This window comes from Palaemon carinicauda, chromosome 32 (genome assembly GCF_036898095.1).
Source record: "Palaemon carinicauda isolate YSFRI2023 chromosome 32, ASM3689809v2, whole genome shotgun sequence".
Lineage (NCBI taxonomy): Eukaryota > Metazoa > Arthropoda > Malacostraca > Decapoda > Palaemonidae > Palaemon > Palaemon carinicauda.
The window spans coordinates 74,597,052-74,669,140 of record NC_090756.1 but is presented as its reverse complement, the minus strand read 5'-3'; the positions used below and the strand labels follow the sequence as shown (position 1 = coordinate 74,669,140).

The window sequence follows — 72,089 nt, the reverse complement described above, 5'->3', positions numbered from 1 at the left end:
AGAGTTCGACCTTTTAAACAGAAGCCACTGCAATGTTTTAATTGCTTTGAATTTGGGTATCCTTCCAAAGTTTGCAAGAATGATAAAATTTGTAATACTTGCGCCAATCTTTACCATGGAGAATGTACACTTGAGGCAAGGTGCTTCAACTGCAACGCTAATCATAAATGTAATGATAGGAGCTGCCAGTTTTATAAGTTAGAAGAAGCTGCCCTCAATAAATCAATTATTGAACATGTAATCGTAGGGCATGCCAAGAGATTATTAAATAAATCTACTACCTATACAAAGACATTAAATATAGGAGAAAAAGTTCCTCTGGAATCATCTAACCCACCTATTACTGTAGGTAGTTCTCAAAAAAGAATTTCACCATTTACTGATAAAGTGCTGCATAATAAGACAAGAATATCTCCTCCTAAAGAGTTACCATTATGTATCAACAAAAAGACATTGCCCACCACTATCCAACGACATTGCCCACCACTATCCAACCTTTTTGGGCTCAGCCATGTCGTCCTGATGGAAGGTTCCTTTAGGCAGCTTTCTAAGGGATATTTAGCTACAGTGATACTCCCAGAGAATTAACTACAGGTCTCCAAAATTCTAACTCCTGGCGTGAGTATCCTTTAAGAAAATTCTTAAGGATATCGCATAATATCAGGGGATGTATTTCTTGATACGACACATGGCAATCATCACCCCTAATAGAATTTTCGCTCTGAGGGGGAAGAATGGCGAAAATGAAGGGGAGCCGTCATCAAGGCCGGTGGATCCCCTTCCTGTACTATTACAGCGCCAAACATGGCGACCCATTCCTTTGTTAGTAGCGAATTAAGCACGGTGTATCTCCCGGTTGCTCTCGGTGTTTGTGTTACTAATATTTGGGATTTATCATGCATTCTCCAGCATCTTCAGCCTCTGGAAAATTGAGTATTTAATCTTTCCTGTGTATAATTTTTAGCTCCCTTTTCACAGTTAGATTAGCATAATTTAGATGTGTTTATCGGAGCATAGCCATCCACCGGAGGCACCATTTTGGACGCTGTCATTCGCCATATATGCCTTTTTTGGGCTCAGGCCATGTTGTCCTGATGGAAGTTCCTTTAGGCTAGCTTCCTAGGATATATCTGACTACGGTGATATTCCCAGAGAATTTACCTTAAGGTATCCAGAATTCTAACTCCTGGAGCGAATATCCCTAAATAAACTTAACATGGGATATCGCGTAATATCAGAGGTCGTATTCTTGACACGCCACATAGCTATCTTCACCCCGAATAGAATTAACACTTCGAGTGGTCAAAGTGGCAAGAAAACGAAAAACGAGAATGAAAGGAGAGCCGTTAATAAGGTACCTCTCCTATCCCGCTTCGAGTGTGTATATAATGCCGCCGACGGCACCATCTTCATTCCTTTTTCCGTAGCTCAACAACTCGGAATTTTCCCTGTGTTTTCTCGTGATCTTGGAATATTTTCAACATTATGATGCTCTCTCCAGCCTCTTCTGCCTCTGGAAAGTTGAGTATTATCTTTATTATGTATAAATGTAAGCTCTTGGTGTTTTGAAATAAATCGAAAGCGATATTAACGTATACAAGAGTTGTTGCCTACCGGAGGCATCCTGGACGCTGTCGCTCGCCATGCATGAGTCATTTAGTTAGCCAGAGCGACGTTCCCGGTCCTTATGCTTTAATAATTCTAGCTATTTAGCTTTACAATAGGAATTCTTTATATGATGCCGTTAGTATTACAGTTTCGGCGATTGAGGTAACTGATCCTAGCCTACGCTAGGCTTCGTAGCCTAGGCGTTTGGCCCTAGTACTTTCATGCATGATATACAGATTTCCGAGTGTTATAAAATTTATTGAAGCTATAGGCAGTTTTATACATATAAGATATTGTTGATATTTTCTTCCAAGATTGTATACGAGAGAGTTTTGGTGATTTAGGTAATCGATTCTCTCTGCGCCTAGGCTAGCAGCCTATGGGGCTTTAGTATACTTTCGCACACTTCCCCGGTTGCTCTTTTCTCCTCTGGAGATTAAGTTCAATCCCTTTTCCCTCTGAATTAAGCCTAAGGCTTAACCCTAATGGTTTTATCTGAATAAACATTCAGATATAACTATATTAGGGTGTTTCTGTTCTATTCCTGTAACCAGAGAATCTGGTTTCAGGTGTGGGCAGAACATCAGAGTAATTAGTCTGGGGTCTGTTTCTTTCTAGCATAGAGAATGAGATTCCTTTGCTAGGTTAGGAGCAGACATAGGAGGCTTAGCCTTCCCAGACCACATCTGAAGGTTTCTGTACGAGATGATTCCTTCTTCTAGTGATCTAGCAGACTAGTCCAGTGTCGTTGTTCTCGGATTGAAGGATAAGATTCTTCATTTCCTTGTGAATAACAACATCAAACTTTGTTTTAGTATTGAGGGAGGTGGCAAGTATTGCTGACCTCCCTCCCATAGATAATCCCTAGGCTAGGATGAGCTTTTGTGGCCATGGAATAATCTCATACTAGACCAGAGTTTGCAGGACCCTCTTCTCCCTTTCCCCCCTATCCTTAGTAATGGCATAGCTATTACAACTCTTGGCCGTCGTTCTACATTTGTACCTAGAGTAGGTTAAGATGTGGAACTGGCTCAGTCCTTTGCAGGCCGGCAACATCGTGCCAGCCGGCAGAGGCCTAACTTCTGTAGAGTGTTCCCCAGACCTCCCTTGGTCTTACATCCATGTCTGTCAGTAGAGCCCGGCAGGCAATGGATAGAAGGAAGCCTGAATTTTACATTCTCCCCTTCTTTATGTTCACTATTTCTGGATGGAGGGCTGTAAGGCAGTGCTGTCTTATATCCTTACATCCATTCTGTTTTCTTTTAGTGTATGTACCCCTAGCCCGGTTGCCGGCTTAAGTGGCCGGCAGCCGGACAGTTGGAAGTTCTCTGGTTCTTTTTACTGCTGGCTGGCATAGGTAGCCTACCATTGCCGGCCGGCAACAGAAACACACCATAAGATCAGCCGGCTGCTACGATTAGCGGCCAGCAGCCGGGTGCTAGTGTTTATAGTTGCCGGCCGGCAGAGAGTGCCGGCCGGCACACACAACTGAACCAGGGATGTGCCGCCCAGTAGTCTAAAGGTAGTATACCTTGGAACTATATTAAGGTATGTGCTGGCCGGCAGGTTTTTATATTGTATACAGTAGCCAGTATTTTTACAGTATAGTATATACTGCATGAAGAAAACTATAGTATAGAATATATTGTAACACTAAGTTCTTCCAACATACTTGTGTTGTCTTGTCAACCTTTTGTTGAGACCGTACAGATGAAGAAAGTGAGTTCTTTCTTTATTAATTATCCAATATATTAAAATTCTTTATATTGGTGTGAGCTACACCTACATTTTCCTCTGGGAAATATCATGAAGGTTATTCTTAATTTTATTATCTGGAAGGTTACAGCAATTGGCTGGGCAGGAAATACAAGTATGTGTCTTTCCTTCTTTCCTTTCTAGCTTGGTTATTTTAAGCTATATATATATTAACGTTAGTTATCCAGTGATATGTTTTTCACTTGATACTCCTGGAATTTCTTCTCTTTACAGGAGGACCATCCGAAGTGCGGGAGCATGTTCTGCAACGTCCGCAGCAAAAACTTCTGTGGACATGAGTTGTGCAGGAGGCACGCAGCATGAGCAGTCTCCAAAGATGATCTCCGGTATTGGGACCCTCAGGTATGTACTATTTGCACTAACCTGATTACTGAGGCATTTGACGCCCCTAAGTCGGCGGAGTCAAGGGACGCAGCTAGGGAAAAGCTTCGAATCTGGGTGAGGGGCTTCCAGAAGAATACTTCTGGCCCCTATCTTCCAAGTGAGAAGATGAGGGCTTACCTTTTTCCTAAGGCATCGGCGGATGCAGTGATTCCTCAGCCTCATGCGGACATACCACTAGTTCAGATTCCGGGTGATTCTGAAGTCTTGGACGCCCTACAAGACATCCAACTAGACGATAGGATGTCTGAGGTGTCTGAGTATACTGAAAAGGACCATCTGGCAGAAGGCCAAGAAGAGGAGCTGACCCAGGCTCCGGATACTGAGGAGGAAGAAATTGACGAGGGGTCGGTTACATCGGTTCAGGCCCCTGAACCTGTTCCCTCAACATCGTCTGCTATCCCAGATGATCTGGGAAGGACTCTCTCTTCCATCGTTGAAATGATACAACAGATGCAGAAGAAGAACGATAAAAAGGAAGCTGCAATGAAGTTGGAGATGCGGAGACTTGCAGCATCACGTGAGCCCAGAAGCAGCTCAACGTGAAGGATCTTCCTTTGTGCTCGGATGTTAATCCTTGGAGGTATGCCGAGCACATGCCTATGACAACTGGGAAGATTGTCATATTGGAGAAGTTGGGTTCAATTCCCTTTGAAGAAGTGGAATTCTGGCCCAACAAGGAGTTTTACCCGGACTGCTATGTCCGTCTTAGGAAGGAGCCAGCCTCAAAGGAAGAGACGGAGCCGAAGGAGGTCATAGTTTTTGACCGTAGTAAGGCACAGGCTTTACTAACGAGCTCAATGAAAGAGAGGGGCTTCACAAACTTAAAGGTGCCTGCTTTGAGTAAGAAGCAAACTTCCTTTGTGGCTTCTCCTACCAGAGCCTTTTCCTTTATGGAGAAGGGATTTAAGGCTGCCTTGAAGGCGGTTGAGGCAGGGAAACCATGTCCCTTCTTGGAGGAATGTAAGCCTCTGTCCCTGACCTTACCCATGGACCAGAAAGACTGGAAGGACGTCCATCTTACCTTCTCAGTCGGGAAGTTGGAGGCCGATATTGCCGGACGTCAGTTCGGTGAAGACCTTCCAAAGCTGTCAGATTTTCTCTTGCGCAGGAAGCAAGAGACAAAAGAGACACTTGCTGCATCGATGTCATTACAAACGACTCTGGAAAAGATGGCAAGTGACCCCAAAGTCCAAGATATGTTTATGGTAGTTGCCAAAACCCATCTGGCCACAGTAATAAAGGACCTCTATAGTTTCATCAAAGCTAGGAGAGCTTGTAGAGAGTTCGTGTTCGCCTCGGCTGCAGTGAGGCACGAACCGAGGAAACTGATCTCCTCTTGCATATGGGGTAAGGACCTCTTCCCTAACGAAGTGGTCAAAGAGGTAGTGGATAAGGCCGCCACAGAGAATAGAAACCTTCTCCAGAAGTGGGGCCTAACTCTTAAAAGAAAGTCTTTCCCGGATGAGGGTCCCCAACCTAAAAGGAAGACTAAGAAACCTAGGCTATCCTCTCGGCCAGCCAAACCTTATAGGCAGCAGCAGCAACAACTTCCCATGACCGCAGTGCCTCAGATGGTGGCACAAACCACAACCACGTACCAGTTGGTACCTCAAGCCGTGACAACTCAGTCACCAGCATTTAACCCAGCATTCGATAGGCAGACAACTACCTTTCGCCCAAGAGCTAGAGGAACAGCCAGAGGTTCGTCTAGATGCCCTTCAAGAGGAAGGGGGTTCAGGGGAGGATGCAGTCAAGGAGGCAAGGCCTCAGGTCAGCAACAGCAGAAGTGAAATGCTTCCGGTAGGTGGGAGACTTCATCTTTTTCAGGATCGCTGGACCTTCGATCCCTGGGCCCATAGCCTAATCAAGAATGGACTGGGTTGGAACTGGTACAGCATTCCACCTCCGTTCCCACAATACTTCCAACACTCTACCCCCGTTCTGGAAGAATATATTCGAGAACTCTTGGAGAAAAGAGTAATTCGAAGGGTCAAGTCCATCAAGTTCCAAGGAAGGTTGTTTTGTGTTCCAAAGAAGGACTCAGAAAAACTCAGAGTCATTCTGGACTTGTCGCCACTGAACAAGTTCATAGTAAACTACAAGTTCAGGATGTTGATACTTCAACACATAAGGACCTTACTACCCAAACGGGCATTCACCGTCTCTATAGACTTGTCAGACGCTTATTGGCATATTCCAATCAGTTGTCACTTCTCCTCCTACCTAGGGTTCAAGCTACAACGAAGACTTTATGCCTTCAGAGCCATGCCATTCGGGCTAAACATAGCCCCAAGGATTTTCACGAAGCTTGTGAACGCAGCTCTCCAGCAATTACGCTTAAAGGGAATCCAAGTAGTGGCCTACTTAGACGACTGGCTGGTGTCGGCAGCATCCAGGACAGAATGCATGCAAGCTTCCAAACAGGTGATCCAGTTCCTGGAACATCTAGGATTCAAGATCAACAGAAAAAAAGTCTCGACTTTTTCCATCTCAAAAGTTTCAGTGGTTGGGAATCCACTGGGACTTACTGTCACACCAACTTTCCATCCCTGTAAAGAAGAGGAAAGAAATAGCAGGTTCTGTCAAGAGACTACTAGAATCCAAAAGGATATCAAGACGCGAACAGGAGAGAGTGCTGGGCTCTCTTCAGTTTGCCTCAGTAACAGACCCTGTGCTAAGAGCACAGCTAAAGGATGTAACCGGAGTTTGGAGAAAATATGCATCAAACCTGCAAAGAGATCTGATAAGACCAATACCGACTGGTCTACAAACGCTTCTCAAGCCGTGGTCCAAAGCCAAGCAACTGAAGAAATCGGTACTTCTTCAGCCACCTCCCCCCTCAATGACTATTCATACAGATGCTTCGAAGGAAGGATGGGGAGGTCATTCTCACCGGAAGAAAGTCCAAGGAACTTGGTCCAACCTATTCAAGAAGTTTCATATAAACTTTCTGGAAGACATGGCAGTACTTCTTACATTGAAGAAACTTTCTCCTCGCCTCTCGATCCACATAAGATTGGTACTAGACAGCGAGGTGATAGTGAGATGCCTGAATCGACAAGGATCGAGGTTACCTCAAATCAACCAAGTGATGTTGGCCATCTTCCGGCTAGCGGAAAAGAAGAGATGGCGCTTGTCAGCAGTTCACCTTCGAGGGGTCCGCAATGTGACGGCGGACGCTCTATCCAGGCTCACGCCAATAGAGTCAGAATGGTCCCTGGACGCAGGATTATTCTCTTTCATCTCGAGTCAAGTCCCGGAACTGCAGATAGACCTCTTTGCGACAAAGGACAACAAAAAGTTACATCGTTACGTGTCCCTGTAGCGGAAGCAGTGGACGCTATGTCCCTCGACTGGAACAGATGGTGCAGGATTTACCTGTTCCCTCCGCACAATCTTCTACTGAGGGTCCTCGACAAACTGAGATTTTTCAAGGGGAAAGCGGCAATAGTGGCTCACAAGTGGCCGAATAGCGTTTGGTTCCCTCTGGCATTAGAACTACAGCTGAAGTTTCTACCGCTACCGGATCCAGTTTTGACTCAGCGAGTTCAGAAGTTGACTGTCTTTGCTTCATCACAGATAACCTGGAACCTGCAGCTCATGATTTTCTCTCCCTAGCGGTGAGAAAAAGATTCGGGATATCAAGAGACAGTATAGACTTTTTAGAGGAATATAAGTCCAAATCTACCAGAAGACAATATGAGTCATCATGGAGGAAGTGGGTGTCCTTTGTCAAGGCGAAGAATCCACAAAAGATCTCGACAGACTTCTGCTTATCATTCTTCATCCACCTCCATGGTCAAGGTTTAGCAGCCAACACAATATCAACGTGTAAGTCCGCCTTGACAAGACCTATTCTATATGCCTTCCAGTTCGACCTCTCTTATGACATTTTTAACAAAATTCCGAAGGCCTGTGCTAGGCTCAGACCATCAGCACCTCCGAAACCCATTTCATGGTCTTTGGATAAGGTTCTTCATTTTGCTTCAATGATGAATAATGAGGAGTGTGCTTTAAAGGATTTGACCCAAAAAGTTATATTTCTGTTTGCACTCGCTTCGGGGGCTAGAGTTAGTGAAATAGTAGCCCTCTCGAGAGAGGAAGGTCATGTTCAGTTCTTAGATGGGGTAGAACTGAATCTTTTTCGGGACCCAACGTTTCTTGCCAAGAACGAGCTACCCACCAATAGGTGGGGTCCCTGGAGAATCTGCCCTCTGAAAGAAGATGCATGTCTATGTCTAGTGGAGTGCCTAAAGGTCTATCTTCGTAGAACTTCAGACTTTAGGGGAGGACAGCTGTTTAGGGGAGAAACATCAGGCTCAAATTTATCTCTGAAGCAACTAAGGGCGAAAATCACCTATTTTATTCGCAGAGCGGGTCCAGATAGTACACCCACAGGTCGTGATCCGAGAAAAGTTGCCTCTTCCATGAATTTCTTTAATAATATGGATTTCGAACACCTTTGCTCATACACTGGCTGGAAGTCATCCAGAGTATTCTTTAGACACTATGGGAAGCAAGTGGAGCAACTGAAGAGGTCTGTGGTAGCAGTAGGTAGTGTCATTAAACCTGCTGTTTAATTCGCGAGGAACAGTGAAATTAATTGAGACGATTAATTCAAGGGTGGGTGTGTAGTCACGGACTGTTTCTACAGACTAAGCGTTAGGCCACTAAGGTGTCCTTATCAACTGTTCCATAAACAAAGGTGAATCAAGCATAAGTGCAGACACGTGTGCCAAGCGTTTCTGACGCTAGTGTGATTGGGTAATAAGACAGACTATAATAATAATATTAATATTTTGATATTAAAAGTGGCGCATATATGTTTCCTTTTCAGATGAAACAATATTTTCTGTTTTACTGTGATCCTTATGCTTATTTATTTGTTCATCCACATCTTATAATTTTATAATTGTCGATTAACCTATATATTTTTATTGATTGTCAATAAACTAGTTCTTTGTGAACCTTGCGTCTTATTCGCCTATGTCATTTTACTAGAAAATGTATTAGCCTTACTTGTAAAACTATGGATAATTTTAACATAAATAGTCCTAAAAGATTGTTCCTTGCTACACGCAAACATTCATTGGTTTATGCTTTCCCCAAGAAGGAAAGATTTCATACCCTATAGGGATGGTGGTGGATATGTAAAATTTATTACTACACGGATATAAACCTTTGTCCAATCCAGTGATAAGAACGGGCACATCGTGGGACTTGTCCGTATTTCATACTGACATTGGTGGTTTTTATACAAACTTTGCTTTATAACATATAGGGTGAGACCACTATACTGGCTTGTCTGTTAGTCATCCATAGGTATATGTACTCCTCGAGACTTTTTACAGAGTCTAGTATGACTCTTCCCTGTAGGGGGCAGGAAGCACTAACATGGTTTATGCTTAGATGAAATGATGTATGACGGTAACATCATAGGTCTCTAGGTCTATGCTGACCAGGAAATACTTTCTTGAGAGCACGGCACGATTTGAGAATCCACAGATACAGTAATGCTCTGGTATACTTCCATCAGGACGACATGGCCTGAGCCCAAAAAACGGATTTTGAGCGAAGCGAAAAATCTATTTTGGGGTGAGATAGCCATGTCGTCCTGATGGACCCGCCCTTTCTTTTTATAAAAAGGGCTATAGGACCCCTCCCTATAATGCAGTATCTGTAGCACCTCGTGTATCGCTAGAAGGAATGAAGATGGCGCCGTCGGCGGCATTATGTACACTCTCAAAGCGGGATAGGAGAGGTACCTTATTAACGGCTCTCCTTTCATTCTCGTTTTTTCGTTTTCTTGCCACTTTGACCCCTCGAAGTGTTAATTCTATTCGGGGTGAAGATAGCTATGTGGTGTGTCAAGAATACGTCCTCTGATATTACGCGATATCCCATGTTAAGTTTATTTAAGGATATTCGCTCCAGGAGTTAGAATTCTAGATACCTTAAGGTAAATTCTCTGGGAATATCACCGTAGTCAAATATACCGTAGGAAGCTACCCTAAAGGAACTTCCATCAGGATGACATGGCTATTTCACCCAAAAATAGATTTTTCGCTTCACTCAAAATCCGTTATTTAGTCAGTAGAACGATGTTCCCGGTATTTAGCTTCAATGAATTATAGCTATTTAGGCAAAATTATACTAGTAAAGATAAGATCACGTACGTATATTTCCTCTTTTATGAAATGTGTCGATCGTATATGATAGAGTCTCGGTGACGTTTCGTAGCCGAGATCTCGACTCGTGCTAAGCTAGCCTAATGTGTTTTATTATACTTTCATACATTATCCCCGTTTACCCTTTTGTACCGTTTTATCAATTCAGTAAGAGATAGTATATCTCCTAGAATTATTTATATAATTCGATACTCGTCTCTTTTCGAGATTTAAGGGTAAACCCTACCTTCCCTCTGAGTGTCGCCATTAGGCGACAACCCTATCTTGGTCTTGTCATAGAGTAGTGTACTCCGGCTTGACTAGGCTAGTGTTTTTCTGTCTTCCTTCTTTGCCGGTGAGTATCCCAGCTTTGAATTACGACAATTACTCAGAGTATTCAGTCTTGATGTCGGCAACTCTACTGCCGGGGGAATAGTCACTCCCCTGCTGGTTTACAGTTGTGGACAAAGGAAGCCCGGCTTCCCTAGTCCACAACCGAAAGTGGTAGTACATCTGCCGCCACCTTCACCCTTGTGGTCTAGAAGACATGTCTTGTATCCGGCAAGGATTTAGGCTGAGGAATCGATGTTCTTCTGCCGCCCAAGACGGCGCCGGTATAGAAACGATGTTTCTGAGTTTGTGACCGAAAGTGGGACGCAATTGTGCCGCCTTCTTCCGACACATAATACAAGACCCTTTTCCCATCCCCTCTCTGTCCTTTAGCGATGGCCTAGCCGTCGCAACATCTTTGGCTGGTATTCTACAATCTCCCCGATTGCCGGGTGGATTGCGATGCCGGCCGGGCTCCTACAAAGGCGGCTTGATTGCCGCTTCAACCTTCCCCCTAACAAACGCAAGGCTCCGGGAAAGGTTGTGCCGGCCATGACGGCTGCTGGTGGGAGACCCTTATGACTTTGAGTGTTCTTCAGTCATCTCTTGGACTGCCATCCACAAACCCTGGAACCGGCAGAGCAGCCGGCAACAGATTCTGTGGCTGGATGGAAGCTAGAATGATACATTCCCCCCCCCCCCTTCCATTTGAACCCTCATTCTGGAAAAAGGCAGTAGGGACAGTAGCCCCTACAACCCTATTTATTGTTACTAAACTGTAATGATAAGGTAGCCCTTCTCTCCATGCTTTCTGTCTCTCTGTCGGCTAGTGCCGTCAGGTACTAGCCTAGCCAGCAGCATGCCGGCAGAACTACAGTATTAGATTATACAGTAGCCAGTATTTCTGCAGTATAGTACATACTGCAGGTAGAAAACAATAGTATATAATATACAGTAGTTTATATTTTTCAACATATTCTGTGTTCCTTTCACAGTCCATTGTTGAGACCAATTATAATGTTGAAGTGAAGTATTCCTTCAATATTCTGATGAGCCATAGGTCATCAGAACTTAATATTCTTACCCTACAATATTAATATTCCATTATGGAGGGGTTAGTGCTAGTATACACTAACTTTACCTCTTGAGATTAGAGCTCTTCCACTCTAATTTTTCCTTTCTAAGGAAATTCTGAATATTAATATTGAGGGAGGTAACAGCAATTGTCTGGACAGGAGACAGATATGTGTCTTTCCTATTTTCTTTCTAGCTTACTATCCTAAGCTATAATGATAATAGTAGTGCCATTTTATGCATGAATATAAAAATTTATCAAGTGTGATAAATTACCCCATACTCATTTCACTTTCCTTTCTTTACAGGAGGAGACCAATGTGAAATGTGAGGTCATTTTCTGTAACCATAAGAGTAAGAACTTTTGTGGTCACACCATGTGCAGGTCTCATGCCCCCTGCTCCATCGCAACTGAAACCTTGAGATATTGGGATCCCAAGGATTGCAATGTCTGCTCGGCCTTGATGACCGAGGGTTTTGGTGATCACAAGTCGACGGAGTCGAGGGACGCTGCGAGGGAAAAAGCTTCAGAAATAGGTACGATGGTTCTAGAAGAACTCTAAGGGACCGTACCTACCAAGTGAGCTTATGAGAAGCATGCTGTTTCCGAAGGCAACAGCTGATGCCGTCGTACCTCAAGCACGACCTGGGCCTCCTTGCGTACAACTCGCAATTGAGGCTGACATCAACGAAGCTTTGAAAGGCATGGACATCCATCAGGAAAGGATGTCTCAAGTGTCCTCGGACACCGGAAAAGGATCTCCTTTAAGAGGATCCTGAAGAAGAGGTGGCCCAACCACCTAGAGGAGACGAAGAACTCGAGTCGACGGAAGCGGACGACCCCCTTCTGTCTGTGTCGGCATTCCAGCCTGTGCCGTCAACGTCTTCGGCTCCTTCCCCTCCACTAGACCCGCTGGGTCAAGCGGTTATGGCCCAGATCACAATGCTAGTGGACTCTCTACGTAAGGAAAACGTAGATATGTGGAGGAATTCTGTGAAGCAGCCCACCTAGTCACTTCTCGTGGGTCTTTCAAGCGAACTAAAGTGTCTGACCTGCCAACATGCTCCGAAACCAATCCTGGAGGTATGCAGAGTTCATGCCCATGATGAATGGGAAACTCTACATTTCAGAGAAGATGGGGGCCATCCCCCTGGACGACATCCAATTCTGGCCAAACCTTGCGGCTTACCCGGAATGTTTCATCCGGCTGAAGAGTGAGCCGGCGTCTAAGGAAGAGACGGAACCAAAGGAAGTCATGGTTATCGACCACGACAAGGCACAGGCTCTCTTGACGAGTAGCTTCAAGAGGGCAGGGTATACCAACTCTAGATTTTCTGCACTGAGCAAGAAACACCCTACTTTTCTTGCTCCTTCATCAAGAGCTTTTGTGAAGGTCAGGAGGGCCTGCAGGGAGTTTGTGTGTGCCAATGCAACAGTCAAACACGAACCTAGGAAGCTGATCACTTCCTGTATCTGGGGCTAAGACCTCCTCCCAAAGGAAGTAGTCCAAGAAATAGTCGCCAAAGCCACCACAGAGAATAGGAATCTTCTCCAAAAGTGGGGCATGTCTACTAAGAGAAAATCTTCCCCTGATGCTGGTCCCCAACCTAAGAGGAAGACGAAGAAGCCAAGACTACCTTCTCGATCTGTACAACATCCCACACTCACCATGACCACGGTGCCCCAAGTGGTTGCTCAACCACAAACCACCTTACAAGTGGTGCCCCAACAGCTGGTAGCCCAGTCAGCAGCCTTCAACCCAGGTTTTGAGAGGCACACCACTACCTTTTGCCCGAGAGGAAGAGGATCTAGACAGGGCTCCTCAAGAAATCCCTCACGAGGTAGGGGAGGACGTGGTCGGGGTGGCAAACCCTCAGGACCATCCAAGCAATTAGATGCTCCAGGTAGGAGGGAGACTCCTCCACTTTCAGGATCGTTGGACCTTCAATCCCTGGGCCCACAGCCTAATCAAGAATGGACTAGGATGGAAATGGAACAGATCTCCACCTTCATTTCCTCAGTTCTTCCAACACTCCACCCCCTTATTGGAAGAATTTACCTTAGAACTCTTGAACAAAAAGGTTATAAGGAAAGGAAAGTCAATCAAATTCCAGGGAAGGCTGTTTTGTGTTCCCAAGAAGGACTCTGACAAACTCAAAGTCATTCTAGACTTGTCTTTACTCAACAAGTTCATCGAGAATAACAAGTTCCGAATGCTCACCCTACAACACATAAGGACTCTTTTACCGAAAGGTGCGTACACAGTCTCAATAGAACTGGCAGATGCTTACTGGCACCTTCCAGTCAGTTGCCCCCCTCCTACCTAGGATTCAAGCTACAGAAGACAAAGTACGTCTTCAGAGCCATGCCCTTTGGACTAAACATAGCCCCAAAGATCTTCACGAAACTTGCGGACGCAGTTGTACAACAGCTATGCTTAGTAGGCGTTCAGGTAGCTGCATACCTGGATGACTGGCTGGTGTGGGCAGCATCCAAGACTACTTGTCTGTAGGCAACCAAGAAAGTGATCCAGTTCCTGGAACATCTGGGATTCAAGATCAACTACAAGAAGTCTTGCCTCTCTCCAGCTCAAGAGTTTCAATGGTTGGGAGTCCATTGGAACTTACAGTCACACCGCCTGTCCATTCCACCAAAGAAGAGGAGATAGATCGCAGGTTCTGTCAAGAGACTGCTGAAATCCAACAGGATCTCAAGACGCCAACAGGAAAGAGTACTGGGCTCTCTTCAGTTTGCAGCAGTAACAGACCCAGTGCTAAGAGCACAGCTGAAAAATGCGTCAGGAGTCTGGAGAAGATACGCATCAAACGCTCGAAGAGATCTACAGAGACCAATACCGACCTTACTGCAATCACTTCTGAAGCCATGGTCGAAGGTCAAGAGCCTAGCAAGGACTATCCCTTTACAACCACCTCAACCATCGGTAATCATCCATATGGATGCCTCGACGGAAGGATGGGGAGGTCATTCCCATCAAAGTAAAGCTCAAGGGACCTGGTCATCCCTGTTCAAGACCTTTCGCATCAACATTCTGGAGGTTATGGCAGTCCTCCTGACGTTAAAGAAGCTATCCCCTCACAGATCAGCCCACATCAAGCTGGTCTTGGACAGTGAAGTAATAGTGAGATATCTGAACCGACAAGGCTCGAGATCGCCCTACATCAATCACGTGATGTTGGCCATCTTTCGATTGGCAAGAAAGAAAAGATGGAACTTATCAGCAGTTCACCTACAATGTGATGGCGGACGCTCTATCCAGGCTAAAGCTGATAGAGTCAGAATGGTCCCTAGATGCAGACTCATTCTCCTTCATCTTGAAAAAAGTCCCAGAACTGCAGATCGACCTCTTCGCAACGAGCGACAACAAGAAACTAGCTCGATACGTAGCCCCATATGAGGACCTTTGGGCAGAAGCGACAGATGCCATGTCCCTCAATTGGAACAGATGGACTCACATCTACCTGTTCCCACCAACAAACCTCCTGCTCTGAAGATCCTCAACAAGCTGAGACCCTTCAATGGAACAGCAGCAGTGGTGGCCCCCAAGTGGCCCAAGAGCAATTGGTTCCCTCTGTTGATAGAGCTGAAGTTGAGGCCGTTTCCTCTACTGAACCCAGTTGTATCCCAACTGATTCAGAAGTCGACTGTTTACGCTTCATCACAGAGAACCCAAAGCGTTCATCTCATGATTTTCTCGCCTTAGCAGTCAAGAAAAGATTTGGGATCTCGAAAGACAGTATCGACTTTATAGAAGAATAGAAGTCAAAATCAACCAGAAGACAATAAGAATCATCTTGGATGAAGTGGGTCGCTTTTGTTAAAGCAAAATAGCCGATGGAAATCTCGATAGATTTCTGCCTGTCCTTCTTCATCCACCTTCACGAACAAGGCTTGGCTTCCACCACGATAACTACGTGTAAGTCAGCTTTGACTAGACCTCTTCTATACACCTTCCAGGTGGACCTGTCGAACGAAATCTTCAACAAGATTCCGTAGGCATGCGCTAGACTTAAACCAGCAGCCCCTCCGAAGCCCATTTCATGGTCTTTGGACAAAGTCTTGCACTATGCTTCGAACTTGAACAACGAAGATTGTTCTCTAAAGGATGTAACACAAAAAGTGATTTTTAAATATTTAACTTAGCCGGTGAATATATAATAGCTGCAACTCTGTTGCTCGACAGACACATACATAAAAAACTCGCCAGCGATTGCTATGCAGGTTGCGGGTGTGCCCACCAGCGCCAACTGTCGGCCAGATACCACTCTCGATGTAAACAAAACCTTCAATTTCTTCTCTGTCGACGTGTCGACAAGACGTACTTTACTCGCTGTTGAACCTGGAGTTTTTCCCATCATATTTGGTGAAGTACTTTAATTTGGTTTGAGCTTTCGCAGTACAGGTGTTTTTCTTCAAATAAATCCTTGAACTCTTGTTTGAATCGGATTAATTGTTGATGACTTAGATCGTTTTTGGAATTTTCCCTTGACTAATTCAAAATGGCTGACCCTTCTCAAGTTCCCAAGTTTCGAAAGTGCAATGCTAGGGACTGTCATAGGCGTCTTCCAAAGGCTTCTCTCGACCCTCACACTGTTTGTTCCAATTGTCGGGGTAAAACCTGTCAATTGGAAGATCGGTGTGAGGAATGCGTGGGCCTTTCGGAATTCGATTTTATCGAATTTGATAAATATACACGCAGACTAGAGAGAGATAGGGTAAGGAGAAGTTCTTCTAGGTCGGTAGATTTTTCCTCTCCACATGCCCCTGAACCTATTCCTTCCCCTGTAGTGGTTGTTCCTAACCCCCCTCCTAGCACTCAGGAACCGTCGATGGCAGACATGATGCGTGCTATTCATGCCTTGGGGGAGAGAGTTGAGGCTTTAGCAAGTGACCGAAATCAACTCATGGCGGACGTAAAGGAACTCAAGTGCCAAAGTGCCACGAAGGATAGTGTCAAAGTGCCTAGTGTTACGCAAAGTGTTGTGAACAGTGTTGCGCTCGAGGGTTCGTCTGTTCGTGCCTGTCGTCCTCCTAGTCCGGGACCTCTTGCAAGCTCCCAAGCCCAGGGGAGAAGCAATGTCGTACGACTCATGGGTTCGAGAGGCCTTGATCAGCGAACAGACGTTCCCTCTAAGGTATCAGGCGTATCTCTCCAAGATCGCCCCTACCTAAGTAAGACGAGAGAGCCCATTTTTACCTCGTCGTCCGAAGGTGTTTCACGTAAGAAACCTTGGACCAAGGTCTCCAGACCTTTAAAGCGTAAATCGGTCCCTTCAGGACAAGTCCAACGTCCCGGATGTAGCCACTGGGACAGTTCGGACCCGTTGCCGTCATCTGATGACTGCTCGCCGCCTAAGAGAGGCAAAGTTGTGCCGTCTCATTCGCTAACCCCGTCTGTTACCGCACCTGCTTCCGTAGACCCTAAATGGGTGTTACTGCAAGACATGCAGTCTAAGCTTGCGTCCTTGATGGAGGACTACAACGCTGAGAAGGTTACCGTTGAACCTACTGGCCATCTGCCATCCAAGCGTTCTGTTGTGCGTCCTGTTGACGTGGATGTAGCTTTCTCGCGTCAACCAGTTGGGGTGGTACCTCCACCGATGCGACCCAGTGTGGTTTTCCAGCCGCACGTTGACGTTAGGCAACGCACTGATGCGATTGGTGACGTTCAGGACGTTCATCAACCATCAGAGTTGACTTGTTTTGACGCGGTGCGTCAACCTCCGCAACCCGGTATGGTGTTGACTGCACAACCCAGACAGTCTAAACAGTCTCGGGTGGACGCTGTGCGTCCTCGCGCACCTGTTGTTGTTGACAGTTCCCAGACTGTTCAGCAGTTCCAGGACGCTGCGTCCGGCTCCGTCACGTATGCACCTGTGCGACCGGACTCTGCGAGTCAAACGTTGCCTACACCTTTGCCGTTTTCTCATCAGTTATCGGATGAGGAACTGTCAGATGAGGACGTTGCTGAACCACAGCCTGAGGATCAGCCTTCAGAACTAGATGAGCCTAAAGCAGTTCAACCATCCTTGGACTTTAGAAAAGTCATGGCTGTTTTTAAAGAGTTGTTCCCTGACCACTTTATTTCTGTGGCTCCTCGTTCGCCGCCGTCAGAGTTTGTCTTGGGCGTTCCTGCTACCATGCCTGCCTTTACTAAACTCGTTCTCTCTCGCTCATCCAAGAGAGCTTTACGGCTGTTAGGCGATTGGTTAGAGACCAAGAGGAGTTTAGGGAAGACAGCATTTGCCTTCCCCCCATCTAAACTCTCGTCTAGATCGAGCGTCTGGTATGCCACGGGAGAAGTTCTCGGCTTGGGAGTTCCTGCCTCTGCCCAGGGCGACTTCTCAAGTCTTGTAGACTCTCCCCGCCGCCTTGCCATGAGACGCTCGAAGATTTGTTGGTCACCCTCGGACCTGGACCACCTTCTTAAAGGCATATTTAAGGCGTTTGAAGTCTTTAACTTCCTGGACTGGTGTTTAGGAGCCCTGAGTAGGAAAATCTCTTCTGCCGATAGGGATGTTTCCTTACTCATTATGTCCTGCATGGACAAGGCCGTCCGTGATGGGTCCAACGAGCTTGCCGCTTCATTCACGTCCGGAGTCCTTAAGAAACGAGAGTCTCTGTGCTCTTTTCTGTCAGCAGGAGTGACGCCATGCCAAAGATCCGAGCTACTCTTTGCGCCCTTGTCTAAGTGCTTGTTTCCTGAAGTCTTGGTTAAGGAAATTGCCTTGTCTTTAGTGCAGAAGGACACCCACGATCTAGTTGCGTCCTCGGCTCGCAAAGCTCCCCCTTTGCCTGCCTTGTCTGCCAGACCTAGGATAGACACTCCTGCGTCCAGGTTTATCCCGCCCTTTCATGGCAGAGCCTCCAGCAGGGGAGGTGCTCGTGCCGAAGGGAAGAGAGGGAAGAGGAAAGGATCCAAGTCCTCTAAGGGCAGAGTCTGACTGCCCGCAACTTCAGACAGCAGTAGGTGCCAGACTCAAGAACTTCTGGCAAGCCTGGGAGAAGAGAGGCGCAGACCAACAATCTGTGAGGTTGCTCAGAGAGGGGTACAAAATCCCTTTTGTACGCAGACCTCCTCTAGCGACGTCCCCCATCGATCTCTCTCCCAGGTACCGAGAGGAAGAAAAGAGACAAGCCCTGAAACTGGAAGTGTCTCTTTTGCTAGAGAAGGGAGCGGTGGTCAAAGTCTCGGACCTTCAATCACCGGGGTTTTACAACCGTCTCTTCCTAGTATCAAAGAAGACAGGAGGTTGGAGACCGGTGCTAGACGTCAGTGCTCTGAATGTCTTTGTCACAAAGACGAAGTTTACCATGGAGACCACAAAGTCAGTCCTAGCAGCGGTCAGAAAGGAAGACTGGATGGTCTCTCTAGACCTAAGGGACGCCTACTTCCACATCCCCATTCACTCAGACTCCCAACCTTTTCTGAGATTCGTCTTCGACGATGTGGTGTACCAGTTTCGGGCCCTGTGCTTTGGCCTAAGCACAGCTCCTCTCGTGTTTACGAGGCTTATGAGGAATGTGGCAAAATTCCTCCATTTATCGGACATCCGAGCCTCCCTTTATTTGGACGACTGGCTTCTCAGAGCCTCTTCCAGTCATCGCTGTCTGAAGGATCTCAATTGGACTCTAGATCTGACCAAGGAATTGGGACTCCTAGTCAACTTGGAAAAGTCACAGCTGGTCCCATCCCAAACTATTCTGTATTTAGGGATGGAGATTCACAGTCAAGTTTTTCGGGCTTTTCCGTCGGCCCCCAGAATAGATCAAGCCCTGCTCTCCATCCAGAAGATGCTGAAGAAAGAACGCTGCTCAGTCAGGCTTTGGATGAGTCTGGTAGGAACGCTGTCATCCCTGGAGCAATTTGTCTCGCTAGGAAGGCTACACCTCCGACCTCTTCAATTCCACCTGGCTTTTCACTGGAAAAAGGACAAGACGCTAGAGGCGGTCTCGATCCCAATTTCCGAAAAGATCAAGTCTTGTCTGACTTAGTGGAAGGACAATATCAGCCTAAGAGAGGGCCTTCCGCTGGCAGTTCAGAAACCCAACCACGTTCTCTTCTCGGACGCATCGGACTTGGGCTGGGGCGCGACGCTGGACGGTCGGGAATGCTCAGGTCTGTGGAACTCGAGTCAGAGGAGCATGCATATCAACAGCAAGGAGCTTTTGGCGGTTCATCTGGCCTTGATAAGCTTCGAGAATCTCCTTCGAGGCAAGGTGGTGGAGGTCAACTCGGACAACACCACGGCCTTGGCGTACATTTCCAAACAGGGAGGTACCCACTCACTGACTCTGTACGAGATCGCAAGGGACCTGCTCATCTGGTCAAAAGATCGAGGCATCTCCCTAGTAACGAGGTTCATCCAGGGCGACTTGAACGTCCTAGCAGATTGTCTCAGTCGGAAAGGTCAGGTAATTCCAACCGAATGGACCCTCCACAAGGATGTGTGCAAGAGACTTTGGGCGACTTGGGGTCAACCCACCATAGATCTCTTTGCAACCTCGCTGACCAAGAGGCTTCCAATCTATTGCTCTCCAGTCCCAGACCCAGCAGCAATACATATAGATGCCTTCCTCCTAGATTGGTCACATCTAGATCTTTACGCATTCCCACCATTCAAGATTGTCAACAAGGTACTGCAGAAATTCGCCTCTCACGAAGGGACAAGGTTGACGTTAGTTGCTCCCCTCTGGCCCGCGAGAGAATGGTTCACCGAGGTACTTCGATGGTTAGTAGACGTTCCCAGAAGTCTTCCTCTAAGAGTAGACCTTCTACGTCAGCCACACGTAAAGAAGGTACACCAAAGCCTCCACGCTCTTCGTCTGACTGCCTTCAGACTATCGAAAGACTCTCGAGAGCTAGAGGCTTTTCGAAGGAGGCAGCCAGTGCGATTGCCAGAGCAAGGAGAGCGTCTACCATTAGAGTTTACCAATCGAAGTGGGAAGTCTTCCGAGACTGGTGCAAGTCAGTTTCCGTATCCTCGACCAGTACCTCTGTAGCCCAAATAGCTGATTTTCTCTTATACCTGAGAAAAGTACGATCCCTTTCAGCTCCTACTATCAAGGGCTACAGAAGCATGTTGGCCTCGGTCTTCCGGCATAGAGGCTTAGATCTTTCCAACAATAAAGATCTGCAAGACCTCCTTAAGTCTTTTGAGACCTCTAAGGAACGTCGTTTGGCTACACCTGGGTGGAATTTAGACGTGGTCCTAAGATTCCTTATGTCAGACAGGTTTGAGCCTTTACATTCAGCCTCCCTGAAAGATCTCACTCTTAAGACTCTTTTCCTGGTATGCTTAGCCTCGGCTAAAAGAGTCAGTGAGCTTCATGCCTTCAGCAAGAACATCGGGTTTTCGTCAGAAAAAGCTACTTGTTCTCTGCAGCTTGGTTTCCTAGCCAAAAATGAGCTACCTTCTCGTCCTTGGCCTAAATCTTTCGATATTCCTAGCTTATCGGAGATCGTAGGCAATGAACTAGAAAGAGTATTATGCCCTGTTAGAGCTCTTAAGTTCTACTTAACTCGTACTAAACCTTTACGAGGCCAATCTGAAGCGTTATGGTGTTCGGTTAAGAAACCATCCTTGCCTATGTCAAAGAATGCTTTGTCATATTTTATCAGATTGTTAATACGAGAAGCTCATTCACACTTGAGTGAGGAAGACCGATCTTTGCTTAAGGTTAAGACGCACGAGGTTAGAGCTGCAGCAACTTCCGTGGCCTTTAAGCAAAATAGATCTCTGCAAAGTATAATGGACGCAACCTATTGGAGAAGCAAGTCAGTGTTCGCGTCATTTTACTTGAAAGATGTCCAGACTCTTTACGAGAACTGCTACACACTGGGACCATTCGTAGCAGCGAGTGCAGTAGTGGGTGAGGGCTCAACCACTACAATTCCCTAATTCCATATCCTTTTAATCTGTCTCTTGAAATGTTTTAATGTTGTTTTTATGGGTTGTCCGGAAGGCTAAGAAGCCTTTCGCATCCTGGTTGATTTGGCGGGTGGTCAAAGTCATTTCTTGAGAGCGCCCAGATTAGGGGTTTGATGAGGTCCTGTTGTATGGGTTGCAGCCCTTGATACTTCAGCTCCTGGGAGTCTGTCAGCATCCTAAGAGGATCGCTGGGCTCCGTAAGGAAGACGTACTTACAAGGCAGAGTAATCGTCTAAGTCGACTTCCTTACCAGGTACCTATTTATTTTGGTTTTGTTATATTGATAACTGTCAAAATGAAAAAACTCTTAGCTTATACGATGTAAACATATTTAACTCTGGTCTCTACCCACCTCCTTGGGTGTGAATCAGCTATTATATATTCACCGGCTAAGTTAAATATTTAAAAATGATATTTTAATTATAAAATAAATTTTTGAATATACTTACCCGGTGAATATATAAATTAAACGACCCTCCCTTCCTCCCCAATAGAGACGCAGTGGGATGAGAAGAAATTGAAGGTTTTGTTTACATCGAGAGTGGTATCTGGCCGACAGTTGGCGCTGGTGGGCACACCCGCAACCTGCATAGCGATCGCTGGCGAGTTTTTTATGTATGTGTCTGTCGAGCAACAGAGTTGCAGCTATTATATATTCACCGGGTAAGTATATTAAAAAATTTATTTTATAATTAAAATATCATATTTTTGTTCGCTATAGCCTCAGGGGCTAGAGTTACTGAAATAGTAGCCCTATCAAGAGACGAGGGCCATATTCAGTTCACAGAAGTGGGAGAACTGAATCTTTTTCCCAATCCTACCTTTCTCACCAAAAACGAGCTACCCACTAAAAGGTGGGGTCCCTGGAGAATCTGCCCTCTGAAGGAAGATGTCTCTCTATGTCCAGTAGTGTCTAAAGTGTCTATCCTCGAAGAACTTCAGACTTCAAGGGAGGACAGCTCTTCATAGGCGAAACCTCAGGATCAAACTTATCCCTGAAACAACCGAGGGTGAAGCTCACCTACCTCATTCGCAGAGCGGATCCTGACAGTACACCCGCAGGTCATGATCCAAGAAAGATTGCTTCCTCGCTGAACTTTTTTCTGTATATGGACTTTGATAGACTCTGCTCATACACTGGTTGGAAATCCTCTAGAGTCTTCTACAAACATTATGCGAAGCAAGTGCACGAGCTGAAACACTTTGTTGTGGCGGCAGGTAGTGTTATAAAACCGGTCGTCTAGTGCTGCGATGAACAGTGAACTGTTTGGAACTTTTACAGTTTGGGTGAAAAGGTAATACCTTTCAGTGTAATGCCTTTTATTAAGGGTCACCCTGGTGCCCCTGGGACTGTTCTTTATAGGTGTAAAATCAAACCAATAACACCAGTGCCATGTGTACATTCGTACACAGTGTTGAAATTCATCCAACATTTACAGTAAAATTATCGTAATCATTTTACAATGATTTCGAGTGGCAATGCTTACTAATATATTTCTTCCCTTACAGGTGATAGATATATATGTACCTTTAGAATGTTGGCTGTATAGTATATGATTCTATTATAATACATTCGTTGTTATATTTATGTTGTCTATACAAATAAATGTAAAAAATGTATTTGCGTCATATTCGCCCCATAAGTAGCTGAATAAAACTAGACAGAGTTTCTTACTTATTTTTCCTAAAAATAAGGTAAACACTTGAAGGTGCCTATATATGTGAACATAATTATGGTAAGATAATTAAATTTGTTCCGACATATATAAAAACCTTTTCACTTCTATAGTCAGAGTTGACAGTTTCCCTGCAGGGGGCATGAAGCCCTTAAGGTTGTTCCAAGCTTAGCGGATATGACAAATAACGGTACCGTTATATATTTTTGTGATCTGGGTGACTATATAGAAGCTAACTCAAGGTTAAGGCACTTATACAAACCCACAGATATAGTACTTTCAAGTAATTCTTTGGTAAGCTTCCATCAGGACGACATGGCTGAGCCCAAAAAATGGATTTTGAAGCAAATCGAAAAATCTATTTTTGGGTGAGATAGCCATGTCGTACTAATAGACCCACCCTCCTTTTCTAAGAAAATGAGTATACATATGTAACAATCCCCACCCGAAACTACTCTATCTGTAACCATCTATGCTTAATTGCAACAAGGAATGGGTCGCCGTGTTTGGCGCTGTAGTAGTACGGGAAGGGGATGCACCGGGTAACCTTGATGACGGCTCCCCTTCATTTTCGCCACTCTTCCCCCTCAGAGCGAAAACTCTATTCGGGGTGAAGATTGCCATGTGTCGTATCAAGAAATACGTCCCCTGATATTATGCCATATCCTTAAGAATTTTCTTAAAGGATACTCGCGCCAGGAGTTAGAATTCGGGAGACTTATGGTCAATTCTCTGGGAGTATCACTGTAGCTAAATATCCCTTAGGAAGCTGCCTAAAGGAACCTTCCATCGGGACGACATGGCTATCTCACCCAAAAATAGATTTTTCGCTTTGCTTCAAAATCCGTTATTTGGGCTCGAGCCATGTCGTCCTGATGGAAGTTCCCTTCGGCTGCTTCCTACTGTATAATATTTCTGCGAGTAATATTACAAGAGAATTACTGTCAGGTATCACGGGGTTCCAACCCCCGGAACGGCTATCTGTAGATATCGTATATAATCAGGGACGTATCCTAAGATAACCATAGATATCTGCAGCCCCAATAGACTTTATCCAGTCTATTCCACTAAGGGGAAGGATAAGAGAGGAGCCGTTACATATCCTATCACCTTTCGGTGCTCCCATACATCCCTGGCGCTTCATTCCTTTGTTCGCAGCTTCACGATACTGTTCTATTGTTTGTTGTGCGCTCTTTATCAGCTTATTTTGAAGATTTTCTTTGTATGATGGGTTCCTCTTCTTCGTCTAAGTTGAGTACCTACCTTTCTTTGCAGTTAGGTTCAGCTGTAAATGATTTGGATCCCTAAGAGGAAGATTTATTTAGCTTTTATGATTGAAGAAGCCTGAGCGCTCCAAGTCAAGCTAGATTGGGGGTCGAGTTTCTTACCCGATCGTCATTATTTTCGTGTTTTCTTGTTTTATTGTGTAAGTTTCACGTTAGCTAGTAGTTTTTTAGCATTGCGATGCTTTGGGCTCTATTTTAAGTTTGCATTTACATTGCATTTTTGTATCTATGTTTTTTATGGGTGCGTGTCAGTTTCGGTTAGCCTAGCCTAGAGACGGTAACTTTTCAATTGTAGACGGACTCGCCGATGTCGATTTGGTCTATTGTTCTGGGTTAGTTGACAGTGATTTTTCCCTGCGGTGATGTTTTCCTATCCCATGCCGTTACCTCTCACTGTGGTTGATCCTCCTGATACTGACATCGACCTTAGAATTATGTTTATGATGCTGTGTTTTTGCAATTGTTGTTTGAGAGGGCTAATCCCTTGGGGGTTTTGGCCCTCCAGAGCCGTCAGTATACCTCTCTATAGGAGTGAGTTGTTAGACTGACGGTTGTGCTGGTACTTACAGCCTTGTCGTCTCCTACGGCATTCCTAATTTTAGGGATGTAATAGTGATGCGTTGCTATTTACGGCGGTATCGCCTCTAACGTCACAGCCTCCTTATACTGCACTATGTTTCTGCGGAAATTATTACCGTTTGACTATGCCGCCATACTTACCGACACTGTCGTTACTGGTGGTAGGTCTAGCCCCCACATATGTGAATGTTTATTATGCCTCTGCCTTAGAGAGAGCTCTGGGTTGACAATAATGCCGTTACCTAAGTGTGCCGTTACTACCGGCAACATTTGTATCTTTAAGGCACATTTTTTCCCTTCCATTTGAGACCGCCTTCTATAAGATGAGTTCTCTACTATCTGTTGATGAGTACAATTACAGATTAATATAAGGATCTTATTTCTTCTACTTGTGAGGCTCCTTTATCTATGCTGGCCATGGAGGTCTCTTTTACGAAAGGTCTTCCGTGTCTCGGCGTAGAAATAACCACTACATTTGGTTATTTGTTTCTATCCATTTATCCAGTTCCCTTAGAGGGTGTGGATTGGATTTTCGATCAGTAACGCTACAAGTTGGATCCCTTCGTGGGGCTTTTCATGTAAGATTATTGTTTAGAACTTTAATCTTTTGTTGCTACGGACATTTGCTCAGTCGTTGATGTGTCGATATTGTATCCTATTCTGGATGATGGCCTTCTTGCCTTCTGACTAGCTTTTTCTCTACGGAGATATAGAAGCTATGGTTCTTTTATGAGCATAGTCCCCCCCCCAACAACAACCAAACATCATATATTGATGTTAAGCATAGCAATTACTTGTTAAAGGCTATTTTTTCCCATCTAATGCCATTAACAGGGCTTTGGATATTTTGTTCTTTATCTCATACTTTCTCACAAATTGCATTTACACACAGTTTGGGGATTACTATTTCCTTTTGTTGTCATCATAGAATCTTACTAATCCAATCTTTTCAGCCTTTGGTGATTCAAAGAGGCATTTGTATTCATATCCTTTCTTTTTCTCCTTACAGGCACGGTCTTCAAAGGAGATGCACTGCAGAGTGCAGATTTGTGCCAGGACCGTGAGGCATCCCTGCGGTCACAAAACCTGCAGGATCCATGCTAAATGCAGGAGGATGAAGGGTCCAATCTCCTACTGGGATCATCAGGACTGCAGTGTGTGCAAAGACTTGCACCACTCGGGCTGGATATCAAAGGATATCTCTGACGACGACCAGATGTTCTTTCAGAGATCCCATCATACCTGCGTCAGGGGATTTAAGAAGAATGCTGACCCGAAGACTTCTTATCTTCCATCTACGGAGTGGAAGGATATCCTCTTCCCGAAGGCGGCACCAAATTTGGTCTTGGGCTATTCCCAGCCTAAGCTCATACCAACTGTTCAGTTGCATGTGGATGAGGCTCTAGATGCCATGAGCCTCAATCTCGAAAATATGACTATGGTTTCCTCTCTATCTTCGAGTAGGGAGTCTGCTCTTTTGTCAACCGTGGAATCAGATGACGAACCTCTCCCTCCGGTGGATGATTCTTATCTTGGGTCATGATAGTGTGGCAACTGCAATGGACTCAGTTGTTTCTGCCGTTTTAACTACTACTACCACAGTGGTTTCTCTCTCTACAGTTACAACTACATCCTCTGTGTCGGGTGCAACGCTTGTTACTGTTCCTCCTCCTCCCGTTGAGCCTGTGGAATCAAAACCCCCTAAATTCCCAAGTACTTTGGATGACTCGTCCCTCTTAGCTAACATGAAGGCCTTCATGGAAGGGACTCGACAATATCAAAGAATGATGTTCAAAGCCTTGCGTGAGGAGATTCAGGCTTTGAAGTCTCAGGAGGACCCGGGTAAGGCTAAAGTCTTACCTTCTCAGCTACCTTTCTGTACTCAACAGAATCCTTGGAAGTATGCGGGTCACGTGGTACTTTCTGAGAGTATCCTCCACATTGGGGAAGGGTTAGGCTCTAGGCCTGTAGCCGATATGAAATTTTATCCAGATATTGAGGCCTATCCCTTATGCTATGTAAGGTTGGCTGAAGGAGTTCCATTAAGAGTTGACACTATCCCCAAAGAAACAATCCCTCTGGAACACACTAGAGCTCAGCACCTAGCCGTGAAGGAAATTAAGACAGCAGGGTGTATTAACACACAGCTAGGTGCTTTTGGTAAAAGGTTAGCCACCTTTGTAGCTCCAGATACAATGGTCTTTCCTTTTGCTTCGAAAGGTTTCGTAGCTGTGGAAAAGGCCATTTGAGAAGGTAAATCTTTCCCGGAGTTGGAAGAATATCTGTGTCACTCGTTCTTCCACATGATGCTGACATGATGGATGTCCAGTTTACCTTTTCAGAAGGTAAACTGGTTAAGGATGTAGCCAGTCGATAATTTAATGGAAAATTGCCTAGGATTCCTGAACACCTCCTTAAAGCTACTTTTATGAAGGATCTCTATGCTTTCTTTCAGGCTCGAAGAGTCTGTAGAGAACATGTTCTCGCTAAAGCTACTATACGTCATGAGCCGAAACGTCTCATTAACGCTTGTGTATGGGGTAAGGATCTGTTTCCCCAGAAGTTAGTGAAGGAGGTTTTGGATAAAGCTGCAGCTGAGAATAAGAGCCTGCTCCAGAGGAGGGGAATCTCTCTAAAGAGAAAATTCACTCCTGGGGTAGGACCTCAGCCAAAGAGGTCCCGCAAACCAACCTATGTCAGGAGGTCGTTTGCACCTTCCTCTGCCAATACTCCTCAGAATGTTTTTGCTGTTCCTCATTCGGTGACTTCACAGTCTCCGGCTTTCAATCCGGTGTATGAGCAGGGGTCGCCGTCCTTTCGATCCCACAAGAGAGAAAGAGGCGGTAGAGTCCGCTCAGACAGAGGTGGCAGATCAAGAGGTCGTGGTCATCAAGGAGGCAGAGGAGGTAGGGGTGCACATCCTCAGCTCAAACAATGAGGATATTCCGGTAGAGGGATGGTTGAACTTGTTCAAGGACCGGTGGCCGTTCAGTCCTTGGGCACAGAGCGTCATTTCCAATGGCTTGGGTTGGAAGTAAAAGAAACAGCCTCCAAAGCTCAGGAGATTTTTCCAGAAGTCAACACTTCATCTGGAACAATATCTGCAAGACCTGTTGAGGAAAAGAGTTATCCGTTGCACGAGGTCTATGAGGTTTCAAGGTCATCTGTTTTGCGTACCAAAGAAAGATTCGATTATACCTCGAACTGTTCTCAACTTGTCCCGTCTAAACCTGTTTGTTCAGAGCGACAAGTTCCGGATGCTGACTATTTTGCAGATACGGACCTTACTACCCTGGGAGGCTTACACCGTCTCTATAGATCTTACCGACGGTTATTTGCATCTTCTGATAGGTCGATGCTTCTCCCCCTACCTTGGTTTCAGCCTGGAGCGAAAGGCTTATGTATTCAGAGCTATGCTATTCGGGATCAACATAGCTCCGAGAATTTACACGAAGGTTATTGACACAGTCATTCAACAATTTCAAGAAAAAGGCCTTCAAGTAGCGGCGTACCTGGACGACTGGCTAGTGTGGGTTCCCTCAGCACAGGAGTGCACGAAAGCAACTTCTCAAGTTGTCAAGTTTCTGCAGTCCCCAGGGTTTCAGATCAACTTCAAGGAGTCGAGACTGGCTCCAGCTCAGGTTTTCCAATGGCTGGGGATTCAGTGGAACCTACAGTCTCCTTCCCTGTCCATACCTCCTTCCAAGAGGAAAGAAATAGCAAAGTCAGTCCGGTCTCTGATCAAGTAGGGAACGACCACCAGGCGACGCCAGGAAAGGGTTCTAGGCTCTTTGCAATACGCCTCGGTAACGAGCCTTGTCCTCAAAGTACGGCTCAAGGATGCAAGCAGAGTTTGGAAACGGAGAGCCTCCAAAGCTCTCCACGACCATTAGAAGAAGACCCCGGTGTTACTCCGAAGGCAACTTCGACCGTGGTTTACGGCCAAAAGTCTTTCACAGACAATACCGTTGAGCTTTCCTCCTCCGGTAGTGATTCTTCATACGGACGCCTCATTGGACAGTTGGGGGTTCATACCCCACTCAAGAAAGTGCAAGGCAGTTGGTCCCAGAAATTCAAACAATTCCACATCAATATTCTGGAAGCCATGGCAGTCTTCTTGTCCCTCAAAAAGTTACACTTGAAGAAGAACATTCACATTCGTTTAGTCCTCGACAGCAAAGTAATACTCCATTGCATTAACAGTCGAGGGTTAAAGTCTCCCCAAATAAATCATGTAATGTTAGCCATCTTTACGTTGGCTCAGAGGAAAAGGTGGCATCTGTCAGCATCCCACCTTCACGGAGTACGGAATGTGTTGGCGGACTCCCTATCTCAGACACATCCTCTAGAGACGGAATGATCTCTAAACGGAAAATCATTCTCTTTCGTGCAGGATCAAGTCCCTGGTCTTCAAGTGGATCTGTTTGTAACGAGTCTTAACAAGAAATTTCCCTGCTATGTAGCACCAAACATGGATCTAGCAGCAAAGAGCATGGATGCGATGACCCTGGATTGGAATTGGTGGGAGGGGATCTACCTGTTTCCACCCTTCAATCTTCTCATGAAGGTTCTGGACAAGCTTCGATCATTTAACGGGACAGCAGCCCTGGTTGCTCCTCTATGGCCAAAGAGCAACTGGTACCCTATGGTGACAAAAATGAACCCCAAGTTTGTGCCGTTGCCCAACCCGAGTCTGTCCCAGGAAGTACAGAGGAAGATTGTCTACACTTCATCTTGAAGAACGAACAACCTTCATCTCATAATTTTTTCGCATTAGCTCAGGAAAAGAGGCTCAAAATTCAACGTGACAAATTGGCGTTTGCAGAAAATTATAAAACTTCCACTACTTTGAATCGGTATGAAGCGTCATGGAAGAAATGGGTTAAGTATGTTACCATGGATTTTCGTTTGGTGTTTTTGATCGACTTTCACGCGCAAGGTCTAGCTTCCTCCACAATTTCGTCATACAAGTCAGCCCTTGCTAGACCCATTCTATATGCTTTTTGATTTTGATTTCAACTCGGACCTCTTCAATAAGATTCCGGAAGCTTGTGCAAGGTTAAGACCGTCGGCTCCACCGAAACCTAACTCCTGGTCTTTGGATAAAGTATTACAATTTGCTTCGGAAATTGACTGGCAAACTGCGTCTATGAGTGATCTGACTCAAAAAGTGATTTTTCTAATTGCAATGGCTTCTGGTGCTCATGTTAGTGAGATTGTGGCTCTCTCTAGAGACGAGGGTCACATTGAATGTGTAGATAACGGTGAACTTAATTTATATCCTGATCCTACCTTTCTAGCTAAGAATGAGCTTCCCTATAAACGATGGGGACCGTGGAAAATAATTCCCCTCGTAAGTGATCTTACCCTGTGTCCAGTGCAGTGTTCAAAAGCCCATGTTTTAAGAACAGAGCATTTTAAAAGGGGTCAGTTATTTAAAGGTGAAACAGTTGGATCAGATTTGTCTCTGAAACAAGTGAGAGTGAAGATGACATATTTTATAAGAAGAGCAGACCCGGCTAGTATGCTATTGGGTCATGACCCTAGGAAAGTGGCTTCTTCGTTGAACTTCTTTCAGTATATGTCCTTTGAGGGTCTTCAGGTATATACAGGTTGGAAGTCCACCAGGGTGTTCTTCAAGCATTGTATGAAACAATTGGAAGAAATACGTAATTTTGTGGTGGCTGCAGGTGGTGTTATCAAACCCGTCGTATCGACATAGCCTTTAAGTGCATCCCTGGGCATTCTTCCAGCTTATTTCTTTTAATAAGGAAATTGTCAGTTTTTTTTCAGGATCATTAACAGATATTTTTTATTTTCAGGATTCATTATTGTATATCTGAATATTTTATATACCTGTTTAACTATTGTTTATCTACCTCAGTATAGGTTAGACTATAGTTCAATTAATGTGTTTAGTTATAAGACTATATATTTATTATTTGTCTTATTTTGTTTTATTTTGTCATAATCTCCTAAAAAAGTGTTTTATGACAGGTTTTGTAAATTTTTCCTCCATGACACCTTGTATACAGGTAAATTGGGGAGGTATTGTTGGGTACAACAACATGATGTTTATGTTTATTATATTAATTGTATATATTCTTTGCTCTAGTTTTTGTAAATAAAAGACTGTAAATTTATGCATGCCTTTTATTTCTAGCCATAATTTCATTTTAGTGACAATAAAATTAGTGTGCCTGTTTAATTTTTTATCCTTTCTGAACATTTTTATTTATGATGAGTATTTGTTCCATACTTTTTACTCACTGAGCTTACTACAGTTTTATCTGTTTTACATCTCACCATTAATATTGGATGTGTTCCCCTTGGTGGGAGGTGATGATCTGGACCTGATCTACCTCCTTAACAGGCCATCATAGTTTTTGTGGGGGTTTCTTTAAGCCCACATCGTGCAGGAAGGTAAGGAAATGAGAAGAGCGCCCGGCTTAAGGAAACGCCATGTTTTTCTTTAAACCTCTAATTTTATTAGAACAACTAAGCTCTTAAGTAAACACAATGAGACGTACATTAAGCAAAAATAGTTACAAAATTCACAATCATAAATATGATGACTTGTAAATAACAAATACTAAATTAATTGTACTTCAATATACACTTCAAGTAAGAGAAACAGAATTAAATATATAACCAAGAAAACTAGCAAAAGAAAAACATTGGAACATGAGTTATAAAGGAAAACGGTGGTGCTATTTCAGGTACACTATAAGAAAACTCCTTTCAAGTGAATATGCAAAAAACCCCTTTCTAAATTCAACATCCTCCTGGCAATAGGGGACAAAGTCACCTATTAAAGAGCACAACTTAGACCTTATCTAAATTATACCTGGTAGAAAAATACACAATAAAAATTAGTAATGTAGTTTTAAAAAATAAACACATTAAGCTTTGCTTGACATGCACAACTGCATAACTTACAGTGATTATTATAAATCTAACTTAGTAGGAGGCTTAATTACTCTACCAGACTTAGACTTTGGAAGTACATCATCATCACTAACAGTATGAATAGGCATTTGAGGATTATCACATACATCTCTATCAAAATCATCACAGGATGCATCAGTAGTAATCAAATCTTCAGATCTACCTATTTCTAGATTATACAATCTTTGAATGGGTCTAGTCATCTCTCCCTTTTTAGATTTGAGCCTTACACTTCTTACAAGTCCATCTCTACCTTTAAAACCATCTACAATAACCCCAAGAGGCCACTTCAATCTAGGGAGGTTATCCTCCTTTATCAACACAAGGTTACCCATAGACAAATCACATTTCTTATTGAATCCTTTTAACAACTTGAGGCAAATTGGTTATATAATTGTTACTCCCAATTTTCCAAAAATGTTCTAAATTCTTGTTTCTTAAAACTTCTCTTTCATTCAGGTCCCTGGAAGTCACCTTACATGGCTTAAAATTTATTAAGGATTTACAGTGCGGGGCTCTTCCTAGGATAAAATGTGAGGGAGTGAGATAGTGGAAGGAATAAAGTTCATCACTCACATAGGTCAATGGTCTGGAATTAATACAGGACTCCATTTCTACTAGTATAGTTTCTAATTCACTCTTACTTACATAGTTCAGATTTAGTGTCTTTCTCAAGGTAAGCTTAACTGACCTAATGAGTCTCTCCCACCAGGTCCCCCCCCCACCAGGGAGCCAAGTGGTCATACAGCCTTTGTACTTCATACCTAGCAGCTACAAAAGTCTTTGCATTATCTGAACATATGACACTAGGTAAACTTCTCCTGGCAACAAATCTTCTTATAGCCAATAAGCAGTAAGGCAAGTATAAAGATTCTGTAAGCTCTAGGTGTATGGCTCTTACAACATCACAAGTGAACAACAATGCATAAAATTTCTTACTAGGACAATCAGCATAAAAGAGGGGGCCTGCATAATCTAAGCCTGTTACATCAAAGGGTGGAGAAGTCCTTATTCTTTCTTTGGGTAATTGAGCCACAGGCTGACTACAAGGTTTTGAATCATGCCAACGGCAACTTAAACATTCCTTCATTATTGCCTTAGCTAATCTTCTCATTCCTATAATCCAAAAGTTATTCCTTAGGGATGAAATTACAGTATCCACACCTGCATGCTTTAAAAACATGTGCTGAAATCTGATCAACAGTTTAGCAAATTGACCCTTTGGAATTATGACAGGATGTTTAGTGTCATAGTTCAAGTTAGAAAACTCAAGATGACCCCTAATTCTTAATAAGCCTTTATCATCCAGAAAGAGGTCAAGATTTCTTAATTAAGACCATTGAGGCATAGCCTTTTTACCCAAAAGTGCCTTTATTTCTGCAGAAAACACGTCTCTTTAGATGCAGTAAATCAACTTCAATTTAGCAAAATCAATCTCTTCAGTAATGAGAGGACCTGCCACTTTGTTATTACTATTTTCACATTTTAAGATAAATCTTGAGACATAAGCTGTAACTCTTAACACCTTTCTTAATTTACTGTATCGATCTAAATCTATCAAAGGGTTTTCTGGCACGCCTTGTACATTAAGACAGACAGTACTACTTTCTATGCTTATTTCATCTTTATACTTAACTGTGTTACCTTCCCTTTCCTGGTATTGGGATTCTTTTAACATACCAGGGGGGGACCCAAAAGTAACCATAATTGTGTCATAGAATTTTATTCAGCTATTGTTACATGTTTATAGTCTTATCACCTTCAAAGTACTCTCCATTTGAAGCAATGCACCGGTCCAGACGTGTTTTCCACTGTTGAAAGCAGTTCTGGAACTCTTGTGAAGTTATTTTTTTTAATGACTCCATCGTTTTCTTCTTAACCTCTTCGACGTCTGCAAAACATTTTCCTTTGAGGACTTTCTTCATTCGGGGAACAAAAAAAAAGTCACAGGGAGCAATATCGAGTGAATAGGGAGGGTGGGTAAGTAGGGTCATGCCATTCTTGGTCAGAAACTGTCTCACACTCAAGGCGGTGTGTGCTGGTGCATTGACGTGATGAAGCCACCATCCTCCACTTTGCCACAGGTCGGGGGGTTTCCGTCTCACGGAATCTCAAAAACGCTTCAGCACTGCCAAGTGAAGCGTCTGGTTAACAGTGTGACCTGTAGGAACGAATTCTTTGTGGACAATTCCTTTCACCCGAATAAAGAAAGTCCTCAAAGAAAAACGTTTTGCAGACGTCGAAGAGGTTAAGAAGAAAACGACGGAGTCATTAAAAAAAATAACTTCACAAGAGTTCCAGAACTGCTTTCAACAGTGGAAAACACGTCTGGACCGGTGCATTGCTTCAAATGGAGAGTACTTTGAAGGTGATAAGACTATAAACATGTAACAATAGCTGAATAAAATTCTATGACACAATTCCGGCTACTTTTGGGTCCCCCCTCGTACTAGGCCCATAGAACCACATAGTACTATCCATAAGATTGTCTGCCAACAGACCCCGTGTTATCAGGTCAGCTGGATTGTCCTTACTTACACAATGTTGCCAGCAACTTGGAGGTGTTAACTCTGATTTCCTTTACCCGATTAGCTAGAAATATGTCCTTCTTACTAGCATCTTGAATCCATGACAGAGCAATGGTAGAATCTGTCCAACACCTAACTCTAACACTGTTATCTAGGTTAAGAGTATTCTTCACAAAGTTGACTAATTGTGAACACAAAAAGAGATGCCATGAGTTCTAATCTCGGCAATGTAATTGTCTTTATAGGAGCAACTTTTGACTTAGAGGATACTAATGACACCTTGTATGAGCCGTTTTCCACAGGTACTCGCAGGTGCACACAAGCCCCATAGCCCTTTTCAGAGGCATCACCAAACCCATGTAGCTCCATATGACTAAGCTTCACCCAGGCTTTTTGTGGAAAATAACATCTATCTATCTGATAATTCTTTAAATTCTGACTACTAAGAAGCCATCTCTGAAACTTTAGCTTCGACTCTGATGGTATTTCTTGATCCCAAGTCAAACCCAGTTTCCAGAGTTCCTGAAAAAGTATCTTGCCATACATAACATATGGACTAATTAATCCTAAAGGGTAAAAACTCTCAGCTATCACACTAAGGATACTTCGCTTAGTAGAGACTACTTCTACAAAGGAATTTGAGTTTATGCCATCAGAGGAGAAACTGTCCTGTGAGTTACACCACTTGAGGACTAATACAGTATTAGGTTCATCAGAATTTATAAAGGGTACCTTGTCACATAACTGAGAAGTAATCAGCAAACTATTTGATACAAATTTTGTAAGGTCCATACTAGCATCAGCTAAAATGCTACAGGCTTCACAAAATTTATCAGCTGCTTCTACAGCAAAATCCACACCACTCAACCAATTGTCTGTATACATGTTAGCCTTCATATCTTGCACTACACTAGTTGGGGGATACTTATCCAAATGATGTTTGATAGTGGCTTTTAACAGAAATGGGCTAGCTGTGTTACCAAAGGGTACATGTGTGAATCTCATGTGCCGTATTGTATCATCGTCTCTTGGCCACAAAAATCTTTGAACATCTCTGTCTTTCTCTTGTACACTAATTTGCAAAAAGGCCTTTCTTATATCAGCTGTAACAGCAATGGACCAACGACGAAAGCGAATGAGCACCTCAACCAAGTCAGGGTTGAGTGATGGGCCTGAAGACAAACAGTCATTCAATGATACACCATTGTAACAAGAGGCAGAGGCATCAAACACAGGCCTTATCTTAGTACTGGAACTACTTAACTTCACTACTGGACCATGAGGCATATAGTACACAGGATTCACACCTGAAATATCCTGCCTTGGTACCTCTTCTATCATGTGATGAGACTCATAACCATCAAACTCTTTTTTATACTCTTTCTTAAGCTCCTTATCGTGTTCTAACTTAAGCATTAGCCTCCCTAACCCTTCATGGGCTATGACATCATTATTTAAAAGTTTTTCCTTAGCAGAATCATCCTTCCATGACAGTGCAACCTCATAGCGACCATTCACAAACTTCACAGTACTCTCAAATTCTTTGAAAACTTTGGTTTCACTATAACTTTCAACAAGTTCCCTAGGCTTAACCCCTACAGTTTCCAAATCCCAAAACTTACACAAATCTGAATCTGAAACAGAGGAGATACACAATGATTGGGGTACAGAGTAGGTACAAGTGGCATTGGTTTTATACAGCCTGCCACTCAAGACATAATCAAAGAGAGACTTCATGGCTACAACATTGTTAATTTGGAAGGCATCTACAGGAGAAATCAGTGTCCAGTAGAAATCTAGACCAATCAGTATGTCAATCTCAATGAGAGAATCATGGTAGTAATCATCAGCTAATACAACATGAGAAAAAGAGTTAAGCACTGAATCTGGTACAACAGGCCTAACCAAGGGTTGACATATTCTGGGAATCTCCGTGGCAATCCCACAACTTTAACTCATAAACATTTCAGTGTTCATTTTTTTCACTGCTATGACCACCAAAACTAGAGTATGGCATAGGTGCACTAATGATCCACTGTGGTTTACACTTCCTCACAAATTTGCTACTAATATAAGATCTGTCTGCACCATTATCAAACATTACCTGAGCAATGACAACAGTACCATCACTACCACTCACCTGAATTTTGGCTGTTAGAAGTGCCACATCGCCAAGCTTGTCACTGCCAACGGCACCTTCCTTTGCTTCACTTTCCTCCTTCTTTATGTTCATTTCCAGCCTAACGCCACACATTAAGGTAGAATGGGCACCATTACACTTTGTACACCTTGTACGAGCTTTACAGTCTCTTGACATGTGTCCACTCTTCAAACACTTGAAACAGGCCTAAACTTCTTATTTTTTCACCTCGCTCCTTTCCCCTCAATTCTAGCACACCATAACAGTTTTCTGATTTGTGCTTCTTGGCACAGAAACTGCACATTGTGTTTTCTTGCTTAGACGAAGCATGAAGGGTTGTGGCTGAATTCACCTTGTCTTTAGAACTCTTATTTTCAATTTTAAATATTAAACTTAGCCGGTGAATATATAATAGCTGACGTCTCCGACGGCTCGACAGAATTCAAAAACTCGCGAGCGATCGCCATGAAGGTAGCGGGTGTGCCCACCAGCGCCAACTATCGGCCAGATACCGCATATACATGTAAACAGCTCCAGTTCTTCTCTGTCGGTTTCATCGATAAGTCGATTCCACTCGCTATTATGACCTCGAGTTTTCTACCGAATTGGTGAAGTACTTGGTTTTGGTTTTATTGCTTTCGCCGTGTTGGATTATTCAATACTATCCTCAAAAGAAATGCTTTTGAAAGGAGAGTAAAAGTGTTTTGCCCTTGCTTTTATCTCTGGTTTTTTTCCATAGAGTAAAAATGGCCGACCCTTCCCTTAGTGTACGGGAGTGTGTTTTAGGCTTTTAGCAATTATCTTATCACGTTATAAATTGTTGTTGTTAATTATAGATTTTCCTCTATATATTTTATATCTCACCCGCCTTTATTAGGCCTCTTCGATTAGCTTTCCATTTATACTAAACATCAAGATAAATTTTAATGATTTGTTTATATGCGGCCTTACCTATTCCTCCCCTAATCCGAGAGTAGGCGGTCCTAACTTGGAAACCGAAGTTAAACAACGTTGAGCCCATTCAACTTTTATTTTCGTTAAGTTTAAATCATTTGCTCTGTAAGAGTTATTAAATGAATATTTTTTAGTAGATATTTTATGAAAGATTTTCTTTGAATAGTCTTCGTGCTGTTTCAAAGATGAACTAACGTTTGGTTTATTTATGCTACGCAGTTTGCGCTCTATCGTTACGATAGAGAAAGAGAGAATCACGGTTTCACTTTGCAGAAAGAGTAAATCGATTTTGACGTTTTGTTCATTCTTCTTTCAAACTGAAATGTTTTAAATACTAATTTAAAGGAACTTGTTAATTTTCAATTTCTTAGTCCTTTCAGTTTTTTCCTTTGGTCAAATAACCTGTTTATTGACGAAGGGTAAGTGGGCTTTTCTCTTCTGTGTGAAATCAAGAGAGAGAGAGAGAGACGGAGAGAGAGAGAGGAAGAGAGAACATTCCGATCTTTATTCTCGTCGCAAGCGAGTAACGTTGTTCTCGAGTCAGTTTTTTACTCTCGTCCCTAGTCTCTGTACGGGGAGAAAGGATAAAACGTTTTTAGTTTTTATTCTCGTCCCAAGGCACTGTACGGTGAGAGATTGAAAACGTAGTTTTTAATGAACTAGTGTTTAGTCTCCTCCCCAGTCACTGATCCTTTTAACTTTATATATTTCCGTTTTATTCGATATATATGTTTACTGTTTTTTTGCTTGTATTAATGTGCTTACATTATACGACTTATTTCGCAATTATAACCTTTTGATGTAGGGGAGAATTGCGTGCTTCAGGTAGAAATCAGTTTTTATTCATGCCTAATGTGAAATTATTGAAAAATTCGATTTCAGTGAAGTAAGTGCAAAAACAGAAAATCGTAGTGATAAAGTGATAATTGCGCAAAGTGTTTTTTAGTGTTGCGACCGAGGGTTCGTCTGTTCGTGCTTGTCGTTAACCTAGTCCGATACCTCTTTCAGGCTCCCATGCTACCAGGGAGAAGTAATGTCGTAGGACTTATGGGGACGAGAGGCTTTAACCAACGAACAAACGTTCCCTCTATGGTATCGGGCGTGTCTAGCAAGATCGCCCCTACCATAAGACGAGCGAGGCTGTTTTTCTCCTCGTCATCCGAAGGCTTCTCGCAAAAGAAATCTTGGAGCAAAGTTTCTAGACCCTTAAAGCGGAAGTCAGTCCATTCAGGACAGGTCCAGCGTCCTGGCTGTAGCCATGGGGACAGCTCTGACCCTTTGCAGTCGTCGGAAGACGATTCGCTTATTAAACGCAAGCGTAACGCGGGGTCCGAGGGTCGCGGTAAAGGCAATGTTTTGCCAACACACACGTTACCGTCGTCTCGGCCCGTCCTGACTCCTGTTGATCCTAAATGGGTTGTCCTGCAGGACATGCAGACTAAGCTTGCCTCCCTTATGGAGAAGTATGACGTTGAGCAGGTTCACGATGAACCTTCGCTTTCGAGTCGCCGTTACACTAAACGAGACTCTGGCTGTCAGCCGCCCAAATGAGCATTTACTCGTCCGTTTGACGTTATGAAACGTGATGTCGGGAGTTTGTCACGTCAGTCACGTGACTTGGATCCTTACTCGCTGCAGTCCCGTGTTGACTTTCAGCTGCTACCGCAGCCTCGTGTTGACGTTCAGCCGCTGCCGCAGTCTCCTGTTGACGTTCAGGACGCTCGCCAACCAGCTCAGTTGCCTTGTTTTGACGTTGAACGCCAAGCACCGCAGTCAAGAGTTGTTTTAACTGCTCTATCTAGGCAGTCAAGGCAGTCTCGACTTGACGTCGAGCGTCCTCCCCCACCTGTTGTTGTTGCTGGTCAGTCCTTTAAGCAGTTACATGACGTAGCGTCCTTGACTGCTACTGATGCTCCTTTGCGTGTGGACTCTGCTTGTCAAGCATTGCCACCACGGCAGGTCTCTCCCTTGCTTGAGACTCGGCAATTGTCGGACGAGGTTCCTTCAGATGAGGAAGTTGCTGATCCCCCTCCTACTGATATTCCCTTGGGGACTCTGTCAGACGGAGAGGAGCCTAAAGCTGCTCAGCCCTCTATGGACTTTAAATAAATCATGCTGATTTTTTAAGGATCTTTGTCCGGACCATTTTGTAACTGCTGCTCCTCGTTCGCCTAAACGTCAGAGTTTACACTAGGCCTAGCTACTTCGAAGCCGTTGTTTTCTAAGCTAGTGCTCTCTCGCTCTTCTAAGAGAGCTTTACGTTTGCTAGGCGACTGGTTGATCACCAGGAGGAGTTTGGGGGAGACAGCCTTTGCTTTCCCTTCTTTTAAACTGGCTTATAGAGCGAGCGTCTGGTATGACAAGGGAGAAGTTCTCGGCTTGGGAGTTCCTGCCTCTGCCCAGATAGACTTCTCAAGCCTCATAGACTCTCCCTGGCGCCTGGCCATGAGACGCTCCAAGATTTTATGGTCGGCTTCAGAGCTAGACCATCTCCTGTTAGGAGTTTTTTCGAGCGTTTGAAGTTTTGCTCTACAATTATGTCATGCATAAACAAGGCTATCAGGGATGGCTCCAATGATCTGACAGCCACGTTCTCTGCAGGAACAAGACTATCAGGGATGGCTCCAATGATCTAGCAGCCACGTTCACTGCAGGAGTACGTAAGATGTAAGTGCGCTCAATGTGTTCATTGTCAAGACAAACTTCACGATGAAGTCTACCAAGCTGTCTTGACAGCATTAATGGAAGGCGACTGGATGGTCTCTCTCGACCTTCAGGATGCATACTTCCACATCCCGATTCATCCAAACTTTCAACTACATCTGAGGTTTGTGGACGGGAAAGTAATGTACCACTGTCGAGCACTGTACTCCGACCTCATTCCTGCTCCTCTTGTTTTTACAAGGCCCTTGCAAAATGTAGCAAGCTTTCTACATTTTTTGAGGATTCAGAGCCTCCCTTTATTTTGACGACTGGCTAATCAGGGCGTTCGTCATTATATCGCTGTCTGGAGAGCCTCTAATGGACATTAGACCTAACCAAGGAGCTAGGTCTCATAGTGAACGTAGAGAAGTCGTAACTTACAGTATCCCATCCCAGACTATTCTTTTTTTGGGAATGGAGATACAGTGTCTGATTTTTCGACCCTTTTCGTCTCCCGCAAGAATGGAACAAGCTCTGTTAAAAGTCCTTCACTTGCAAGAGAAAAACAGTTGCTCTGTAAGAGGTTGAACTAGCCTCGTGGGAACTCTTTCATCGCTGGAGTAGTTTATCTCTCTGGGGAGACTCAACCTATGCCCTTTCCTATTTCACCTAAACATTGGAACAAGGAGAAGGGCTTAGTGAGTATCTCTTTCCCAATCTCCAACTCAGTCTAGACATGTCTGACTTGGTGGGACAGCAACATCAGACTTCGAGAAGGTCTTTCTCTTGCGATCAAGAACCCAAACCATGTGTTGTTTTCAGATGCAGCGGATTTGGGTTAGGGAGCTCCACTGGACAGTCTGGAAGGCTCGGTTCTTTGATCCACGGATCAGAAGGAACTCCTTTTAAGGCAGTAACATCTCTCCTTTGGCGAGATTTGTGCAGAAATGAATGTCTTGGCGGACGGCCTCAGCAGAAGAGGACAAGTCTTCTCCATGGAGTGGACGTTGCATAAGACTGTGTGCGAGAAGCTATGGATGACATGGGGTCAACCCACCATAGATCTTTTTGCTACTCTCTCTGACAAAGAGGCTCTCGACTTACTGCTTTCCAGTTCCAGATCCAGAGGCAGCTCACATAGACGCTTTCCTGCTGGACTGGTCTCACCTGGACGTTTATGCCTTTCCACCTTTCAAGATCCTAGACAAGGTGCTGCAGGAGTTCACCTCTCACGAAGGGACCAGGTTGACATTGGTTGCTCCACTCTGGCCCGCGAGAGAGTGAGTAACAGAGGTACTTCAATGGCTGGTAGACGTTCCAAGGAGTCTACCTTTAAGGATGGATCTCTTACGGCAGCCACGTAAGGAGTCTTCATCAAAGCCTCCCCGCGCTTCGTCTGACTGCCTTCAGACTATCGAAAGACTCTCAAGAGCTAGAGGATTTTCGAAGGGGGCAGCCAGAACGATTGCGAGAGCTAGGAGAGCATCTACCATCAAGGTCTATCAGTCGAAGTGGGAAGTCTTTAGAGACTGGTGCAAGTCATCATCCATTTCCTCTTCCAGTACCTCTGTAGCCCAAATTGCAGACTTTCTCCTACATCTGAGAAATGTTCGTTCCCTCTCAGCGCCCACTATTAAGGGCTAAAGGAGCATGTTGGCGTCTGTGTTCAGACATAGAGGCTTAGATCTGTCCAATAATCAAGATCTCCAAGATCTCCTTAAGTCCTTCGAGACCTCTAAGGACCGTCGTATGGCAACTCCTGGATGGAACTTAGACGTGGTCCTAAGGTTCCTAATGTCCGACAGGTTTGAGCCATTACATTCAGCCTCCCTGAAGGATCTCACCCTCAAGACGCTTTTCTTAGTGTGCTTGGCTTCGGCTAAAAGGGTCAGTGAGATCCATGCCTTCAGTAGGAACATCGGCTTTTCTACAGATAAAGCCACATGTTCACTTCAGCTTGGTTTTCTTGGCCAAAAATGAACTGCCTTCTCGTCCTTGGCCTAAGTCATTTGATATACCTTGCCTGTCAGAGATCGTAGGCAACGAGCTTGAAAGAGTGCTGTGTCCAGTTAGAGCTCTGAAGTTTTATTTAGCTCCGACTAAATCCTTACGAGGTGGATCTGAGGCTTTGTGGTGCTCAGTTAAGAAGCCTTCATTGCCTATGTCAAAGATTGCTTTGTCATATTTTATTAGATTTTTAATCCGAGAGGCTCATTCTCACTTGAGTGAAAAAGATCGTTGCTTGCTTAAGGTTAAGACGCACGAAGTAAGAGCTATAGCAACTTCTGTGGCCTTTAAGCAAAACAGATCTCTGCAAAGTATTATGGACGCGACCGTTTGGAGAAGCAAGTCGGTATTCGCGTCATTTTACTTGAAAGATGTCCAGACTCTTTATGAGGACTGCTACACACTGGGTCCATTCGTTGCAGCGAGTGCAGTAGTGGGTAAGGGTTCTACCACTACATTCCCTTAATTCCAATATCCTTTTAATCTTCTCTTGAAATGTTTTTAATTGGGTTGTACGGAAGGCTAAGAAGCCTTTCGCATCCTTTTTGATTTGGCGGGTGGTCAAATGTCATTTCTTGAGAGCGCCCAGATTAAGGGTTTTGATGAGGTCCTGCTGTATGGGTTGTCGCCCTAGATACTTCAGCTCCTGGGAGTCTTTCAGCATCCTAAGAGGATGGCTGGGCTTCGTGAGGAAAGCGAACTAACAAGGCAGAGTAATCGTTAGAGTCAGCTTCCTTACCAGGTACCTATATTTATTTGGGTTTTGTTATGATATAACTGTCAAAAACTCTAAGCATATACGCCGTAAACTGTATTAATACTGGTCTCTACCCACCACCATGGGTGTGAATCAGCTATTATATATTCACCGGCTAAGTTTAATATTTAAAAATGATATTTTGATTATAAAATAAATTTTTTAATATACTTACCCGGTGAATATATAAATTAAAGGCCCCCCCTTCCTCCCCGATAGAGACACAGCGGGATGAGAAGAACTGGAGCTGTTTACATGTATATGCGGTATCTGGCCGATAGTTGGCGCTGGTGGGCACACCCGCTACATTCATGGCGATCGCTCGCGAGTTTTTGAATTCTGTCGAGCCGTCGGAGACGTCAGCTATTATATATTCACCGGGTAAGTATATTAAAAAATTTATTTTATAATCAAAATATAATTTTTCTTTACTTCACTACTACTCTTTCCCTTAAAGGCTTCAGACCTTTCTAATCTTGAAATTTCCTTGTCTAAGAATGTCAATAACCAATCTAAATCACTCTCATGTCCATCACCATCCCTGGCCCACTCTAGCCACAGTTCACTTGGCAAACGAGAGAGGATGATAGGTGTAAGAAACACTTCACACTGTTTTCCTGCGATGCCTAGCGCCTCCAAACTGTGGATGTGTATTAAAATGTCATCTCGTAATTTCCACAGCTGTGCCACACCCTTGGGTCTGCTGACATTAATGTTGACCTCACTATTTAGCAATGCCTGGATATGAGCAAAAATAATTCTTTCTGGCTTGTAGTAGCGTTCCTTCAGTAGTTTGCAGGTAACCGGGTAATTAGCACTGGCATGATCTCGTCCCTTCACTACATTCCTGGCATCTCCCTCCAGCAAAGACAGCAAATAAGTGAACTTACTGATCACTGGAAGGTCTGTTGCATCAATGTGGGAATTATATGGATCCTGGAAGGACTGCCATTGGGTCATTTCACTAAACTGTGGTAGTTCCAGCTTGGGTAATTTGACATTGGTTACATCTGATTCTCGAGCTGAGGACTGTCCACTTGTACTGCCAGCTTTAGAACCAGGACACGCTGCTGCTGCTAAATTCCTTATCTGGTCTTCAGCTTGTATCCTAGGCTGCACACTTATTGTTCTAAACTCATGAGCTTCATCCAAAAGTTGTTCTAGTTCTTCAGCTACATCAATTTCTATTGCTTCTTGAACTTCATCCAACTTAGCTAGTCTCTGGTCGTATTCCTTGACGGCATACTCAAATTGACTAATAGTTGTGGTGGAAAACTCCAGAAGGTCACTCAGTGCCTTGGAAGCTCTTGTCACCCACCCTCAACGTGTCGTTCTTGTCTTCTTTAATTTCTTCATTATCTTCACTGCACAACGTACTTATTTTCTTAGAGGGAGTGTTCCCGGGTCTGGGCACCAAAATGTGGGGGTTTCTTTAAGCCCACATCATGCAGGAAGGTAAGGAAATGAGGAGAGTGTCCGGCTCAAGGAAATGCCATGTTTTTCTTTAAACCTCTAATTTTATTAGAACAACTAAGCTCTTAAGTAAGCATAATGAGACATACATTAAGCAAAAATAGTTACAAAATTCACACTCATAAATATGATGACTTGTAAAAAACAAATACTAAATTAATTGTACTTCAATATACACTTCAAGTAAGAGAAACAGAATTAAATATATAGCCAAGAAAACTAACAAAAAAAAAAAATATTGGAACACGAGTTATAAAGGAAAACGGTGGTGGTATTTTAGGTACACTATAAGGAAACTGCTTTCAAGTGAATATGCAGAAAACACCTTTCTAAATTCAACACTTTTCAAATACAGATTTATTATAGTTCAGGAATAAAGGTTGAAGTTGATACCTATACTTTAACGGAGTAATCCGGTTAGCGCATTTCGGTATGGGGACCTTTATTCGAGGCCTCCTACTGAGTAATAGGTAATTCTCTGGTACACTTCTTTAAGGACGACATGGCTCGAGCCCAAAAACGGATTTTGATGTAGGAAAAATCTATTTTTGGGTGAGATAGTCATATCGTCCCGATGGCCCACCCGTTACTGCGTTCCTCCCCGATTCCACGTCGGATGCTTCTTTTTCGTAGTAGTTCCGCTGCGATGTGGAATGAAGCGTCAGGGACATATAGGAGCACCGAAAGGTGATAGGATATGTAAAGGCTCCTTTCTTATCCTTCCCTTAGTGGATTAGACTGAGTAAAGTCTATTGGGGCTAGAGATATCTATGGTTATCTTAGGATACATCCCTGATTATACACGATATCTACGGATAGTCTTTCCGGGTGTTGGAACCCCGTGATACCTAACGGTAATTCTCTTGTAATATCACTTGCAGAAATATTATACAGTAGGAAGCAGCCGAAGGGAACTTCCATCAGGACGACATGGCTATCTCACCCAAAAATAGATTTTTCCTACGTTTAAATCCTTTTTATCCCCAATTACAAAGGATAGTACTAACCTCTCCCAGGCCATGTCCTTGCCTGATTTAATGGAGATTACACTTGAAACCAAGCTATCAGGTGTACCTATAGTGGGGATGGTAAAAAAACCTGGTACCTCACGACCTATTAATCGGAAAAGAGAGAGACCTCCATCTCTTTCACCCCCGTCCATAAGAAATATTAGTTTTGATATCAAATAAATATGATGTTTTGTCTGTTGATGTTTCTGATAAGCCAGAAGACAGTTTAAATAAATCAGAAATTCGAGTTGAGGTCCACCATCCTCCTCAACAATTAAATCAAATGGACAAAATGAAAATAACTAACACAAAACTCAATATATCAAGACCCTCTCTCATGAAACCACCGGTAAATAGTGTTAAATCAAAAATTGCTAATGGGAAGACTTCATCCAAAAGTTCTTGCAAAAAATAAAGCATAGTTTTTTCCTCCATTTGGCAATAGAATTGTCAGGGTTTAAGGGCCACATGAAGAACTTAAGCTCTTAGTTCACGAGCATTCCTCCATAATCATATGTCTACAGGAGAGCAAGCTTGATGCTAATACCCCTTGCCCGTTATGGGTTCTGATTGATAAGCTGAGGGTAATTAACCTTAGTTTATTATACAAGTTATACAGCAAGTTATACAGCACTGCCGAGCCAACATGTGTAGAGCGGGGGAGAATGGGGAAGACTGTGTGGTCACGTGACTTACCCAAACATAAACAACAGATATCATTTACAAACTTAGACAGCGTACCAACAATATTCATACACTGATTACATACGAAATCCTGACCACAACATTCACATATTGTTACACCCTCACGAATATATTAGCTATAGGACACCATATGATTACCGAGAGAGTCTCATATACGTTCGTTGAGATGTTCCTCAAATACCCTTATCTATTCATACACCTCTGCAGGCAGTGGTTGTACAGATTGATATAGGGAGAAAATATACAATTTGCTCTCTGTACTTGCCTCCAAATGATTACATATCGGATGATGATTTAGTAGAGGTGATTCAACAGCCCCCTCAACCTTTTCTTTTAATTGGAGATTTGAATAGTAGACATCCTTTGTGGGGTGCTGTCTTAGCAAACACTAGGGGCAATATTATATCATCAATTGTGGAAAACAAGGATGTCGAACTCCTTAATACAGGAGAGCCCACACAGTTCTATGTTCGGACAGGTACCTTGTCATGCATTGACCTTTCAATTGCAAGCTCTAACTGACTTCTTGATTTCTATTGGAGGACATTAGAGGATTGACATACCGTTAGAAACCAAAAATAAATTATAGAGGTAAGAGTTGCAAAAGAAATGGAAAGCAAAACTGTTTCCTTATAAGGAATACAGTTAACGTTAAATTAATTAATTCAGTCAGAAAGGATTGATATTTGTGTCCGACTATGGGGAATAGCCGTTCGGTCATTAGCTTGACTCGAAGCTTTACCTATTTTTCTTAATAAATTAAAAGTAAATAACTTAATGCTACTTAGTATAGTAACTATTAGTGTTAATGATAAGTAAAATGAATAATTAAATTAAACTTATGAATTAAATTACTTGAATTAGTAATTGCCTAATAGGCCTTAAGTTCGCGTGTGCGCAATATGTACTTGTCAAAGGTAAGAAGTAAATTACCTCCGAGGTTACCACAGCCACGGCGAACAGTTCCAATAAAAAGTACTCGGTGGAAAGGCCGGCATCTTCTTAGGATATTAACGCTGAACAAAACTAAACGATCAATTTCCAAGACCACGACAATTTTGGAACACGTCATCGTCTACCTTTTGTGGTAAGTGATCTATATTATTCTGTATCTTTGGACATGTCTAGGGAAGAGGGTAATGTAGGGCAATGTCACAAAGTTTACTAGTGGATCTACTATTTGATGTAAGTTGTTTTGGTTTTTGAATAATTGTTTTGTTCATTAAATATAAGTAAGGTTGAAATTAAAATAAATTCCAACAATACTAGAGATGATGCACCAATCATTATAAACACCAACAATGGTTCACCTTTACAAAGATCGCCACGATGGAATCTTCACAAGGCAGACTGGGTTAAATTCCGTGAACTAAGTGAAATCGAGGGGAGTGCAGAACAGTTTGAAAGTATTGATGATGCCATAGACCTACTGAATGTAACTCTCCATACAGCAGGAGTTAATTCGATTTTTAAAATCACAGGCACATTCAAACGACGACCTGTCCCCTGGTGGTTTTCAGAATTAACTGCCTTGCGCAGAGCCATGAGAAAATCTCTGACTAGACTGCGTGGATGCCGTACAGAGGAAAATTTGGTAACATACACAAAAAGTGTAGAGCACAGTTCCGTCATGCCATGAAAGATGCTAGGTGCCAATCTTGGGTATCTTTTGTTTTCTCATTCAATAGTAGAACACCACTATCCTCTGTACGGAGGAAAATAAAAAAAGACTGCTGGCAAATTTTCCCCAAACCCACCACCAGTGTTGAAGGTGAACAGTCAGTATGTGACTGAAGCAAATGATGTTAGCAATGCCCTGGCTGATAATTTTTCAAATGTATCATGCAAGTGTAAAGGAGCTCCTGGTTACCAGTATAGGAGCATTGAAGAAAAGAAAATTTTAAATGTAACAGGAAGGGAAGAGTTGTATAATTCTCCTTTTACTGAAAGAGAATTTGTTTCCGCACTTGGTAATTGTAACGATACAGCCCCTGGACCCGATGGAATTCCCTATGCTATGATTAATCATGTACATTTTAATACAAAGTTATTTATTTTTAGCATTATTAATAGAATATGACATGATCATAGTTATCCAAGTGTTTGGGAACTAGCCATTATTTTAGCATTTTTAGAACCTAGTATGGACAAGTTTTTAGCAGCAAACTATCGACCGATAGATTTGACATCCTGTTTATGTAAAATCAGGGAGAAGATGGTCAATGCAAGACTGATGTGGTACCAAGAAAAGAAGGGTATTTTATCACCTATTCTGTGTGGATTCAGAATAATGCACTCAACGACTCATCTGTTGATACGACTTGAGTCCTCTTATTTGTGAAACATATGCTTCCAAACAACACCATGTGACAGTCTTTTTTTTTACGTTGAAAAGGCATATGATACTACACGGAGATATGGTATATTTAAAGCCATTCATGAAATGGAATTAAGAGGAGAGCTAACCCTATTGATTCAGTCATTTCTTTTACATAGAGTTTTTCAAGTGAGAGTCTGGGAAACTCTGAGAGTAAATGCCAGGAAAGAGTTCCTCAGGGTAGTGTGCTGAGTGTAACCCTGTTTGCACTAGCAATTAATGGGATATCCTCAGTCATTCCCCGGGAATTTCTCTCAACATTATTTGTGGATGATCTCTCCATATCATTTGCTGGAGATAGAATGGCAATGGTTGAGAGGAAACTACAACTCTCAATTGACAAAATTATCCAGTGGGCTGATATGAATGGATTCAAGTTCTCGACAAGTAAAACTACTATTTTCCATTTCTGTCAAATCCGGGGAGTACATTCAGACCTGGATATATAAATTAAAGGTCGACAGATCCCATGTGTAAGTGAAGCTAAATTTTTAGGTTTGATATTTGATTGTAGGCTTACATGGGTGTCTCACTTAAAAGCTTTAAAAGCTAAATGTCTGGAAGCTCTGAATCTTTTAAAGGTATTGTCCCATACATCATGGGGCGGCAAACCGCAATACTATTTTAAATTTATAAAAGGCCTTGATTTTTTCCAAAATTAGTTATGGATGTGAAATATACTCCTCGTCCGCCCCAAGCCGATTAAAGATGTTAGATTCAATACATCATGCTGGTATTAGACTGTCCACAGGAGCGTTTAGACCTTCGCCTATCACAAGTCTCCTTGTTGATGCTGGAGAATTACCTCTAGACCTTTACCGAAAGTCTTTTATTGTTTGGTATTGGTTTAGGTTGCAAAGATTTCCTAACTCTTTAGGCTTTCAGACTACAAGCCTTGTAAGGCACTCAACATACTTTGAGTTGCACCCAGAATCTCCTCAACCTTATGGCTTTTGGGTGAAACAATTATTAAACAGTCTTGAGATAATTAAAAGTAAGGTGCTTCAATTTAAGGTATCATCAATGCTTCCATGGAAATTACCAGAGGTATCTTTTTGTAAATACTTTAATGGAGTTAAGAAGAATATGACTGACTTAGAGTCCAGGTATCTTTTTATGGAACATGTTGCAGAACATAGGGGATCGACTTTTATTTATACTGATGGCTCCAAATCTAATGCTGGCATTGGATTTGGAGTACATAGAAATGGTTTTAATTGTAGAGGTGCACTTCCTCTAACAGCTTCCATATTTACTGCCGAACTGTATGGCATAATAACTGCTATTGAGAAAAAAGTGATGTAAGGAGTATCCAAGCTTTAGAAGTTATTAATTCTAGTAACCCTCTAGTTTTAACCCTGGATAGGTACGCTCCTCGGACACCCCTTTAAGGGTATACTCGGACGCGAACGACCCCGACGCCAAAAAAAATTCTTGAAAAATCAGTTTTTGCAGTAACCTCCTTTTTTCTTTTGCCAAAAAAAACTTCAATGAATGCTTAAAACAACTGTAAAGAGAAATACTACTCATCTGCAGAAAAACTATTTATTATAAATATTTTAAAAAATTAAGTAGAAAAAAAAAGACCTGACATAAAAATTCATAAAAAAAAAGTTTATACATATATACACAAATCCTTTTAGGAATTGATTCTTGAATGTTTAGGACACATCTTGATGTATTTTGGATGAAGTCAGACCCATGGAGGTGAAGATCTGAAATGAGAAAAAAAAGGGTAACTTTTTTTGGCCAAAAAAATTTGTCCAAATTTCATGAATTTTTTTGGGTACCCAAATGAAATAGGAAGTGGCTAATTTTTTTAGGGAATAAACATATGTTATCCTAAAATAGAAATATGTAAAAAAATCTTCATTATTTTGTAAATTACATTTATATCAGGGGCCATATCTAAAGGTAATTTTTTGAGTACTTAGAAATTTCGTAAAAAAAATACATATATTTAATATATAATATGATATTTATGCAGGTAAAAATATACCAAAATATCACAAATTCTATAGGGAACAAGAATATATATAGATAGGGCAGCTTACGCTTCGGATATGTCCACAAAATGGCCGCCAACCACACTGACTCAGACTCCCTAATCTGCCACTTGAAATGTAGGAAGGGTATGTCAATTTCAAGGTGTTATTTACTAATCTAATTATTATTGGATATGCATAAAAATTGTATGGTGGGTTGCTGGATAATTGTCGATTATTTTACGACTATAAAATTAAAATTCTGACCCAAAAAAAATTTTTTGAAGGGAAATAAAATCGAAAAAAAAAAAATGTAAAACAATATAATATTTTAGCTAAAAAAATTTGATGATATTCAATCAAAAAAAAAGTAAACAAAATTTTCCGACAAATAAACATCTAGAGGAATCATTACTCTGTGATAGTTCCTTAGTACGTAGTAATTTTGAAAGGATTGGGAAAAAACGAAAAATGGCAATCACCAGAAAATCGAACACATACCTATATATACGCCATATCTGGCTAAAAAAAAGATAGGCATGGGTAGCCAGATCATCTAGAAACACTTTCCAACACTATAAAAATATAAGTTTTGCGACACTACTTGCCAATTCCTTACGGTAACATGACTAAGCGAAAAAATGCAAAACAAATAAAAAGGGGCACTCGCGGAAAAATGGCCAACATTCTAATATACGGCATTTCAGAAAAAAAAAAAATTTCAGCCACGTGCTAGGCAAACCATCAAGGCACATTTTCCGACAAATAAACATCTAAATGAATCATTACTCTGTGATAGTTCCTTAGTACGTAGTAATTTTGAAAGAAATGGGAAAAAACGAAAAAATGGCAATCACAGGAAAATCGAACACATACCTATATATACGCCATATCTGGCTAAAAAAAAAAAGATAGGCATGGGTAGTCAGATCATCTAGAAACACTTTCCAACACTATAAAAATATAAGTTTTGCGACACTACTTGCCAATTCCTTACGGTAACATGACTAAGCGAAAAAATGCAAAACAAATAAGAAGGGGCACTCGCGGAAAAATGGCCAACATTCTAATATACGGCATTTCAGAAAAAAAAAATTCAGCCACGTGCTAGGCAAACCATCAAGGCACATTTTCCGACAAATAAACATCTAAATGAATCATTACTCTGTGATAGTTCCTTAGTACGTAGTAATTTTGAAAGAAATGGGAAAAAACGAAAAAATGGCAATCACAGGAAAATCGAACACATACCTATATATACGCCATATCTGGCTAAAAAAAAAAAGATAGGCATGGGTAGCCAGATCATCTAGAAACACTTTCCAACACTATAAAATTATAAGTTTTGCGACACTACTTGCCAATTCCTTACGGTAACATGACTAAGCAAAAAAATGCAAAACAAATAAAAAGGGGCACTCGTGGAAAAATGGCCATTCTAATATACGGCATTTCAGAAAAAAAAAATTTCAGCCACGTGCTAGGCAAACCATCAAGGCACATTTTCCGACAAATAAACATATAAATGAATCATTACTCTGTGATAGTTCCTTAGTACGTAGTAATTTTGAAAGAAATGGGAAAAAACGAAAAAATGGCAATCACAGGAAAATCGAACACATACTTATATATACGCCATATCTGGCTAAAAAAAAAATAGGCATGGGTAGCCAGATCATCTAGAAACACTTTCCAACACTATAAAAATATAAGTTTTGCGACACTACTTGCCAATTCCTTACGGTAACATGACTAAGCAAAAAAATGCAAAACAAATAAAAAGGGGCACTCGCGGAAAAATGCCCAACATTCTAATATACGGCATCTCAGATAAAAAAAAAGACATGCACGTGTTAGCCCAACCATCAAGGCACACTTTCTAACACATAAACATGAAAAAAAATCAATAATATACGGCAATTCCTTACTACGTAGTAAATTTTTACAAATATTGAAAAAAAACAGAAATTGGCAACCGCAGTTAAATACCCAATATACCAATAACTACGTCGTATCTGACAAAAACAAAATCACGCATGGGTAGCCAGATCATCTAGACACACTTTCCAACACTAAAAAAGCAAAAGTTTTACGACACTATTTCGCAATATCTTACGGAAAAATGACTTGGCAAAAAAATGAAAAAAAATGAAAAAGGGGTACTCGCGGTAAAATGCCCGACATTCTAATATACGGCATCTCAGATAAAAAAAAAGACATGCACGTGTTAGCCCAACCATCAAGGCACACTTTCTAACACATAAACATGAAAAAAAAAATGAATAATATACGGCAATTCCTTACTACGTAGTAATTTTTACAAATATTGAAAAAAAACAGAAATTGGTAACCGCAGTTAAATACCCAATATACCAATAACTACGTCGTATCTGACAAAAACAAAGTCATGCATGGGTAGCCAGATCATCTAGACAAACTTTCCAACACTAAACAAGCAAAAGTTTTACGACACTATTTGGCAATATCTTACGGAAAAATGACTTGGCAAAAAAATGAAAAAAAATGAAAAAGGGGCACTCGCGGTAAAATGGTCCTCGTGGTGATGAACGACATTTTAACTAAAAAAAAAAATCATGCACATGGTAGCCAAACAATCCACCAAGACTTTCCACAACTGATAACCTATACAAGTTGCACCATTCTACGACAATTTCATAATACGTAATAACTTTGATAATTATGCAAACTACCTTAGAAGGGTAAACTCGGTCGTGCTCGACCCCGACGCGTCTCAGAAATCGGGGAAGGAGTACAGCTACAGCAATGCACATCTGGACACTACTAGAGCGTGTAGGGGAGACACCTCCTGCAGGTCGATCACCCACAAATTCAGTCACGGGGGTGAGTCACGTGAGAAAAACCTGTTTTTTTTTGACGCTCGGGGTCGCAAACGACCCACCGTACCTATCCAGGGTTAAAGATTTTAGAGTGGCTTTTTATTATTGGTTGGAGAGGTATAATGTTTCGATTTTGTTGGGTTCCAGAATATGTAGGTGTGTCTGGGAATAAGGCAGATCTACTGGCGAAGAATGCTGCATCCGAGTTGCTACCAAGAAGATATCCCATTCCCTGTAATGATTTCCTACCTAACATAAAAAATTGGTTTCTAATAATTGGCAAAAGCACTGGGATAGTCTAGATGGCAATAAGATGAGAGTAGTAACAAATGTCCTATCTCCTTGAAGGTATAACATGATGCCCCGAAAGTGGGAGATGTCTCTTTGTCATCTCCGCATTGGTCACACTCGATTGACACACAAGTTTCTTCTGAAGGGCCAACACAAACTGTATTGCAACGACTGTTTGGTACCTTTAATAGTGAGGCATTTGTTGACCGAATGCCCCTATTATAATAACTTAAGAAATAGATATCTGTTTGAGGCTCGAGGTGAGGATGGCAGGTTCATTCTTGCCAAGATTCTGGACATGATGTGTCTTACTATGCGAGCGGCATTTTTAGATTTATTTCAGAAGCAGGTCATCTGAAAACTATTTAACTTTTATAATGACATCTTAACTTTTATGGTTTTAATTGAATATTCTATTATTTTTTATACAAAATAAATACTATCGGCGTCAATGACCTTAGATGTCAGGATGCCAGAAAACTTTAAATCAATCAATCGATCAATCCATCATGACAACATGACTCGAGCTCAAAAGACGTATGCATCGCGAAAAATAAAAGGGAGAGAAACAAATTTTCAACCAAAACAAACCACCAAGTACTCAACTGTAGCGGAGAAGCAGAAGTAGAAGCATCCATGATGAAAAACCACAAAATCTTTGCAAAAAACAAAGCAGAAACTCCCAGAAGCTCTATGGAAGATGGCGCTGCAAAAAGGAATGGCCACCAGCATACGTATTTACATTAACACACTGGTATCTGAGTTGTAACGGCTCTCCCATGTTACCTATCCCATCCTATATTCTTCGAGATAAGGTTAACTTGATTAGTTGAAGGACAGCCGTGGTTGTATTCACACATGTTCCTGTTACATACACAATATGTTTTGGGATATTCGCTCTGGGGGTAGTAACCTCTACAGGTAAATTTCTCTGATATATCACTTGCAGAAATATCCCAAGAGAAAATTACATCAGGACGAGATGGCTCGAGCTCAAAAAAGTAATAGAGCATAGACTTCTAGAAGTAAGAACCCCCCAAGGCTCTAGCATGGATTATGACATCTGAGAAGATTGATAATCATAACTTTTACAGGATGAGTAAATTTATACAAAAAAGTTAGTTTAATTAAAGTAAGGATACCAGTAGATGTGGGAGGCAATCTGTTTTGATCAATGCTAAGTCAGATACTCAAGATCACATGGCATGATGATTGAAGACACTGATCCTATTAAAGGAATTTTGACATAGGAAAAATCTATTTTTGTGGTGAGATAGCCATGTCGTCCGTATGGAAGTTTCTCTAGGCAGCTTTCTACTTGGGATATTTTATGTGAGTGATATACCTGTAGAGGTATCACAGGGTTCTGACCCCTGAAGCAAATATCCCGAGAGATATCGTGTATCTAACAGGGACATGTTTAGAACAACCCGGCTATCCTTCCCCGAATAGACGTGTTTAAAACAACCATGGCTATCTTTCTCCTAATAGAATTTAGCTTGTGTTGAAGGATATGGGATAGGATTGGATACGTGGGAGAGCTGTTACCACTCCGATCCCAGTGTGTTACTGTAAACATGTTCGCTGGCTCGCCACTCCAGCAGCAGCCATCGTATGGTGCGTGGCCTCACACTGAGAATGGGGAAGGGATGAACAGTGACGGGCGGGTCCATCAGGACGACATGGCTATCTCACCCAAAAATAGATTTTTTTCCTATGTCAAAATCCCTTTTTTGGGCTCGAGCCTTGTCGTCCTGATGAAAGTGTACCCGAGAATTAACATTCTCAGTTGCGGCAATTTAGATTTTCAACCCATATGTGCTCTTAGTCACTTCACAAGTTATAGAAGAATGAAAATCCATCTATGAATGATGTCTTACGATCATTTGTTTACACTTCCAAATATAGCTGTTTGAGACAACAGTCCAAGGCTATGAGTGGACTATGCAAGTTTTTGTCAACTGTATCGGAACCTAAAAGTTATTATCTCAGTCCCACTCACTGTGAGAAAGTAACTTTGTGTGAAACAAACTGACCAAGCAAAAGTTAGTAAAAAGTGGATTAAGAATAGAGATACGCTACTTTTTATTTAGATCCAGTAGGTCCATATAAAGGAAATGCAAAAAGAACTATGATCTTTTATTATTTAGAAAAGCATATAAATAGCATATAAATGTAATAAGAATTGGTGTAACAATATTTAAATTTGTTTACTGTTGAAAACAAGAGATGTTTACCTCAGAAACATCTAGTAGAATAACATAATAACATCATTCCATATGATAAAGTAAATAATATCACTTTTGACTCTTCACTATACACATAGTTTATCACACCCTGCAAATTTGAAGATTATTCAACCTGCACTATGTGGGCTGTAAAAGTCCCAAAATATACAGTCTATAAGAATCCATTCATAACACTAAGAAGCTCGTTTAATAGCACTACCAGCTGCCACCACAAAGTGTTTAATCTCTTCCAATTGTTGCAAGTAATGTTTTAAAAACACTCTTGAAGATTTGCATTCCGTGTAAGCTTGTAAGCCTTCAAAGGACATATATTGGAAAAAAGTTTAAGGAAGAGGCTACTTTTCTAGGGTCATGACCCAATGGCATTCTATCTGTGTCAGCCCTACTGATAAAATAGGTGAGCTTGGACCTTAGCTGTTTCGAAGAGAGATTAGATCCTGTTGTTTCCCTTTTTAAAAAGGAGTCCATCTTTAAAGGCCTCTCTCTTTGACAGGTAAGCTTTAAGGCATTCCATAGGGCACAGAGAAGGGTCCTTCAGTGGAACGATCTTCCAGGGCCCCAATGTTTTATGGGGAGTTCATTTTTAGCAAGGAATGCAGGATCTGGGTAAAGATTAACTTCTCCCAATTCCGAGAATTCGATGTGACCATCATCCCTTGCTGACTCTACTACCAGAAGCCATAGCAAGTGAAAAGATTGATTTTTTAGTGAGATCCCTCAAAAAAGCAGAGCAGTTATCTATTCAGGAGGTTAAGTGCAAGACCTTGTTCAACGAAAAGGAGATGGATTTGGGAGGAGCATTTGGTTTCAATTTAGCACAAGCCTTCGGGATCTTATTGAACAGTTCGCTGTTGAGTTCTATATTAAAAGCATAAGCAATAGGTCTGGTTAGAGCAGATTTACATGAGGAAATTGTTGTAGAGGCCAAACCTTGTTCGTGTAGTGAAATAAAGTATGATATACAGAAGTCCATTGTAATCAAAGGCGGCTTATGATCCTTAACAAACTCCACACACTTTTCCCAAGAAGACAAGTATTGCCTTTTTGTAGTAGCGAACTTGTATTCTATGAAATCAATTCTTTCCATCGAAACTCCGAATTTTCTTTTAGCAGCTAGAGCGAGAAAATCATGTACTGAAGGTTTTTCATTATTTAGGAGGAAGTGACGGAAGTCATTGTTGAACATCCTTGGACAGCATTGGTGTCGGCAGAGGGATCTGGTGAGGTTTGAGTTCCAGAACAAGAAGGTACCAACTGGTCTTGGGCCAATTTGGGGCTACTACTGCAGTTGTCCCCTTAAAGGTCCGTAGTTTGTTCAGGTCTTTCAGAGGGAGGTTGAACGGTAGAAAAAGATAAATGTGAGTCCACCAGTTCTAATACAGTGACATCGCACCTATCCCCACTGCTTCTGGATCTAAATTTGGTGCTACATACCGTGGAAGCTTCTTGTTGAAGGTCATCCCAAAGAAATTTACTTGCAGTTCTGCAACATGCTCCAGAATGCAACAGAATGATTTTGTGTCCAGGGATCATTCTGTTTCCAGGGCTTGAATCTTGACAGGACGTCCGCCGTCCCATTCCGAACCCCTTCTAAGTGAACTGCTGTGAGATGCCAATTTCTCCACTCTGACAAAGTGAGAATGGCCAAAATTACGTGGTTGATCTGTTGAGCTCTCGAACCCTGTCTGTTGATGCAGTGGACTATTGTCTTGCTGTCGAGAACTAATTTGATGTGTGATTTTTACTTTGGTTTCAGTCTCTTTAGAGAAAGAACACTACCTTGGCTTCCAGAATGTTGATATGGAATTTTTGAAATGTGGCCGACCACTGGGCCCTGTATATTCTTAGTAAGCATGACCTTCCCAACCGTGCTCCGAGGCATCCATGTGAATTGTCACTGAAGGAGGAGGAAACTGAAGAGGAATGTGTGTCGACAAGCTCTTGGCTGTGGACCACGACTTCAGCTGCTTGCACAGTAAAGCTGGGGTGTTATGGCAAAGAACTCTCCGAGCATTTGATGCCTTTCTTCTCCAGACTCTGTTGGCATCCTTGAGTCTTGCTTTTATGATCGGATTTTAACTGCTGCAAATTGTAGCGATCCCAAGATTCTTTCCTGATGACGTCTGGTGATTGTCTTTGACTGAAGTAAACGCCTGACTGAACTTGCCATTTCCTTCCTCTTGCCCTTAGGTAGAGAGAGGATTAGTGCCACCAGGTTCCAGTGCAGGCCTAGCCACTGGAATCCTCGAACTGGAGAGGCTGATTTGGAAGCCCAGGGATCATAGAAATTCCATAACTTCCAGAGCTGTTAGAAGACATTCCGACTTCTTTGCAGCCTAACCTAACCAGTCGTCGAGGTATACCATCACCTGAAGACCTTTGTTCCTGAGTTATTGAACAATGGTCTCAACTAGTTTCGTTAAAATCCTTGGAGCTATGCTGAGTCTGAAAAACACAGCTTTGAATATGTAGGCCTTTCTTACTAGACTGAAACCAAGGTAGGTAGGCGTTTGAGGACGGCGCGGACGTGCCTCTGGTGTTCCTCCTTGGTCTTTGAGAATATCAGGATGTTGTCGACGTAGCAGACGCAGAATGGTAGGTCGCGCAGTTTCTACAATAACATCTTTGCCATAAAGGTATTGATCAAAACGTAACGCTGCAAAAACAATGGCTAACATCTCTTTTTCTATTTGAGCATATCGCTGTTCTGTTTCAGTTAATGATTTAGAAGCATAAGCCACTGGGTGACCGTTTTGCATTAGGACAGCACCTAATCCTGACATTGAAGCATCACACTGTAAAGACACATTACAATTACTGTCAAAATATTTCAAGCAAGGAGCTTCAAAAATTAGTTTCTTAATCTTGGAGAATGCTTCATCATGAGAAGAGTTCCACTGCCATTCAACATTTTTCTTTTCCAGATTTCTTAATGGTTGAGTTACTTCTGACAACCTTGGTAAAAACTTTGAAAGATAATTAACCATCCCTAGAAATCTTTTCAATGATTTAACATCACTTGGCACTTTCAGACAATTAATAGCTTCAATTTTCTTTGGATCTGGACAAACACCATCCTTTGTTAGCAAATGTCCAATGTACTAAACTTCAGTCACATGTAATTTCATCTTCTCTTGATTTAACTTGATGTTTTCTTTTCGGCATCTTTGTAGTAACGCTAATAGGTTCTTATCATGATTTTCCAAAGCTTCCTGATCAGTATTTCCTTTGCCATAAACTAGGATATCGTCTGCTATTACTTCTATGCCATCTAAATTATGTAAGGCATCATGCATTCGTCTCTGGTACTCTTCTGGTGCCGATGATATACCAAAAGGCATTCTCTTCCATCTATACCTACCAAAAGGCGTATTAAATGTAGTCAAATAACTTGACTCTTTGTCAAGTTGCACTTGCCAAAATCCGTTCTTTGCATCAAGTACTGAAAATATTTTAGCTTTACCCAATCTTGGTAAAATTTCCTCAATTGTTGGAAGTGGATAATGGGGTCTCCTGATAGCTTTGTTCAGATCTGTAGGATCTAAACAAATCCTTAAATCTGAATTAGGTTTTGTTACTAAAACCATGCTAGAAACCCAATTTGTAGGTTCCGAGACCTTTTCAATAATGGTACCTTCCATACTACTTAACTGCTGCTTCAATTCTCTCTTAAGGGCAAAAGGAACTTTTCTTGGAGCATGGATCACTGGTGACACTGTATCATCAATATTTATCTTACATGGAGGTCCTAATTCCCCCAATAATTCGAATAAATCAGGAAAATCAGAAATAATCTTGTTTTTATCTAACACTTTCGGAGAAACCTCATTTATTTCTTGCTTAGCACTTGGGTTATCATTCACAAGAATTTTGATCAATTTCAGTCTCTGTCCATCCTCATAACCTATTACAGAAGAAACATTTTCCTTCACTACATAGAAATTAAGTTTATACTGCTTTCCTTTCCTTTCACACATTAGAGTTTTAATTCCAATAGTCTTGATTGTTTTATTATTAAACACTTTCAGTTTGATGCTATCACCAATATCTAACTTATCATTGCCAATCAAACGCTTCAATTCTCTAACACTCAAAACATTGCACGTAGCACCGGAATCAATCTGAAAATTTATTTCTTGCTGATTTACAGTCATGGTTACATACTGCTTTCTTTCATGAGACATAGAAATTTTTCCTATCGATTTATTTATTGTGCTAATTTGCTGAAGGTCACTATCACTGTCCTCATTCTCTTCACAAGTTTTCACGTTTTCAGAGTTCCAATTAGTATTACACTGTTTAGCATAATGATTCTTTCTCTTACATTTGGCACACACTTAACCATATGCTGGGCACATCCTAATTTTATGAGTCCTGCCACAATACCTGCAATCTTTTATTTCCTTGGCACAATTGTACTTAGGCTTAATTTGAGGATTTGTGTACTTATTTTTCTTCTTCCACTCGACATTAACTTCCTCTTCTTCAGTATTGCTACTAGTCATCTGCTGCTTTTGCTGAATTCGCATTTCATAATTTTTTACAAAATTCACAGCCCTTTCCAAGGTCATTGGCTTCGTATCCATCTGCACATGATCCAGTAATTTCTCCCTAGCCTTATCATCATGTAAATTGAGGATGAATTGATCCCTGATCATTTCTTCTTCATCATCATAATTGCAAGTTTTGCATAGAATTCTTAACTGAGTTATGAATTGGTCACAACTTTCATTAGATTCTTGTTTCTGCTTGAGAAATTTGTATCTTTCCATGATTATATTTGATCTGGGACTGCATTCTGCATCAAATTTCCTTAATACTTTATCTATCTTATATTTATCTCCATCTGCATCCCAAGACAGTGTATTATATTTCTCAACCCCTAATTCTCCTATAACATGCAAGAATGTTGCTACCCTTCGTCTGTCAGCTTCATTGTCTAAGCCTATGGCAATTTCATAGTTAATAAAAGCTTTAAATTTCTTCCATTTGAGGGCTACATTAGTACTTGCACTAAAGTCCATAGGACTCGGTGGAGTTAGCTGTACATTCATCTTTATGGTACAAAACTACCATAATTATGATGAGAAAAAAAAACTTATCCCACTGGGAAAAATTATGCACGTCGGCAAAAGGCATAGCCTAGGACATCACCAAACTGGTCCGTAACTTGTAAGTTGTCACTTACCCTCATTTCTTCTTTAATCCAGCTTATATGTAGATAAGAACCACTCCTGACACCATGTTATGGGTTCTGATTGATAAGCTGAGGGTAATTAACCTTAGTTTATTATACAAGTTATACAGCAAGTTATACAGCACTGCCGAGCCAACATGTGTAGAGCGGGGGAGAATGCGGAAGACTGTGTGGTCACGTGACTTACCCAAACATAAACAACAGATATCATTTACAAACTTAGACAGCGTACCAACAATATTCATACACTGATTACATACGAAATCCTGACCACAACATTCACATATTGTTACACCCTCACGAATATATTAGCTATAGGACACCATATGATTACCGAGAGAGTCTCATATACGTTCGTTGAGATGTTCCTCAAATACCCTTATCTATTCATACACCTCTGCAGGCAGTGGTTGTACAGATTGATATAGGGAGAAAATATACAATTTGCTCTCTGTACTTGCCTCCAAATGATTACATATCGGATGATGATTTAGTAGAGGTGATTCAACAGCCCCCTCAACCTTTTCTTTTAATTGGAGATTTGAATAGTAGACATCCTTTGTGGGGTGCTGTCTTAGCAAACACTAGGGGCAATATTATATCATCAATTGTGGAAAACAAGGATGTCGAACTCCTTAATACAGGAGAGCCAACACAGTTCTATGTTCTGACAGGTACCTTGTCATGCATTGACCTTTCAATTGCAAGCTCTAACTGACTTCTTGATTTCTATTGGAGGACATTAGAGGATTGACATACCGTTAGAAACCAAAAATAAATTATAGAGGTAAGAGTTGCAAAAGAAATGGAAAGCAAAACTGTTTCCTTATAAGGAATACAGTTAACGTTAAATTAATTAATTCAATCAGAAAGGATTGATATTTGTGTCCGACTATGGGGAATAGCCGTTCGGTCATTAGCTTGACTCGAAGCTTTACCTATTTTTCTTAATAAATTAAAAGTAAATAACTTAATGCTACTTAGTATAGTAACTATTAGTGTTAATGATAAGTAAAATGAATAATTAAATTAAACTTATGAGTTAAATTACTTGAATTAGTAATTGCCTAATAGGCCTTAAGTTCGCGTGTGCGCAATATGTACTTGTCAAAGGTAAGAAGTAAATTACCTCCGAGGTTACCACAGCCACGGCGAACAGTTCCAATAAAAAGTACTCGGTGGAAAGGCCGGCATCTTCTTAGGATATTAACGCTGAACAAAACTAAACGATCAATTTCCAAGACCACGACAATTTTGGAACACGTCATCGTCTACCTTTTGTGGTAAGTGATCTATATTATTCTGTATCTTTGGACATGTCTAGGGAAGAGGGTAATGTAGGGCAATGTCACAAAGTTTACTAGTGGATCTACTATTTGATGTAAGTTGTTTTGGTTTTTGAATAATTGTTTTGTTCATTAAATATAAGTAAGGTTGAAATTAAAATAAATTCCAACAATACTAGAGATGATGCACCAATCATTATAAACACCAACAATGGTTCACCTTTACAAAGATCGCCACGATGGAATCTTCACAAGGCAGACTGGGTTAAATTCCGTGAACTAAGTGAAATCGAGGGGAGTGCAGAACAGTTTGAAAGTATTGATGATGCCATAGACCTACTGAATGTAACTCTCCATACAGCAGGAGTTAATTCGATTTTTAAAATCACAGGCACATTCAAACGACGACCTGTCCCCTGGTGGTTTTCAGAATTAACTGCCTTGCGCAGAGCCATGAGAAAATCTCTGACTAGACTGCGTGGATGCCGTACTGAGGAAAATTTGGTAACATACACAAAAAGTGTAGAGCACAGTTCCGTCATGCCATGAAAGATGCTAGGTGCCAATCTTGGGTATCTTTTGTTTTCTCATTCAATAGTAGAACACCACTATCCTCTGTACGGAGGAAAATAAAAAAAGACTGCTGGCAAATTTTCCCCAAACCCACCACCAGTGTTGAAGGTGAACAGTCAGTATGTGACTGAAGCAAATGATGTTAGCAATGCCCTGGCTGATAATTTTTCAAATGTATCATGCAAGTGTAAAGGAGCTCCTGGTTACCAGTATAGGAGCATTGAAGAAAAGAAAATTTTAAATGTAACAGGAAGGGAAGAGTTGTATAATTCTCCTTTTACTGAAAGAGAATTTGTTTCCGCACTTGGTAATTGTAACGATACAGCCCCTGGACCCGATGGAATTCCCTATGCTATGATTAATCATGTACATTTTAATACAAAGTTATTTATTTTTAGCATTATTAATAGAATATGACATGATCATAGTTATCCAAGTGTTTGGGAACTAGCCATTATTTTAGCATTTTTAGAACCTGGTATGGACAAGTTTTTAGCAGCAAACTATCGACCGATAGATTTGACATCCTGTTTATGTAAAATCAGGGAGAAGATGGTCAATGCAAGACTGATGTGGTACCAAGAAAAGAAGGGTATTTTATCACCTATTCTGTGTGGATTCAGAATAATGCACTCAACGACTCATCTGTTGATACGACTTGAGTCCTCTTATTTGTGAAACATTTGCTTCCAAACAACACCATGTGACAGTCTTTTTTTTTACGTTGAAAAGGCATATGATACTACATGGAGATATGGTATATTTAAAGCCATTCATGAAATGGAATTAAGAGGAGAGCTAACCCTATTGATTCAGTCATTTCTTTTACATAGAGTTTTTCAAGTGAGAGTCTGGGAAACTCTGAGAGTAAATGCCAGGAAAGAGTTCCTCAGGGTAGTGTGCTGAGTGTAACCCTGTTTGCACTAGCAATTAATGGGATATCCTCAGTCATTCCCCGGGAATTTCTCTCAACATTATTTGTGGATGATCTCTCCATATCATTTGCTGGAGATAGAATGGCAATGGTTGAGAGGAAACTACAACTCTCAATTGACAAAATTATCCAGTGGGCTGATATGAATGGATTAAAGTTCTCGACAAGTAAAACTACTATTTTCCATTTCTGTCAAATCCGGGGAGTACATCCAGACCTGGATATATAAATTAAAGGTCGACAGATCCCATGTGTAAGTGAAGCTAAATTTTTAGGTTTGATATTTGATTGTAGGCTTACATGGGTGTCTCACTTAAAAGCTTTAAAAGCTAAATGTCTGGAAGCTCTGAATCTTTTAAAGGTATTGTCCCATACATCATGGGGCAGCAAACCGCAATACTATTTTAAAATTATAAAAGGCCTTGATTTTTTCCAAAATTAGTTATGGATGTGAAATATACTCCTCGTCCGCCCCAAGCCGATTAAAGATGTTAGATTCAATACATCATGCTGGTATTAGACTGTCCACAGGAGCGTTTAGACCTTCGCCTATCACAAGTCTCCTTGTTGATGCTGGAGAATTACCTCTAGACCTTTACCGAAAGTCTTTTATTGTTTGGTATTGGTTTAGGTTGCAAAGATTTCCTAACTCTTTAGGCTTTCAGACTACAAGCCTTGTAAGGCACTCAACATACTTTGAGTTGCACCCAGAATCTCCTCAACCTTATGGCTTTTGGGTGAAACAATTATTAAACAGTCTTGAGATAATTAAAAGTAAGGGGCTTCAATTTAAGGTATCATCAATGCTTCCATGGAAATTACCAGAGGTATCTTTTTGTAAATACTTTAATGGAGTTAAGAAGAATATGACTGACTTAGAGTCCAGGTATCTTTTTATGGAACATGTTGCAGAACATAGGGGATCGACTTTTATTTATACTGATGGCTCCAAATCTAATGCTGGCATTGGATTTGGAGTACATAGTAATGGTTTTAATTGTAGAGGTGCACTTCCTCTAACAGCTTCCATATTTACTGCCGAACTGTATGGCATAATAACTGCTATTGAGAAAAAAGTGATGTAAGGAGTATCCAAGCTTTAGAAGTTATTAATTCTAGTAACCCTCTAGTTTTAAAGATTTTAGAGTGGCTTTTTATTATTGGTTGGAGAGGTATAATGTTTCGATTTTGTTGGGTTCCAGAATATGTAGGTGTGTCTGGGAATAAGGCAGATCTACTGGCGAAGAATGCTGCATCCGAGTTGCTACCAAGAAGATATCCCATTCCCTGTAATGATTTCCTACCTAACATAAAAAATTGGTTTCTAATAATTGGCAAAAGCACTGGGATAGTCTAGATGGCAATAAGATGAGAGTAGTAACAAATGTCCTATCTCCTTGAAGGTATAACATGATGCCCCGAAAGTGGGAGATGTCTCTTTGTCATCTCCGCATTGGTCACACTCGATTGACACACAAGTTTCTTCTGAAGGGCCAACACAAACTGTATTGCAACGACTGTTTGGTACCTTTAATAGTGAGGCATTTGTTGACCGAATGCCCCTATTATAATAACTTAAGAAATAGATATCTGTTTGAGGCTCGAGGTGAGGATGGCAGGTTCATCCTTGCCAAGATTCTGGACATGATGTGTCTTACTATGCGAGCGGCATTTTTAGATTTATTTCAGAAGCAGGTCATCTGAAAACTATTTAACTTTTATAATGACATCTTAACTTTTATGGTTTTAATTGAATATTCTATTATTTTTTATACAAAATAAATACTATCGGCGTCAATGACCTTAGATGTCAGGATGCCAGAAAACTTTAAATCAATCAATCGATCAATCCATCATGACAACATGACTCAAAAGACGTATGCATCGCGAAAAATAAAAGGGAGAGAAACAAATTTTCAACCAAAACAAACCACCAAGTACTCAACTGAAGCGGAGAAGCAGAAGTAGAAGCATCCATGATGAAAAACCACAAAATCTTTGCAAAAAACAAAGCAGAAACTCTCAGAAGCTCTATGGAAGATGGCGCTGCAAAAAGGAATGGCCACCAGCATACGTATTTACATTAACACACTGGTATCTGAGTTGTAACGGCTCTCCCATGTTACCTATCCCATCCTATATTCTTCGAGATAAGGTTAACTTGATTAGTTGAAGGACAGCCGTGGTTGTATTCACACATGTTCCTGTTACATACACAATATGTTTTGGGATATTCGCTCTGGGGGTAGTAACCTCTACAGGTAAATTTCTCTGATATATCACTTGCAGAAATATCCCAAGAGAAAATTACATCAGGACGAGATGGCTCGAGCTCAAAAAAGTAATAGAGCATAGACTTCTAGAAGTAAGAACCCCCCAAGGCTCTAGCATGGATTATGACATCTGAGAAGATTGATAATCATAACTTTTACAGGATGAGTAAATTTATACAAAAAAGTTAGTTTAATTAAAGTAAGGATACCAGTAGATGTGGGAGGCAATCTGTTTTGATCAATGCTAAGTCAGATACTCAAGATCACATGGCATGATGATTGAAGACACTGATCCTATTAAAGGAATTTTGACATAGGAAAAATCTATTTTTGTGGTGAGATAGCCATGTCGTCCGTATGGAAGTTTCTCTAGGCAGCTTTCTACTTGGGATATTTTATGTGAGTGATATACCTGTAGAGGTATCACAGGGTTCTGACAGGGACATGTTTAGAACAACCCGGCTATCCTTCCCCGAATAGACGTGTTTAAAACAACCATGGCTATCTTTCTCCTAATAGAGTTTAGCTTGTGTTGAAGGATATGGGATAGGATTGGATACGTGGGAGAGCTGTTACCACTCCGATCCCAGTGTGTTACTGTAAACATGTTCGCTGGCTCGCCACTCCAGCAGCAGCCATCGTATGGTGCGTGGCCTCACACTGAGAATGGGGAAGGGATGAACAGTGACGGGCGGGTCCATCAGGACGACATGGCTATCTCACCCAAAAATAGATTTTTTTCCTATGTCAAAATCCCTTTTTTGGGCTCGAGCCTTGTCGTCCTGATGGAAGTGTACCCGAGAATTAACATTCTCAGTTGCGGCAATTTAGATTTTCAACCCATATGTGCTCTTAGTCACTTCACAAGTTATAGAAGAATGAAAATCCATCTATGAATGATGTCTTACGATCATTTGTTTACACTTCCAAATATAGCTGTTTGAGACAACAGTCCAAGGCTATGAGTGGACTATGCAAGTTTTTGTCAACTGTATCGGAACCTAAAAGTTATTATCTCAGTCCCACTCACTGTGAGAAAGTAACTTTGTGTGAAACAAACTGACCAAGCAAAAGTTAGTAAAAAGTGGATTAAGAATAGAGATACGCTACTTTTTATTTAGATCCAGTAGGTCCATATAAAGGAAATGCAAAAAGAACTATGATCTTTTATTATTTAGAAAAGCATATAAATAGCATATAAATGTAATAAGAATTGGTGTAACAATATTTAAATTTGTTTACTGTTGAAAACAAGAGATGTTTACCTCAGAAACATCTAGTAGAATAACATAATAACATCATTCCATATGATAAAGTAAATAATATCACTTTTGACTCTTCACTATACACATAGTTTATCACACCCTGCAAATTTGAAGATTATTCAACCTGCACTATGTGGGCTGTAAAAGTCCCAAAATATACAGTCTATAAGAATCCATTCATAACACTAAGAAGCTCGTTTAATAGCACTACCAGCTGCCACCACAAAGTGTTTAATCTCTTCCAATTGTTGCAAGTAATGTTTTAAAAACACTCTTGAAGATTTGCATTCCATGTAAGCTTGTAAGCCTTCAAAGGACATATATTGGAAAAAAGTTTAAGGAAGAGGCTACTTTTCTAGGGTCATGACCCGATGGCATTCTATCTGTGTCAGCCCTACTGATAAAATAGGTGAGCTTGGACCTTAGCTGTTTCGAAGAGAGATTAGATCCTGTTGTTTCCCTTTTTAAAAAGGAGTCCATCTTTAAAGGCCTCTCTCTTTGACAGGTAAGCTTTAAGGCATTCCACAGGGCACAGAGAAGGGTCCTTCAGTGGAACGATCTTCCAGGGCCCCAATGTTTTATGGGGAGTTCATTTTTAGCCAGGAATACAGGATCTGGGTAAAGATTAACTTCTCCCAATTCCGAGAATTCGATGTGACCTTCATCCCTTGCTGACTCTACTACCAGAAGCCATAGCAAGTGAAAAGATTGATTTTTTAGTGAGATCCCTCAAAAAAGCAGAGCAGTTATCTATTCAGGAGGTTAAGTGCAAGACCTTGTTCAACGAAAAGGAGATGGATTTGGGAGGAGCATTTGGTTTCAATTTAGCACAAGCCTTCGGGATCTTATTGAACAGTTCGCTGTTGAGTTCTATATTAAAAGCATAAGCAATAGGTCTGGTTAGAGCAGATTTACATGAGGAAATTGTTGTAGAGGCCAAACCTTGTTCGTGTAGTGAAATAAAGTATGATATACAGAAGTCCATTGTAATCAAAGAAGGCTTATGATCCTTAACAAACTCCACACACTTTTCCCAAGAAGACAAGTATTGCCTTTTTGTAGTAGCGAACTTGTATTCTATGAAATCAATTCTTTCCATCGAAACTCCGAATTTTCTTTTAGCAGCTAGAGCGAGAAAATCATGTACTGAAGGTTTTTCATTATTTAGGAGGAAGTGACGAAAGTCATTGTTGAACATCCTTGGACAGCATTGGTGTCGGCAGAGGGATCTGGTGAGGTTTGAGTTCCAGAACAAGAGGGTACCAACTGGTCTTGGGCCAATTTGGGGCTACTACTGCAGTTGTCCCCTTAAAGGTCTGTAGTTTGTTCAGGTCTTTCAGAGGGAGGTTGAACGGTAGAAAAAGATAAATGTGAGTCCACCAGTTCTAATACAGTGACATCGCACCTATCCCCACTGCTTCTGGATCTAAATTTGGTGCTACATACCGTGGAAGCTTCTTGTTGAAGGTCATCCCAAAGAAATTTACTTGCAGTTCTGCAACTTGCTCCAGAATGCAACAGAATGATTTTGTGTCCAGGGATCATTCTGTTTCCAGGGCTTGAATCTTGACAGGACGTCCGCCGTCCCATTCCGAACCCCTTCTAAGTGAACTGCTGTGAGATGCCAATTTCTCCACTCTGACAAAGTGAGAATGGCCAAAATTACGTGGTTGATCTGTTGAGCTCTCGAACCCTGTCTGTTGATGCAGTGGACTATTGTCTTGCTGTCGAGAACTAATTTGATGTGTGATTTTTACTTTGGTTTCAGTCTCTTTAGAGAAAGAACACTACCTTGGCTTCCAGAATGTTGATATGGAATTTTTGAAATGTGGCCGACCACTGGGCCCTGTATATTCTTAGTAAGCATGACCTTCCCAACCGTGCTCCGAGGCATCCATGTGAATTGTCACTGAAGGAGGAGGAAACTGAAGAGGAATGTGTGTCGACAAGCTCTTGGATGTGGACCACGACTTCAGCTGCTTGCACAGTAAAGCTGGGGTGTTATGGCAAAGAACTCTCCGAGCATTTGATGCCTTTCTTCTCCAGACTCTGTTGGCATCCTTGAGTCTTGCTTTTATGATCGGATTTTAACTGCTGCAAATTGTAGCGATCCCAAGATTCTTTCCTGATGACGTCTGGTGATTGTCTTTGACTGAAGTAAACGCCTGACTGAACTTGCCATTTCCTTCCTCTTGCCCTTAGGTAGAGAGAGGATTAGTGCCACCAGGTTCCAGTGCAGGCCTAGCCACTGGAATCCTCGAACTGGAGAGGCTGATTTGGAAGCCCAGGGATCATAGAAATTCCATAACTTCCAGAGCTGTTAGAAGACATTCCGACTTCTTTGCAGCCTAACCTAACCAGTCGTCGAGGTATACCATCACCTGAAGACCTTTGTTCCTGAGTTATTGAACAATGGTCTCAACTAGTTTCGTTAAAATCCTTGGAGCTATGCTGAGTCTGAAAAACACAGCTTTGAATATGTAGGCCTTTCTTACTAGACTGAAACCAAGGTAGGTAGGGGTTTGAGGACGGCGCGGACGTGCCTCTGGTGTTCCTCCTTGGTCTTTGAGAATATCAGGATGTTGTCGACGTAGCAGACGCAGAATGGTAGGTCGCCCAGGATGCTATCCATTAGTCGTTGGAAGGTCGCCCCCACATTGCGTAGACCGAAGGTTGAGTTTGCGAAGGTACAATATCCGAACGGTGTCACAATGGCAGTTTTCGGAATGTCCTCCGGAAATACGGGGACCTGGAAGTAAGACTTGAGAAGGTCCATCTTGGTGAAGTATTTCGCGCCATGCAACGCATTCGTCAGGTCTTCCATGTTGGGCAGGGGGTAGTGGGCGGGCGTTGTGATGAGGTTGAGGCACCTGTAGTTGCCGCAAGGTCTCCAGGGCCCGTCAGGCTTCTTTACCATGTGTAGGGGAGATGCCCAGGGGCTCAATGCTTTCTTACAGATACCCATGCGTTCCATGTCCTCAAAGGCGCGTTTGGCGTCCTTCAGCTTCTGGGGCGGGAGGCGGCGGAATTTGGCGTGAGTAGGAGGTCCAGTTGTCGTGATGTGGTGGTAGATCCCGTGCTTGGAGGGGGATCCCGGTGAGTGTCGGAGCTCGGGCTTGAAAACGTCAGGAAATTCTTGCAGGAGGTCGGCGTAGGGCTGCGTCGTTACAGCGGATACGGATATTGTGGCAGGGCCGGCTCTTAGGGCGCGGAACTGGCAGGTTCCTGTGTCGATGAGGCGTTTCCCAGCAACGTCAACAAGTAGTCCGTTGTGAGCAAGGAAATCTGCACCGAGGAGGGGGCGACTGATGTCAGCGATGGCGAAGGGCCAGGAATACGAACGGCACATGATAGGTATCCTGAGGGTCCTGGTCCCATAACACCGTATGGGAGATCCGTTGGCGGCGACGAGTGAGGGGGCGTCTTTGCTGGGACCACGGTAGAGGTTGGCTTGTGATGGCGGGAACGTTGACTGCATAGCGCCGGTGTCGACCATGAGTCTACGGTTGGAGATGGTGTCGAGGATATAGAAACCATTCTTGTTTTGGTTTCCTGTAGCTGCGATGGTGGTAGGTGGTCTCTTCTGGCGTCATCTTCTAGGGAAGTTGCACGGTGCTCTACATTTCTTGGCGTCGCTGCCGAACTGTTGGTGGTAGAAGCACCATGCTGGGTTAGGCCTAGGGTTCGGACGTGTCGGTTGCGGTGGTTTACTTCTTGCTAGAACGTTGATCTCGTCGTCGTCGTCAGGAGCCGTTGCTGAAGAGTCTATGGAAGAGCAGCTGAAGGAGGAGAACGAAGAAAATACTGATGATGCCCCGAGGCGAGATGCTTTGGAGGCCTCGTTGAGCTTCTGAGCCTTCGACAGGAGTTCGTTCATCGTAAGTGTGTCGGCGTCCGTCAATTGGGCCCTTACGTCCTGCGGTAGGCGTTGAAGGAAAATCTCACGAGATAGGCTAATCTCTCACCGTCAGCTGTTGCTGTCGGTTTCGGGGAGCATTAGCAGGCCAGTTAACTCGTCTCATGCCTCGACAGGAGAGGTGTCACCCATGGGTTTGCCGGCGAGGTCCAGGACTTTCTGTGCCCTTGCTGAAACAGAGAGTGAGTAGATACCGATGAGTTTCGTTCTCAGGTCGTCGTAGGAAACTTGGCCAGCCTGGGCGTCGAGCCATGGGGAAATCTTGTCGAATACCTCCTCTGGGATGGAGGTGAGAACGATGTCGGCCTTGGCGCTGGAGTTGCTGAGCCTAGCGACTCGGAAGAGTACGTCCGCTCTCAGGAACCAGGAAGCGGTGTTGTGTTGAGAAAACGGCGGCAGTTTGACTTTGGGTGTGGGGACGAGGCCGTTGGGCGTGATGGGCGGGTTGAATCCGCCATTGTGTTCAGTCGACGAGTCAGCGAAGAGGTGGGAAGTTGATATGTCGGTTAAGCTCATCCTACTGCCTTACATGCACCGAGGTGTGGGAGCACCAAAGGCCGAAGCTCACGCCTAAGGTAACAGAGTAAAAGAAGGTAGCACGGCTGTAATAACTTCGTTAATGGTAAAGCCAAAACCGCTGATGCTACTTCAACTCCGGGGTCACCAGTTGTAAGGACAGTGAGACAAGCTTCACCAACGACAACTGACAGTTTATTCAAACATACGTGGAAATATAATACAGGGTGCAGACGGAAAGGTAGCATGCGCGCAGATGCCAATTCGGCTTGAACTAACCGCCAAAATATGTGTGTTTTTACACACGCACAAATACTTGAATTACAAGTCAATAGAAATAGGTAATGAAATAATAAATACATGAAATTGCAGC

General features: G+C 42.2%; 2 protein-coding genes across 2 annotated transcripts; both read right to left on the bottom strand.

Annotated features, from left to right (window-relative positions):
- Window positions 1-34,463: 34,463 nt before the first annotated feature.
- LOC137625663 (uncharacterized) lies at window positions 34,464-36,624 on the bottom strand. The gene is made up of 2 exons (XM_068356573.1): window positions 36,294-36,624; window positions 34,464-36,157 (listed from the first exon to the last, which is right to left on the bottom strand). The coding sequence occupies exons 1-2, from the start codon at window positions 36,622-36,624 to the stop codon at window positions 34,464-34,466; spliced, it is 2,025 nt and encodes a 674-aa protein (XP_068212674.1).
- A 6,583-nt stretch (window positions 36,625-43,207) lies between these two features.
- Window positions 43,208-47,628, bottom strand: LOC137625662 (uncharacterized). The gene is made up of 2 exons (XM_068356572.1): window positions 47,446-47,628; window positions 43,208-44,041 (listed from the first exon to the last, which is right to left on the bottom strand). Exons 1-2 carry the CDS (start codon window positions 47,626-47,628, stop codon window positions 43,208-43,210), a joined length of 1,017 nt encoding a protein of 338 aa, XP_068212673.1.
- Window positions 47,629-72,089: the final 24,461 nt, after the last annotated feature.

Bases quoted from the DNA above. Each gene is read 5' to 3' on its own strand.
- LOC137625663 (XM_068356573.1), bottom strand. From the start codon at position 36,624: ATGTCAAGAGACTGTAAAGCTCGTACAAGGTGTACAAAGTGTAATGGT. The intron at 36,158-36,293 runs GTGAAAAAAATG...ATGTTGTATTAG, and splicing joins TAGTTTTGGTGGTCATAGCA to CTGATGATTACTACCATGAT.
- LOC137625662 (XM_068356572.1), bottom strand. From the start codon at position 47,628: ATGACGGAACTGTGCTCTACACTTTTTGTGTATGTTACCAAATTTTCC. The intron at 44,042-47,445 runs GTATGGAGAGTT...TATGCCGTCAAG, and splicing joins AAATCGAATTAACTCCTGCT to GAATACGACCAGAGACTAGC.